Source organism: Phaseolus vulgaris, chromosome 6 (assembly GCF_000499845.2).
Source record: "Phaseolus vulgaris cultivar G19833 chromosome 6, P. vulgaris v2.0, whole genome shotgun sequence".
NCBI classification, from domain to species: Eukaryota; Viridiplantae; Streptophyta; class Magnoliopsida; order Fabales; family Fabaceae; genus Phaseolus; species Phaseolus vulgaris.
Genome location: NC_023754.2, coordinates 24,379,252 through 24,440,199, shown reverse-complemented (window position 1 = coordinate 24,440,199; position 60,948 = coordinate 24,379,252). Strand labels below are relative to the sequence as shown.

The window sequence follows — 60,948 nt, the reverse complement described above, 5'->3', positions numbered from 1 at the left end:
TGATACACAAGCATAACAATAAATAGCTGAAATTGCGCTAGAAACTGAATATATTATAACAAAATTACAATCCACCTCATCTAATAAAATAAATACATTTACTTGACTTTTAATATTGAAATATTTAGATAAAACAAAAACATTTAGTTGCATTTGACTGATTTAGAATTTTAGAGGTATGACAGGGCTTTGAGGCAATGGTATTGGTGAGTTTGTAAGCACAGTTTTTGAGGAGATGAGAGTTGTTTTGAAAGAAATAGTGTAAAGATTAAAATGAGGGTGTTGGTTGATGCACATGTGCTCCACTATCCACTCTTGCATACTCACCAATAGTATCATTGGGGACCTTAGAGCATCATTGGCTGGTTGGAATTCCTAGTGGCGCATTGGCAGGTAGTGAATAAATGTTCTTTTTATATGACTTTTTTGAGATGACAGAGAAGCCATGCATTAATTGTGCCATACAAATTTGAAACTGCAAATAGCCAACAAAAAACAAACATACAATTCCTCATGGTCTGTTTTCTGAAACATTGAAAAAAAGTTCCTTCCCTCTTAACAGAAACCATTTGCAATCAATATTGTCTCTACCTCTAGAAGAAATCAAACTCCAGATAATTATCAGAACCTTTCTGATTAGCTATTGACATGTGGTTAACAGCCTTTTCACCAGCACCTGATGAGGCTGGGGAGGGTATCTTCTCAAACTCTACAGTCTTTGGGATCTCAGGTGGGGTAGCACATCTGATCAATGCCCAGTTCACACCTTCAAAAAAGGGGTGTTGCTTGATCTCAGTTGCCCCTCTTTTATATGCCAATCTGTGCTGAGGTTCTTTCACAAGCAACCCCCTTATAAGATCCCTTGCTGCAAAACTCACAACAGGTGCTTCTGGAAATCGCAGCGGCTGTCCAACAACGTTAAACAGTGTGGCTCGGTTACCGGATCCTTTGAAGGGAGTTTTACCAAACAACAGCTCGTATAGAAAGATCCCAAAGGTCCACCAATCAACTGCACTCCCATGACCTTCTCCCTTAATAATCTCAGGTGCCAAGTATTCATGAGTTCCAACAAATGACATGGACCGAGCATCAGTAGGCTCTGCAATCAGCTCAGGTAATGGACTCACTTGGTTACCAATTTCAGTTTTCGCCTTCCGGTCTTTCTTTGATTTGCTAGAGAAGAGCCGGGGTGAAAAGCATGTGGTAGGGGCAACACAGGATGGTTGGATGCAGGAAGGTGGCTCAATACATGCAGGTTGGACACAGTAAGCAGAGTTCTTTCTTAAAGGCTCAGAATCCGTGTTTGAAGTTTTCACAAGGGTCGGACTGACGGCACATCGGAGGGAAAGATCAAAGTCAGAGAGCATAATATGTCCGTCGTCCCTAACAAGGACATTTTCTGGCTTAAGGTCACGGTAGACAATCCCGAGCATGTGGAGGTACTCTAATGCCAGAAGGACCTCTGCTACATAAAATCTGCAAAGTTCAAAGGAAATTATCAATGAATACCATCAGAACATATTAACATAACTGCCAAACCAGACAAAATACCCAAAAATGAAAAAAGCATGAAAAAAATAATGACTAAGAGGCTTAAGGAGCATTCAGACATCTCATTTTTCGCTGAATTTATAGAAAATCAAAAGGTCTCTGAGCATGATCAAAAGGCATTTGCAGAGGAAAATAAACAGATGCCCTGGAGCTGTTTTTGATAAATTTATGACAGTTAAGATTTCCACTTAATTTATCTTCCCACCAACAAGTTTGCAGAGATTCACTTTTACTCTGGTTGAGGGAGGTTATGTATTGATTTGTAGATTTGGAAAAATAAAACAGACATCAAACCCACAATCGATATCTGAAATTGTCTGGAATACAGTATTTGATTTCATATACGGCTTGAATAAACCAACCAGAAGCATCATACACATTTGAAAAGTAAAACATGCAAACCCACATGTAAAAGAACTCGTATCACAACCTCCACCTATACTTTTCATGCATGCATGAGAGGAAGATTCTATTCTTAAAATTTGATGTTCTTTACATATTAAGCAATTAAATTATCACAGATGCTTGGTAAACAGGATCTGCATACAAGGATAAAGTGATCAAAGCATTAGAATTAGGTTGTTGCAGCAATTAGATCAATAAGCAGAAATAAGGATGAGCACTGGAACCGCCTACATTAAAACTAAGAGATTATCCAGGGACAATTTTGAAAAGAAATTAAAAGATAAATGATGTAGTTGTCATTACAACACCCTGAGAAGACTCAAATCTAGTTTCTTTACCAGTAGACAATATAACAAGCCAGTAAAACAATGTATCTGAAATTCGATCCAGTTTTTGCTCAAAAGTAGTATAAGAAAATGGAGGAACTCAAAAGGAGAAATACAGTGAGTATAATAATCAGTATGAATGAACCAAAATTAAGTTGTAATTTAAACATACTTTACTGCCTGCTCAGGAAAATGCTTCCCTGGTTGCTTCTGTCTAAGAGTATGGAGGTCACCACCTGGGCAGAATTCCATTACCAAACATGAGAATTTCTCAGTCTCAAAATGAGTGTACAAAGTTGGGAGAAATGGGTGGTCAAGAGACTGCAGGATTTCTCGTTCTGTCTGGGCTCGAAGTAGTTTTTTGCGACTCGCTAGAGACCCTTTGTCCATTACCTTCATTGCAAAGTAACATTTAGTTCCACTCAACTCAGAGAGATAAACACTGCCTATATCCCCACAACCCAGCCTCTTCAGTAGTCTAAAGTGACCTAAACCCAAAGCCCCATCTCTACTGCGAACTGCTTGAATGGCTTCCCATCTCAAGTCATTTGCCTTGTGAGGTTTGTTTATGCTGCTACTAAAGCTACTACAAGTACTCTCATCACTCACATCACTGCTTGTGCTTCCTCTGTAAATACTGCTCTTACCACTCTCAACAAAATCAGCTCTGTCACTAATCTTGGCACTTCCACTTGTCTTTGCAAGACTGCTGGCCCCATCACTAACTTTGGCAGAAACAGAACTATTTTTCACACTTCCATATTCCGATGTCTTTTTGTCTTGTTCAATAGAGCTTTCCTGTGAGCCTATTTTCTCATTAACAGCTTGATCAGCCTTGTCGAAAACAGATGAAGAAGCACCAGAACTACTTTTATTGCACAAGGAATCAGCAGACCCCTTTTGGATTGAAACTCCTAACTTCTTGTTTTCAGCAGTTTCCTCAGTATTCTGCTTGGACACGCTCCCTACAGACTTGGATAAATCCTCTGGACCAGCCAGCTCAGTTTTCCCTGTTTTCAGGGAAGCTGGATTCCCTGAAGACCGGTTGTCTTTTACCTCAAGGGTTTGAATTCCAGCCGTCTTCTGATGGTGTTTTGGGAGAGATCTAGAACTAGTTTTTGAGTCCATCAGAAATACTAAAAAGTTTCAATCAAGATCAAATTGACCAAACCCCTGGCTCAGCATCCATCTATGTCTCCAAGAACAACAAACAACCTATCAAAAGCCATCAACATCATAAAAAATCAGTCAGCCATGCCACAGTATGAAAAACAAGCTGGTTTGGCGGGTGGTGTTAACAGATATTCATGAACCAATCCACAAAACAAAAGCTTCAAATATGAATAAAATCACAACATAATTTCCTCACACTCAGAATCAGACAAATAGATCCTTTTAACAAATAAAACCAAAACAGTTCCTCCACTCGACACATAACAACACAAGTACATCACAACCTAACCAAAACACAACAAGATAATTAACCAACCAATAACTCAGACTGCACCAGAGTGGTGAACCCCATCCCATATTATCCATGAACAAACAGTGGACATAACCCTAAGACCAAGTTTAACAAGAAGAGATACCATATATCTACATCCCTAACAAAGCTGCATGCAGAGCACGATCCAATTAGTAAAGCAGAACACTCACGGGAACACCAACAAGACAATAATCAACCAAAAAACACAAAAAATCAGAGAAGAAGAACAAAGGGTTGAACTTAGAAGACCAAAAGAAGAGTAAAGTAAAAAGGTCAAATTTGCCGGCAAAAACGGGGAACCATATTTTGAGAGAAAAAGGATATTGGGTGAGAGGGAAATTACCAGAAGCAGGTGGAAGAAAGTGATCCTGAGAGAATTGTATAAAAAATGGATCTTGAAGAAGAAAAGTGGTTTGGAGTGGAATCTGAAGCAGATCGGAAGGGGGAGAGAGAAACCCAGATGGAAAAGGAGTTAAACTTGAAGGTCTATGGCGAAAAGGAAATGAGAAGTGAAGAATTGGAAGAGACTAAAGTAAGAAGAGAACAAAAGAGTACCTAATTTGAAGGATCAGAACACAGCTTCGTTGCTTTAGCAGAGAGAGATAGCACTGTAGATAGGGAGCTGGTGGTAGCTTGGGGAGAGAGAGAGAGAGAGAGAGAGAGAGAGGAGAGAGAGAGGGGTCAAAGGTAAAGCAAAGCTTTTTTCTTGATTCAATAATTTCAAAGGGTTTTTGTCGCCAAAACCAAGAGAGGTCCAAATCACTAAACAGTTCTGAGGTCTTGCACCTGTCTGTCATGCCTTTGTCCAAATAATTCTTTTATCCTTTTCATTTTATCTCTTTTTTTCTTTTCTTCTCCTTTTATATTCTAGTATTCTTTTTTATTTATTTCTCACTCAATACTAATGTATAAATTGTTTTCATATTTTATGTAAATTATTCAAACCTTTTAAATATCTTTTTATCATTTATTTCTTGTATTGAACTATAGCACAAATTCAAACTATAGTACTAATAGAAAATTCCAATTTATTTTTATTAAGAAATATTCTCAATGTATTCATAAATTTTAATACATCTCAATATAATGTTCATATTTTTATTTACAAATTTATACCCAGTGTTTCAAAAAATGTTCTTTAAAAAAATCCTTTTAAACATATTTTTTTTATGATGTTTTGTGTATATTATTAATATAAACTATATAATCTTACATGTATATGATAGAATTGAAAAATAGATATGAATAAATAAGGCAAAAACTAGATACAGCTGAAAAGTTCGTTAGTTAGTTAGTTAGTCAAGGTTGAAAAGTTATATAGGAATTCAAAAGTTAATTGGAGTTGAAAACTTGTTTGATAATTGAATTATATGGACTTAGTAAATTGATATGTTAATCTATAAATATGAAATGGTGTATCTAAATAATATTTTATATCAAAATTAATTTAATTTAATTTTATACATATATGTTTTAGATTGTTTATAATGTATTTTTTAATAAACTTTAAAGTCTTGTAATTTTATTTACAGATTAATTATTATAAAATTTAAATTTTATCATCAACCTTATACAAATTTTTAAAATATTCTTAATTAAATTTAAAATACACAACACTTAAGAAATATTTGGTACAATATATTTTTTTTTATGAAAATCTTACATTACAAGAAAATTATAAAATAAAAACCAATTTGTAAAAATCAAAATAATTAGTTGCAATAGTAACTAAATTAGAGATTATTTTAGAAACTAAAAAGAAATTTGGTTTCTAAATTAGTTTTTATTATTTTCTATTATTGTTAAATAGTTTTTAAATTGGTATTTAATTAACAATCAAGGTTTTTGCTACCAAATTTAAAAACTAAATAATTGGTAGTTAAAACCTTAGTTGCTAATTAGATACCAATTTAGAATTTAACAATAATAGAAACTAATTTAGAAATCAATTTTTCTTTTAGTTTCTAAAATGGTCTCTATTTTAGTTTCTATTGTAACTAATTATTTTGGTATTTAAAAATTGGTTTCTATTTCATGATTTTTTTGTTTCTTGTAGTGTTAAGTCATACATTTCATTTATCATATTTTTTTCATAAATGTTTATAATTACTTTTTTAAAAAAAATCATTTTCATAAAAAATAAGATAATACTAGTTAAGAAAATATTTCACTGGAAGAAAAACATCATGTCACTGTTATTAAATTATTCACTGTAGTGAATAATTACAGTTTATAGTGAAATCAACAATTTACTTTTTAATTTTTAAAATTATAAAATATTACTTGCAATTAAAAAAATAAGTTTTCTAAAATTCATGAATTTTAAACACAACAAAATTCTCTAACATCAAACACTTTCTTAGTTAATTGGTAACTTTTAATTTGTTTATTTTTACATTGGTTAAAATATTTTAAGGTGTGATGAAATATACTTTATTACAAAAAAAAAAGTAAACTATAAATTTAATGGTTACTATGACAGAAAGAAACCATAATATAAAAAAAGATTTTTTTTAAAAAAAATACATCTTAAAATAACATTAAATTTTGTTCACAATCTACTTTAAGAACATTTTATTAATATACTTATAACAGCAGTACAATCTACTTTAAACATATTTATCATCCAACTTTAAAAATTTAAACAGGATTTTCAAATAATAAAAAAAATATAATAACTAATTTAAATATTATGAAAGTAAAGTGTTCAATTCATTTTCTTAATATTTTGATTAAATAGGTCATTACATTATTGTAAATCAAATTTTGGTGATAATTTAAAAAAAAGTTTTTTTTTAAACTTATTTGACAGCTGTAAGTAGAATAAAAATAATGAGTTGAATCTAAACACGAATTCTTATGAAATATTCAGCACAAATTTCGAACTAGAATATTAGTTAAATAATTAATAATTGGAATATTTACATTTTAAAAACTAAGAGTTCACATGTTGTTGAGGAAGAAAGTATGAGCAGGTTGAAGAAGATGACAACTTAGTTATTGTTGGGAGAATCTAATAACCTCTCAAAGTGTTGCCATCCTATATTTCTTATTTTAACTACTAAAAAAGGCTTAATTTTTCATTATAATTTCACTTAATTAACTTTTATTTTTTTTCTAATTTAAATATTTTATTTTATTTAATATCTAAATTTTATATTTTTTAATTAATTTTCATATTCAATTTTGTAGTTATATATTAATTGGAATAATACCTTACCAAGTGCATCATGTTGTACAAACTAAATAGTCACATTACTTACTTTATTCAATAACAAAGTATAAAAAGTATAAAATTTATGAAAAGTTAACAAAATAAATAATGACTCGTTTAAAAATATTTACTTTTACAAGAATTTTTAAATTTAATTATATTATTTTTTATTTTCAACAGGTATTTGTCCTGTTTAAGGTTAAAAAAATCAATTTCCATAAAGTTAACTAACTCATTAAATTTGTAACAAAATAATGACATGTTATAAGAAAATGTAAACAATATTGTGCATTACTAATATTTATAAAATCATGTTATAAAAAACACCCTAACACGTTATTAGTTTGCAAAAAAGTGAAAAAAAATTGTTAAAATTTGTAAAAATGGGAAATTTTGATGGCAAAATATATAAAAAAAATAAGGGATAAAAATTGTAAATGTTAATAAATAAGTGATAAAATTTACATTTAAATTAAACTAAAATATTAAAAAAAATTAAAAACAAAATGAAGGGACTAAATAGTTTTCCTATAGACAATAATTGTTATTATGATTATGTTGGTATTGTTCATTTGATGGAAATACAAATTCCCATCACTTAAGCCGACATGAAGATTTTTGGTTACCTAAAATGGGTGCTACTTTCCCCTGCAGTCAATAAAATCACCAAGTAATGGACCAACGGTTCATGGAATGTTTGGGTGATCCAATGAGGAATAGAGGTGTATTACTGAATCATCCACACTATAATAACTTTGGTGGACCACACTCAATCACTCACCTCATATATATTATGAATCATATATATTATGTATATACCAATACCAGAACAACTCTTTTAATCTCATTCTACAATTCTTCAAATATGACTTATAATAATATTCATTGCAGGTTTGTAATAATACTTGCCAAGCAGGGCCCAATTTCTGAATGCAATTCCTATGATGGGACAAGGGATCACCCAAGGATCACTTAACCCCTTTTCTCTTCTTTATGTCACCAATTCAGACAGAGAAATATATATATATATACACACACAGGTTGCATTAATTAATAACTTTTGCCTCAAATTGACTTCATTGGTGTGTGCAAGTAGGTGTTTATTTTTCTGGAAATGAGTGAATTTGCAAGTGTACAACTGTATAAGGTCCCAACTGAGAGTATGAAATCTCATAAAGAATACCAATGGAGGTGGTTGGAATTCATTTTCAAATGTATGAACACCCTTCAAATAATAAACAATTAACCTTAATCTTCTTTCTGTGATTCATGTAATCCAAATATCTCTCTTTCCCAAAAGCAGCATCCAGATATTCCTGGCACATCCACAAGCACAGTGAGATGTGCAAGCACCAGAGCCAAGCAAACAAGTACTCATTCATCTGTCCAAATATGAGGAACTGATGTTTTAACCCCCTCCTCAAAAAATTTGGATCAAGGATTCTTAAAAGAGTGTAAGTTTATTGAGAGCTATCACTATAAGTCTTCCCTTAAATAACCATCACAAAATTGACACTTGTCAGTTATAGTACATACTACATCTACATGGCCCTAGTATAACATTTTATCTAGGATATGACCAAAAATGTCCACTTCAAACATCAACAAAGTTTCTTTTTCTTTCTCCACTTTTTTCTTTAATATATCTTGTATTTTTTTTTCCTGCTATAATGTTTTTCAGATGCTAGTTACGTATGGGAAATTGCTCACCAAATTGGAAAAATCTGAACACGTAACTGAGAATCTAAGTGTCTAAAAACGACAATAAATGAACTTTGAAGTGTGACTTATTTTTTTACCATGGTTTTGTTTGATTGCTGGTGTAGTGGACAACTTTCTTGGTTTGTGTCTTGTCTAGAGTCATTCAGCAATAGCCACATGGGGGCAATAAAAAGAAGATTGTGAATTAACATTAAGATTAGTGTGATTTGGAGTTTTATTCCACAATATATTACCTAAGTTTGGTCCCAGAATAAAAGCACTCCACGCTTCTTTGGTCCTTTTCTCCTCTCAAACAGACACTTTGTTTCCTCAGTTGCTTTCCTCTTTTTTATAGACCCTTCCCCTAAAAATATTTTTTCTGGGTCAAACCAAACTTTATTATTTAGGGGAGTTTTATCTTTTTGTGTCTAGGCTTTTTTTTGTTTGTGAAAAATGTTGAATCATGATAAGATTTTTCTTGCCTTTTATTTTTCTAGGCTTAGAAACGTGTGGTGTGTCTTGAGAGTGAGTGGAACCAAACTAAGACACCTTTTCTCATTTATAAAAATAGTGTCAGCTTTTGTATTTTAAGTTGCATGAATTTATACATTTCATTTCAAAATTATTTCTTTTAAAGGTAATATTGATTGATTGAACTATTTGGTTTTGTTTATTCTAGTCAAAGTTATCAACTTCAGCTACAGAAATCTATATTAACTCACTGTTCTAGAAAGTTTTGAAACTTGGTTGCTGTATAACAAGTTCATGAATTTCAATGTAGAGACTGAAGAATGAATAGTAGTGAAACTTAGGCAGTAGTCATCTTTCTCTTTTATTCATAGGAATTGAAATTTCAGTCAAATTCAACCAAAAAAAATAAATAAAGCTTTAATTGTTCCTACAATGAAATTATGAGTAACAGGTTAAGACTTGTTCTTAATTGAGAATTAACAATCAATCCACGGAATCGATCACAACCTCAGAAACATACATGGTCTTTAGAGATAACACTGTAAACAACTATATAACACTTTTTGACCTTTTTAGGGCAATATTTGTGACCTTCTAAACCAGTTGAGGAAATCTTTGCATAAGTTTCTACTTACACTGCTTTCAATTTTCCCTTGAGGCAATGAAACAATATATGGGAATAATACAAAGAATGCATAAGCTGAAAAATTAAGTATAAGAGAAAAAACAAAGCAGATCTGAGTCCCCATGCATAGAGTTGCGAGCTACATGCCCACATGCAGCTCTATCTGTATTTTGAATCAAAACTAGCAGTTTGATGCAGTGGTCCTCACAACTCCTCACTCATATTAAACTCATTATTATACTTTCTATGATTAAATATTACTGAGACACTGATATTATAAGAGCAGCTACCAAATGGAAGCAGCAGTACAATCAGATTTTGACATGTGGCATGCATGTGAGTCTTGGGCCCCTCAACATAATTTACATATATAGTTATTTAAAAAAAAAAGAAATTGGGTCACTACAAAGTTTGAATTGTTTTTTGTTTTACTGGTAGAAGGAATATATTCCTTCAAGCGGAGACTCTGATGATTCAGAGTTTGATAGTCTCACCTAGCAGAAAAAGCATTTAAGAAAAGCATTGGATATGTAGGATTTGGCTGCTAGCTTCACTTTTAGCTTTACTTTTTAGTTTCTTTTGATGTCAAAATCTACAACACCAAAGGAAGTGTTAAAATTTTTGGCTTTCTCCATTGGTTGGATAAAAATTTGACTGCTACTGTGAGCCTGTAACCTATTAACAAGGCACAACTCAAGGTTTTGGCATGGCTAAACGGTCCAACTTTTTCCTTGGAGCCCCTTTCTCACACTTATCATCACTCACATCCTATTTGACCTGTAAACTGTCTGGACAGAGAAAAATATGTGGACCAATTATGATGAAAGTTGATTAGTGAGTTTATAGGTGTTCTTATCTTTTACATTGGAATGATGGAATTTTAACAGCAAGGTTGAGTGATGGAGGAGTCAAGTTGAAAGTTGTTAGTATAAGATATGGCATGTAAAATATAGTTTGACAGCATGTGAAGTAAGTAAGGGTAGAACGGCATCAAACCTGCATGATTATTGATTGGTGCCACAGCCGAGGGATGCGGGAGTGTAAGAAGTCAATTATTATGACAGAGCACAGCGTGAGAATATTCCTCAAAATGAGACAAAACACAACACCCTTCTTCTCTTTTCTTTTTTCTTTTTTCATCCACAAGACACTTCTCTGTGTTGAAAAAGTTTAATGTGGCTAGGATCCCATTTGGATACAATATCACACAGAGGGCCCAAGGCCCAATATGTGCATCCAAGAAAGGTAAGAAATGACTTATGGTAAAGTTATTGGTTTAATATGAACAAAGGAAAGGAGTGTTTGGTTTATGAACTAAATGAAATGACAGCTATTGCATTGATGAACACTGAACAAAATGAAAAAATGAAAAAATTCAGATATGGTTGCCTCTGCTTTGGATTAAGGGTAACACGTGATTCATGCTCACGAATAAGAGGAGATTAATGTCGAAGGATTTAGTAGCAAGAGATGTTACAACTTATGTTGCCGTTTCTGATGTGGCTCATACCATAAAACCAAACCATGACAAGCATGTGAATGTTGAAATGATCACACACACATCGTATCAAGGTGGCTTCTACATTCTTAATTCTTTAGGAAACTGATGTTTTTGTGACGGTGGAGTGTATGCAAGTTAATTTTACCAAAAATTCAGGGGTTGAAACCTGAAGGGTCATCTTTCTGATAAGACTTCACGTAACTTGCCTCCATCAAGACCAAAATATCACATGCCTGTTCAAAGTAATAGTCCTGTTCCACCTGAATTGGCAAGGTATGGAGCTTGGAAATTGAATCCGGAGACTATTCATGATGGTAGACCAGCCAGAGGAGATGACTTTGTGTTTGTTCATTTGGAAACTTCTATAGTTCGAGGTTGGCACTTTTAAAAGAGACATGTCATAATGAAGTGTTCCTGTGGGACAGAACAGAACATCTTGTCAGTGATACTTAATAGCATAATCCGTTTTCTGCGGATGTATGATTGCTTATTTAGTCCTTCTCCCCTCTTCTATACGGCTTTGCAAGAATTCTTATCCTGCTTATATTTTTCTAACAATAATGGATATTTGTAATGGATAAGCTTGGATAATTTTTTAGGCTTTTAATCCCTGCACCCTGCAATTGGACTTTTAGTTCTATGTTCTTACCATCACCTCAATACAAAATGTATTTTTTTTTATTTTTTGTCACCTCATAAAATAACTTTCGGATTATCTAATCTAGACATGCATTTGAAAAAAAACTTCTAAATTACATAATCTAGAAGCTAAAAAGACTTCTCGATTATGTAATCTGAAGACTAATTATGCATCTGAAAAAATATTTTCAGTTTATGTAATTCAAAAACTAATTACGAATTTGAAAAAGACTTCCAAATTATGTAATCCAAAATATTACATAGAGATATTTTTAAAAATACAAAAAACTTATAGAGGTGAGAGAAGAACATATGAAGGTGTAGGAAGAAAGAGTCTAAAATTGGGTAAAAATGACTCAATTGATCCGTCCACTTCTCCCGCACTGCACCCTCCTACCTTTTGAAAATAAAATAAACTTTAAAAGAATAAAATAGTCATTTTGAAAATTATAGGGGTGCAAATTAAAAAATGGGAGGTGGAGGAAGTGAAATATTTTTAGTTTATGATATTGTTCTGGTGCCAATACCTCAAATTGTGCATTATCTTTCCCATTGTGGTCAGGAGGCAATCAGGACTTTCCTTTATAAAAGAAAAAGAGGTGCATTTAGCGATGCCCAAAAGGTAAAAACACTCCCCTTAACCACGTTGTGGAAGTAAGGTTTTTTTATCACGTGATACTTCTAAAGTTTCACGGTTACCGAACTTTTGAATTTTTTTTTTAAATAATGTAAGTGGAGCATGGTGGAGATGTTATATTTATTGATTGATACTTAATCATTTATTTATTTATTATTTTTTTATTTTTTATTTTTATTTTTATAAAGTTTTTGTGTTAGGCATCACTATGCAACTTGACATCTCAGCTAAGCTGACACCTCAAGTAACAACAATCATCTGCCATCACATGAAAAAATATTATTAAAAAAAGAAAAAAGAAAGAAAATACAAAAATATGGGGGGACTAGACCAAAACTCATATGTTAACACAAACGATACATAGGTAGATTATACCTATTCATAAAGAATTCTAAGAACAGACTAGTTGGGAGTCTATTATACCAATGAAAAGATTCTCTATGAATAAATCCTAAATTAGCCAACTTATCAGCACACGCATTTCCTTCACGAAAAATATGAGTTACCCTAAACCTGATTGTCCCACAAAAATTAAGACAAGTATTCCATCGATTTTGAAGCATCCACGGAACATTAGTCCTAGCAGTAAACGCAGCACAAACCAAGGCAGAATCACATTCAAGCCAGACATTAGTAAGTCCCATTTTTTGAGCTTCCTTCATAGCATGTATAACTCCATAAAACTCAGCAACCAAAGCAGTTTGAACTTCAAGAAACGCTGAAAAAGCACCAATAAATTCTCTCATACTCCCACGAAAAATACCTCCACAAGTAGCAAGACCAGGATACCCCCTAGCAGCCCCATCAGTATTAATTTTGACCCAGCCTGGTGAAGGAAATTCCCATCTAATAGGAAGAGGACGAAGAACTTTACCACTACGAGTCTTAATACCGAAAAACTTAATCACGTTGAAGTCCAACATATCATTCTTCATTGAAGCTTTAGACGAATTTCCCACTAGACAAGTTAAATCTTTAATTATCGAAATAGCCTTAGAAACCTCAATCTTATCCTGAAATCTAGCATAATTCCTCATACGCCATATCATCCATATAGAAAAGGTTATCACCGCAAGCTTAATCAATTTAACCAAAGGACTACCATCACTCTTAATAAAAGAAAGTATATCATCCTTATTAGAGAAATGAGAAGTAAGAAAAATTTGTCGTACCCAACTCCAAATATGCTATGCGTTAGAACATTCAAAAAATAGATGTTGAATAGATTCCTCTTGCTTTTCACAAAGCGAACACATAGAACATATATGCAAACCCTTATTCTGAATATGTTGATATGTAGGAAGTCGCCCATGAAAATTTTTCCAGAGTACTAGAGTTTTGGAAGGCGGAATAGATGCAGACCAAATGAATTTACCCCAACCACCTGGAACTCCTGGTTCCAAGAAAAAAGTCCTAGCCGATTTAAGAGTGAAACGACCAGACTCATTTAGAATCCAATTAGGAATATCCTGTTCCTCTCTAATCATGATATGATTAAAAAAAAGAGGCATCTGCTGTAAAGAGAAGGGAATATTCCAATCACAACCTGTCCAAAATTGAGAGACTGTATCCGGAATGCTAACACCATCAGATAACCCTGCAATATTTGCTAAAGAAGTAGTAGAGCACCATTTATCATTCCAGAAATTAATAAAAGAACCTGTACCAACAGTCCAATAAGTATAGTCAAGTATGGTAGAATAAAATTGCTTAATTCCAGGCCAAAGAGAGGAAGATCTATAAACCGTTCGAAATTCATATTTTGATTTAAGAACTCTGGCTTTCAAGAGTAAAGACCAAGGTTTGTCGCTATAAGCAAAGTTCCAAGCAAGCTTAAGAAGATATGCATTATTTTCATGATGAAGATTAATGATATTCAAGCCTCCATCCTCAAGAGGTGAACAAATTTTCCCCCAATTAACGGTAGCAATACCTTTTTTCAGAATATCACCAGTCCAAATAAAATTCCGACACCACTGCTCAACTTGCTTAATAAGTGAAACAGGCCACTTATACATATTAAAACTATAAGCTAGAGATCCAGTAATCACTGTATTGACCAGCTGAATTCGACCCATCATGCTAAGAGATTTACCTTTCCAAGATGCGAGCTTCAATTTAACTTTATCAGCCAAAGGTTGAAGAAACCGACACTTTGGAGCACCAACAAAGATAGGCACTCCTAAATAATGGAAAGGCAAACAACCATGACTACAAGAAAGAATATTTTGAATTTTGGTGACAAATCTTGGAGAATTATCCATGGTGAAGAAACTACTTTTAGAGTTATTAATATATTGACCAGAAAAATCACCATATGTTTTAAGAAAAGAACTCAAATTTCTAAGAGACTTAATATCCCCCCTACAAAAAATAAATATGTCATCAGCATACAAAATATGAGAGGGAGTGAGATAACCGTGCGGACTGGCCATATTTAAAATCTTCTTATCATTCACAAGCTTAGAGAGACCTCTACTAAGAACTTCCTCTGCAAGACAGAAAAGTAAAGGAGACAATGGATCACCTTGTCTTACCCCTCGACTGCAAGGAAAAAAACCCATCAAACTACCACTTATTCTTATAGAAAGCATAGCTGAACGGAGAATTGTACTAATCCAACCGACAAATGAGGGGTGAAAACCAAAGCGTTTTAAAACTAATAATAAGAACTTCCAACTTAGAGTGTCAAAAGCTTTATGAATATCAACTTTGTAAGCCACATTACCTCCTCTAACCTTTTTAGAAAGCAGGTTAATAGTTTCAGAAGCAATACCAATGCAATCCTGAATCTGTCTACCCTGCACAAATCCATATTGATTAGGAGAAATGATTCTAGCAGCCACAAGTGCAAGCCTATCCGCAGTATCTTGGAAATAATCTTAAACTTGAAATTAGCAACAGCAATTGGCCTGTAATCTTTAATGGAATCAGCACCCTGAACCTTTGGAATAAGAGATACCACATTACTATTCATTCCAGGGAGAACCCAATTTTGTTTAAAAAACTGTTGAACAACATTGCAAACATCTGTCCCAATAATTTCCCAGCAAGAATGATAGAAAACACCACCAAAACCATCAGGACCAGGAGCACTATTACCGTTAAGATTAAAAACAACATTTTTAATTTCAGAGAAATCTGGACACTTAATCAACATCATATTCTCCTCAAAGGAAACCATCGCAGGAATATAAGTACCAATAAAATCTTCCATATTATCAGTATCCAGAACATTAGAAATAGACTCAGCATAAAGATTTTTATAAAAGTCCAAAATATGATCCTCAATGATTTTAGGATCCTCCATAACCTCATTATCAATCCGTAGACGATGAATCCCACTAGAATTATATCTCATTTTGATCACCGCATGGAAAAAAGCAGTATTTCGATCTCCATCCTTGAACCATAACATCCTAGCCCTTTCTTTCCAAAACAAATATTGACAGTGAAGAGCATGATCAAGCTCCTCCTTAGCAATCTTTTCTTGACAGAGAAGTCCATCACTATCAGACAAACTAGCAGTCTCTAAGCTCTTTTGAATACCAAGAAGGATGTCCTGCTTAAGAAGAACTCCATTATGAACATTACCAAAAGAATTTTTATTCCAGTCTCGGAGCTCAAGTTTCAACCTTTTTAACTTATGTTGCAAGATAAACATAAGACAACCAACAACCTGATTAGCCCAAGAATCATGAATAAGCTTTAGACACGAAGTGTCCTGAAGCCACATCGAAAAGAAACGAAAATTGCTAACCTTCCGCAAAGAATTACTAGCAAGACTAGCAAGAATAGGGGAATGATCAGAACAATTTTTAACAAGAACCTGATAAGAACAAGATTCCCATTCATCCAGAAACACTCCATTACATAAAGCCCTATCCAGTCTTCTGTTATTTACTTATATTATTTATTTTTATATATTATTTATATTAATTTTAGTTTTTTTATTAGTAATATTAATTTTTTTATTTATTCGCATATATTAATGTTTATTTCTTATATATTAATATTTGATTTGTATTTTTTTTATTTTTTTATTCACATTTACATTTATATATATATATATATAATTATATACATTATATTTTTATACAAAATAGTTAAAAAAACACGTCAAATAAATTAAAAACACTTGGAGCGGGAAGAAATAATTTAAGTATGTGAAATGATTTCAAAAAATGCGATACATAATTGTTTATTGTTACTTATTTTCCTCAAACTTTGTGTTAATTTGTTGATAGTTGAACAATTTATTATTTATGGTGTATTATTTATAATTATGCATTGTTTATATTAATTTTAGTATGATTAGTTATTTTATTTATTTAGATATGTTGATGTTTATTTCTTATATACTAACATTGTTTTGTAATTTTTTATTTAATTTCTTATTTACATTTACACTTATATATATATATATTTAATATTTAATTATGTAAATTATATTTTTATACAAAATAGTGTAAGAAAATGCATAAAATAAATAAACAAAACTTAGAGCGCGATGAAAAAAAATTGTATGTTAAATTACTTTAAAAAAAGGTCATTTAACATACTCCTTGAAGCAGATGTTAACATACCAAATAATGAAATTCATAGATTATTCAAAATCCTAAATAAATAGAAATCCTAATTTTTTTAATGTCATACTAAAATAAAAAATCGCAATAAAAATTTCTTAAATTATTTAAAATTCTAAACAAATACAAACCCTAAATTATAATGAAAATTTGCAATAAATAAAATACATAAATTATTTAAAATTATAAATAAATACAAATCCTAAATTATTGAGTGTCATACTTAAATAAAATTTTTACAAATACATAAATTTCCTAAATTATTCAAAATAAAAATTCTAAATTATTTAAAATTTTAAACAAATAAAAATCCTACATCATTTAATGTTCTGCTTAAATAAAATATTTGAAATAAATAAAATTCTTAAATTATTTAAAATAATATTAAATAATAATTTTAAATTATTTAATGCCCTACTTAAATGAAAATTTGAAATGAAATAAAATTTCTAAAAGCTCCAAATCCTAAAAAAACACAAATCATAACTTATTTTGTCATACATAAATAAAATTTCAAAAGTTTTTAAAAATCTTAAATAAATACAAAATCAAAAATTATATTATTTCCTACTTAAATAAAAATATAAAATAAATAAAAAATTTATGTTTTTCAAAATTCTAAAATAAACAAAAATCCAAAAATTTGTAATTTCATTCGTAGATACACATCGAAAATCAATAAAATTTTTAAATTAATCAAAATTTTAAATAAATCCATATCCTAAATTATTTAATTTCATTCTTACATAAAAATCTAAAATTAATAAATTTTTAAGTTTTTTAAAATCCTAAATAAATAAAAATCTTAAATTATTTTATTTCATAGTTAAATAATAATCTTAAAGAAATAAATTTCTAAAATTACTTATTTCTAATGCCAATGTTTATTTCTTATATATTAATATTTTTTTTATTTTTTTATTTATTTTATCATATTCATTTACATTTATATATATACACATATATTTAGTTATATAAAACTAACAAAACTTAGAATGGGATGGAAGAAGAATTTCTGTAGGTTAAATAACTTCAAAGAACACGATAAAATTATTTTTAAAAGAGATATTAACATACCAAATAATAAAATTCAAATTGCTTGCCTTTTAAAATAAATCATTTTTTTTATCCTCAATATAAATTTATGTCAATTTTTTAATACTTAAATAATTTATTTTTTTATGTGTATTATTTATAATTATTTATTCGTATACATTGATGTTTATTTTTTATATAATAATATTTAATTTATTTATTTATTTTCTTAAAAGAATGCATCGGGAAAAAAATCAATAATCATTTACATACTATTCATTCATATTCACATATACTTAGAGGAATTATTGTAATTCTTTTTTCTTTATAAAATTACCGTGCTGTGCACGGGTACAGGACTAGTATAACACAATCATCAAAGAAAGGTGACCTATGTATTCTCAAGGAAGTTTACCAACCCAACCTTCTCTCATTTTCATCTTTTTTCCTCTCCTTTTTCATATCATCAGGCACTCATGAAAATTGTATACTTGCAAGTGCTGCTTAAACTGCAATTAATACATGAGATAAATAATAGGCGCTGCAAATTCTGAGCAAAATTATATGTTCTAAGAACCCCTGCAGCAAAAACATACTTTATGAAGCACTCGAGCTAGTGTTATACAAATAGCCAAAAAAAATTAAATGAAGTACAGCAGCATTAGAAATATAAAAAATTGCATGCCTCCTTTATTGAAATGCCAGAACGAGTAATTTCCCCTCGTCGTGACTTTATATTCTGTAACGAGATGAGCATACAGTGCAATTATAAAATAATTCTGATTCACAAAGGAGAACCAATATCGCTTCTATTAATGCTTGGAGAAAAACACCTCACAACGAAGTGATGTAACAGAGATTCAGATATAAGCTTAATTAGATTGTGAAAAAATTAAATAGAAGAACAGTGTGTCTAAATTGGAAAGAACCCATTCATGCTTATGATAAGTCAAGCATGTCAGAAATTTTATTTGTATAGTAATCAGGTTGAATATTATTTGAAGGGTCCTGTAGATCTGACTGAGTTGTGACACCTGTTTGCACAATACAAATAATCGCAATATGTTATGAACGACTTCTCTAGTAACATATATGATAAAGAAAAAGACAAGGCCCGTTACCTGAAAGAACTAGAAGTGTTTTGCAACCAGCATTTTGTCCAAACAAAATATCCGTATCTAGTCTATCACCCACCATACACATCTTGGAGCAACTTACGTTGAATCTTCCCAAAAAAGAGTAAGTTATATATGCTGACAAAACTATAACATAAAAGACAAAACCTTACGGAAAGACCAAAGAGTTAAGCATTTAACTTTCTTACTTCTTAAGTAAAAACTCCATCATAAAGGTTGATGGTTTCCCCACCACAACAGGCTCCTTCTGGGTTGATCCACATATAGCAGCAACCATACATCCCGCACCTGAAATCCAAGATTTCTTATGAGGACATAAAATCAAGTTGCATACTAATTCTACACTGTTTAAGAGTAAATTGGAGTTGAATAAAGGACCAGGCCATTCTTGCAAAGCTGTCATATGTCCAACTGCATCACGGTTGGTGGCAATAAAAAGGCATCCTGGATTTTCTCGTATGCAAAGTGTTCCGTACCTATCAGATGACATTGAAATAACAAAATATGAAACAACTAAAAAGGCAAGTAATTAAATATATATGGCTAGAATATAAGATAATGTTGGCATATATAACTAAGACTTTGATGATTTTATCCACCTATTTTGTAATAACATAAACAAAAAATATATGCCATTCACCTAAAGCATAATAAAATTAATATGCAGAGCCTAATTTTAGTTATTCTGCTTTGGGTTAATTAACTAAAAAACCACTTACCACACCATTAATGTTCTCAACAAATGTAGTTGTTTATTAAATCATTCTCACAGCATTATGAACTTATTAGTCATTTCAACAGTCTACAAATGCATCCATACAAATAGTTGGAAAACTTCCTTAATTACAGTCACACCTAGTACACCAGTTTGCCTTAGTTGCAGCTTCTTTAGGATACCTTAATTGTAGCAGTGGTAGTTTAATCTCACATTGACTTGAGATATTGCTTAATAGAGCTGATAAAGCTAAGACAATCGTCCTTACATGCTAATTTTGTGGAGTTGAATTGGACCTTTAATCCAAATTCCAAAACGTTATCAAATATTATCTTAGAACTATTGTTGGATAGCTTGCATTAGGATAGTAGCCATGGACATGAGGAGGAGTGATGCAAGGCCACTTTAATTGCAATCACCCCTAGTTTGTCTTAGTTCACCTTCTTTAGAAGTTGTTTTGAGGTAGTTTAATATCAACTAGGGATATGACTTAAATAGAGCTTATAAAGTTTGGACACTATTCACCTCTAAAGTTAGGCCCTAAGTCCAAATTGTAAGACAAAGCTTTAATGCAAACAAATTGTTGTCAACTAAAGTCCTCTAAAGATCTGACCACAAAGATCTTACCACTCTTAAGAGGATAAAATCACATACTTCCCTCACTTAGAGGATAACTATTTGTAACTATAGAAGATCCTAACTTTTTGTTTCACAAGGATTTCACTTTATATAAAGGGGCAACCCGCCCACCCATGTAGGATCTCACTTGCAATACCTTTGTTAACTTAAGCACCACAGTTCTTTGTAGGTAATCTGCAACTATGTTGATGTCAAAGACAATATCATCAAGATTTGGGCTTCAAGACCCATATGAAGATTTACATAACAACTCAAACATCTAAAAGAAACTTCAAAATTTCATGCAATGTCATGGATACTTCAGATCATACTAACAAATACAATATAGTTCTTTTGATACTATATGTTGAAAATATGATATGATATTGAATATATTATCTGATTAGGTTGAATGTAAATAGGAATATAAGATATATTTAGCAAATAAGTAGGGATTTTATTTTACTTTGTTACCTTTCATCCAATACATATGATTATAAATAGGTCAGTGTGTGTATGCCCATAACACATAATTATTGTAAACCTACATGGTATTAGAGCTAATAATTCATATTGGTAATATTTACCTATTCTGGTAAGCTCGCCTAGCTTGACAAACATGTGCGGTAATTACCTATTTTATCACTATCTCAATTCTTACAGTGTGGCCCATATATCTATTGGGCAATGGAAATCAAACAACATCCAAATGAACACAAACAAGGGTTCGTTGGAGCAAGGGGGACATGGTAGTCAAACGGTGGATCACTCCAGAAATCATTCTGCACGAATAAGGACATGCGCATGTACCTCAAGTGCACAAAGACTGGTTCACGTAGTGGTGCATGGGGCAGCATATGAATGAGCAATACATATGTTGTTTGATGAGAGGGGTGGGGCGATGAAATGGCAACTATACATATGTTGTTTGATTGAAAGAAACAATCACTATATTATTCACCACAAAGGACAATAATTGCACAAGAAAAAAGAGAGAACAAAGGATCAAAAAATGGCTAATCCTATGTTTATTCCTATGTCTATAAGTGAAGGTATGGCTAATCCTTGTTGGCAAAAAATGGTATTATATGACATGATTGTTTTACATACCAGTGGCATATGGGAACTAGTCCAATTACCTCCAAATAAGACTATTATTGGTTTTCATCGGGTCAAAGAAGGTTGGATCGGATGGTAATATTGATCAGTTCAAAGGTTGTTTGGTGGAGAAAGGCTATACTCAAATTACTTTGGTTAGTCTATTTCTAGTCCTGGTTGTTATTTGTCAGTCATTGGTTGTTTCACCAATTAGATACTAAAAATGCATTCTTACATTCAAAGGTTGTTTGGTGGAAAAAGGCTATGCTCAAATTACTTTGGTTAGTCTATTTCTAGTCATGGTTGTTATTTGTCATTGGTTGTTTCACCAATTAGATACTAAAAATGCATTCTTACATGGTGAGCTACAGGAAATGGTTTACATGGATCAACCCCAATATCTATTGCTTCTATTGGCTCTCATTTTGTTTGTCACTTCACTTCTGACACTCCTTTATGGCTTGAAGCAATCTCCTTGTGCCTAGTTTGGCTATTTTAGCTCGGCTCTAGTTCAGTTTGGTATGACCTTTTACAAAGTTGATCACTTGATTTTCTTCCTTCATTCTTCATTTTTGGCCTATGGTTTTATTTGGTGGTATATCTTCATATGATTTTGAGGTGTATCAACCGACTAAAGTCTTCATTCAAAATGAGTTCCAAACAAAGGATTTTGGATCGCTCAAATATTCTTTGGTCATTGAGGTTGCTCAATCTACTTCAGGTATTGTCATTTCCCAATGGACATAGGCTTTGGATATCCTCATCGAGACTGGCATGCTTGAGTGTCGTCCTAGTGGTACCCCTATGGATCATCACCTTAAACTTCTTTCGTGCAAAGGAAACCTTTTGGAAGACCCGAAAAGATATCGTAGTCACTTGCAGACTCAATTACCTCAGGATCTAGGCCCAATATCACATCAACAGTAAGTAAGTCAATTCCTCAATGCCCATTGTGATAGTTATTGGAATGTCGTGATGTGCATCCTCTGTTACATCAAGAATGCACCAGGTCCTGAATGCTTATATGAGAACAAAGGCAATTCCTAAATTGATTGTTACTCTAATGCAAATTAGGCAGAATCACAATCATACAGACAATCCACTCTAGGTTAATGAGTTCTCATTGGAAGTAATTTAATCTCATGGAGGAGCAAGTACCAGAATATAGTTGTCAAATCAGGTGTTAAAGCCAAATATTGTGCCACGGCAGCATCTGCAAGTGAAATTACATGGCAATGACAACTCCTTCAGCAGCCCCGATTGGGGGAGATTCAGGGCACTAAGCTTATATGCGATCTAGATGTTCATCGTATTGCATCTTCTAATTCAGTCTTCCATGAACAGACTAAATACGTTGAGATAGACTGTCCTTTTGTGAGAGGAAGTGCTCCCAGGAAAAATCACTATTGATGTTGTTAACTCTAGTAACCAGCTAGCAGATATGTTCCAAAAATCTCTCATGTGGTCTCACATTAATCGTATTTGTAACAAGTTTGGCACATATGACATATATGCTCTAGCTAGAGGGGAAATGTTGAAGATATGATCTGATTGATTAGGTTGAACGTAAAGGGATATAAGATATATTTAGCAGATATGTAGGGATTTTTTTTTGTTACCTTTAATTATCCTGTACATAAATTATAATTAGACAAGTGTGTGTATGCCCATAATATACACAACTCCTATATATGAAAGTCATTGAAGGTTCTAATTTCAAAATTGTTTGGAGGCACGAGTCAGAGGACATATGAACCAGGAGGTAACATTTTAAATAAAAAGGAAAGGAATAGATGCTCTTACTGAAGCTTGTAATAGTTAATGTTTGGATCTATACCAACCACTACAGCTCCAACCTGAAAGGAACCCATTAGTTAACTACAAGCACTGATCTCAATGAAGATATTCAAAGTAAAAAATTAACAATGAGAAAGGTGTCATTACACTCTTATCATGTTCAACAAAGCAGTTCTGCTTCAGGTCTATTGTTTTATTTGCATCTTCCTGCACCAATGAATGCTTTAGTGAGAATAACTTCAGTGACGATCATGTGATTCACATCACTCTGTTATTGTGTTGCTTGAAATTTACATTGCCTTTAAGAAAATGTAGGCTAATAATAGAGTTGACTATGATCACTTGAACCAAACATTAGTGTAAGGGTTTCCTTTTTAATAATAACACAAGCACAAGTGCTTGTTTATCCCCAAGTTGTTTTCTACTCGATCAAGGTGAATAATCATCCAAACCAACAAACTTTATAATCAAAAGAGAACATGAACAGGAAAACTAATCTAGTAGAACAGCAGTGCGAGCCTCCTAAAAAACTCTTTGGACAACATGAATTTCAATTTCAATGAGGGAAAAAGAAAAAGAGGGAGACAGGTTATAACTTATAAATGAGCACAACTTACCGGTCCACCAAAAGCTGTAATGCCAGCAAGTCGCAACTCCTCCAGTATACCCTCCCCACCAATCACATAAACCTGAAAATAAAGAACACCAATGGAAATTGTATCACATAACTGTATGCAAATGGGTGATTTACAATGACGGTAAAAGTCTCATCAAATGAGAGGGAAGTGAAAATGTAATGTAAAGAAAATATTCTTTGTTTTCACTGCAAATTACAAAATGGTCAGCCTGATTTTATTTTAAGGTATAATTACCTTATTCATCCTTATATTTAAGGTCAATATTCAATTTAGTACAGTGATTTTTTAAAAATTCAATTTGATTCCAATGTTTTTTTAATATGTATCCAAATTGGTCTTTTCCATTAAGTCGCACCTTACCGTGTTAAGTGTTGCTTATGTGGCAGGGAGAGGTAGGATTGAGAGATGTGATGTGTTAAGTGACAGCGTCCCCTAAGGCCGTAACCCCCGTATTGTCACCGGCAGCATCTCCTCCCACCGTTGTGGCTCCTGCAACCAAGCCTCCGGCAACGTCTCCTCCGGCTGCAGCGCCAGTGAGCTCCCCACTGGCTCCAATTACGGTGAGCTCTCCCCCTGCGCCTATGCCTACAGCTGCTCCGATGGTGGCGCCATCACCCCGAAGCCCATGGAATCATTATTGTTCAGATTTGGCTTTAATTTTCCAAAGTGTTTCATGTTGAATGATTGTTTTCAATCTGAAAATTTGTGGCTGCTTTGTCCCCTTTTTTTGCCTAAGGTACAGTTATGACAAAGTGGCCCAGAGTTTGTTTGGAGATGCTTTTCGTTGAAAATGTGATTGGGTTGAGATTTCTATTATTTGAAGGCTGCTTGAACATGGCTGTAGCCTTTGTCTTTTTTGTCCTTAGGGTCTTTCATCAACCTGCCTGCCGAGGGAAGTATGTTGACTAGCAATTTCCATGTACATCTATTGGATTCAAGTTTTCTGGTCTTCATGTGATTGTTTTTGAGTTCTATAATTTCTCTGGAGTGAAGAATTCTAAGTACCCATTAAACATGGCAAATAAATCTTAAAATGAGGGTTAAAGATGAAGTTACCCATCAAGATATATAGGAAAAAGGGGAACAAGTACCTTGACTGAGGGGGACCCACTGATAGAAGTTATGGAGAACCCACTTGATCCATTTTGAAGTGCCTAGATGTTATCATATGTGCATTCGGAAAGATGGAGCTTCTTACTCAAAAGGCAATGCCTCTTAAGCTTAGAATCTAAGCCCATCCACTTACTTTGGAAAATTAAACTAAATCTGAACAATAATGATTCCATGGGCTCTGGGGTGATGGGCGCCACCACGGGAGCAGTTGTAGACACAAGTACAGGAGGAGAGCTCTCCGGAAATGGAGCCAGTGGGGAGCTCATTGGCACCGCAGCCAGAGGAGACGTTGTTGGAGGCTTGGTCACTGGAGCAGAAGCCACAAACAACTTTAGGGGACGCCGCCACTTGACACCTCACATCTCTCAATCTCACCTCTCTCTACCACATAAGCAACACTTGACGCCATAAGGTGCGACTTAACAGAAAAGACCAATTTAGATACATTTTAAAAAACATAGGAACCAAATTAATTTTTTTTAAAACTATTATACTAAATGAATAAGGTAATTATAACTTATTTATTTTAATTAATCGGAAAGCATACAATGTCAAGTCAGTTTAGCGTTATTTCAGTTAGCCTAGCTGTTACCCAGTCACCAGTCACCGCCAAATGTGCAGTGTATGTAAAGCTTGTTGATCATTCAACTTGGACTCAGTTTCCCATCATCCCTGATTTGAAACCATATTTGAAAATCGGGAAACAGAATAAAACAATGCATCATCTATTATTCCAACTAAGAAAAACAGTTCCTTAAATTCTATGACTTTTTTAGAATACTATTTTCTTGAATATCATTCAAGAAAAATTCAAATTGCCGAGTATTGTACCAATTAACAAGTCAGGATTCCAAACTTTTATTAATTGTGAAAGAGATACACCTGAACAAATATGCTATTTAAGGTATAAAAAGGGAATGAATGTTTCCATCTCATTAGTCAACTCTATATGATAATAATCTTTCTATCAAGCATAAGTTCTATTACAGATCTTGATGCTCCAGCTTTAAGTCTGCAACATTGTCATACTCAGCAATCACTACATCAGAGGTAATGCTTGGATAAAATTTTCTACAAGTATTTAATAAGAGAAGAGAATAATAAAAAAAATGAAAAAAGGTTTCTCCAGAAACTGAAATTAGCTGGTCAGTAAGTTAATTCAATACAAGATGCCAACTTAGTTGGGATCTCATTATTCCACGGCGGTGCTTAGCGTGTTTATCTTATTAAAGAAGTAAAAAAACAATTTTTGGAGATATTAATCTGAGAGAGTTTCTACATATAAGTTAACAGAATCAACTGTGTGTTACGTAGAGCTCATGGTCTTGTTCTTGAAAAGAGCCCCGTTGTTTAGGGAACAGAAGTGTTTAGCAATGACCCTTGGTCAAGTCTCGATACTTAAGTAATGTAAGACTGTTTCTGTGAAAAAAAACAATAGAGCCCCCAGTCAGGGGTAGAGGCCTTGAGGCCCACACGTGTATGGCCTGTCTCCTTGTAGTTTTAATGGTGTGATGTCAAGTCTGCAACATATTGTAAACTTTAACTCTTGTGTGTGCCTTACAGTTTTTTAAACCTCCGTAAAAAGTACCTTGGTGAGTTAAGAAACAAAGGCCTATAAACTACCTTGACGTCAATTCCTAATCAATGTAGGACTCTCTATGTGTAGCACACAGTAGCATCAGTAAAATTCTCCATTCACGAGTAACTAATAATCACGCGGAAAGATATTAAATAAAACAAAGTATGACTTAGGAACCTTGTTTTGTGAAGGGAAATCCTTGACCTTCAAGTACATAGCAGCCGCAAACGACGAGGAGAATATCTCGTCCTGCGAAACGCAAAAAGAACAAGATTACAAGAAGATTTCAGCGAACATCGAAGTTGAAATCGTAAGCGAAAGAAGAAGACGAGCGAACCTGCGAAACGGAAATTCCCAAGGATTGGAACTTTTGAGCGTACTGAGAACGCGACTTCCAGGAATTGTTGGTGACGAAAACGATCTTCTTGCCCTTGGAGCGAAGCATTTGGAGAGTTTGCGGAACGCCTTGGATGAGTTCATCGCCCTTCCAAATCACACCTAACGCATGCAAGAGGGCGAATTGGAATGATTCCATACATGTGAATTGAAAGTAAAAGAATACCAACCGTCGCAATCGAAGAGAAAAGCTTCCACGGAATCGAAGAGATCGCTGAAATTGTTTGGTGACAGAGGTTGGGAACTCATAGCAGAAGAAGAAGATGGAGAATGAAAAAAAGGCGCAATTCGTGGCTTTGCCAGTTCAAACGCCAACAACAATGCGTGTCTCTCAGGCACTTGTCCAAATGAAAAAAATGATACAAGTAATAACTATTTCGCAAAACTAGTATAAAATAAATTAAGAAGTTAGATGATAAAATAAAATAAGGGGAAAAAGAGAGAAAATGTGATAAATATAGTGAACCTGATAAAAGGATGCTGGTAGTGTGAGGTTTGGCTAACCATGGCTTCAATTTAAACTTTTTAGTACAATTATAATGAAGGAATCAAACCACAACAGCTTCAAGTAAACTCTTTTCTTAGCAGTTTATAAGATTCAAAAAGACAAGATTCAAGAAGAAAAATAAAAATAAAATCAAGAAAAATAATTAAAAGAATTTAAGCGGAAGAATCCAAGAAGATGATTAAAGATTCAAGCGGAAAAACATTCAACAAGATGAAGAAGAATTCAAGAAAAATAAGATTCAAGAAATAGAAGAATTAAGAAGATTAAAAAATAAATTATAAATATTCTAGCGAAATAGAATTCAAGAGCAAGAACAAGTTCTTGAAGAAATAATTCAAGAAAAAAGATAACTCAAACAAAATAATTAAAAGAATTTAAGAGAAAGAATTTAATAAGACGATTAAATATTTCACGAAAGAGTGTAATAAGAGATGATTCAAGAAAAGAAAATTCAAGAACAAAACATCCAAAGAAGTTTCAAGAGGAAAATATTCAAGAACGAGAAGATTAAAGAATACATGATTCAAGAAGAAGAAAAAAATTCAAGAACAAGAATTCAAGAACAGTTAAAATAATTTAAAAAATGTAAGAGAAAAAAATTCAAGAAGATGATTAAAGATTCCATAAAAAAATATATAAAGTTCAAGAAGGAAAAAATTCAATATTCAATAAATATACTAGAAAAGTAAAAGAACATATATGTGGGCAAATTCCTTATCTAACACCATTTAGACTTTTATTTCCCTAACTAGCACCCTTTTGTGTTTATTTCCCTATCTAACACCCTTTTGTTTTTATTTCCCTATCTAACACCCATTTGTTTTTATTTCCCTATCTAGCACCCTTTTATTTTTTATTTCCCTATCTAGCACAATTTTAAAAATAAATAAATAAATAATAATTTATTTATTTATTTATAATTTTAATTTTGAATGCATTAAAAACTAAATATTTTTAATGTTTAAAATAGTTAGAAATATAATTAATGAATAAATAAATGAGTTTTTATAAAATAAAATAAAAAATGTTTAGTTTAAAATTAATTTTTTTAAGAATAAAGAAAATAAAAAATTAAACCCTACAAAACATAAAAGTTGAATCTATAAACATAAATTACTATTTATTTTTATTATTATTGATGATGTAATCATGTTAATTTCAAATAAAAAATACATGACATGATTACAAAAAAACCAAAATCAATTAGTATTAATTAATAGTGGATAAACAAGTAATATTGAAGTGTCTATCATAAATGCAAAATCCTAAAAAAAACTAATGCAAATGTTACACTTAATGCTTAAAAATGAGAAGCAAAAAATGAAAAAAAAAAGTCTAGAAAATAAAAACAGCAACAATAAAAAAAAATAATGGTAGAAAAAAAATAATAACTAAAAACATAAAAGATATAAAATAAAGGCAAAACAAAATAAGATAAAGATAAAAGATATAAAAATAAATCCAAATAAGATAAATAGTAGAGATATAAGACGATAGTTGATTATAAAAATGAAAATAAATTAAAGATGATAATTCATTTAATATTTTCTTTAATGGTACATTAAATAGTTTGTGCGAAATGAAACATAATTAATGACGAGAAGTGCACAATCCAGTAATGTTGGGACATATTTTTTATGTGTGTTTTGGTGTTTAACAATATGAACATTTTTTTTTCCGATTATGTTATTCTTTTATGTCCATAACAGTCCTTATTTAACTTTGTTTTTTTATAATTATGTCCTGTATTTTTTTACTTGAAATTAACATAATTACATTATCAATAATAATAAAAATAAATACTAATTTATGTTTATATATTCAATTTTTATGTTGTTGTAGAGTTTAATTTTTTATTTGATTCATTCTTAAAAAATAATTTTTAAACTAAACATTTTAAATTTATTACTTTTTATTTTTATTTTGTAAAAACACATTTCTTTATTCATTAATTATTTTTCTAACTATTTTAAACATTACAAATATTTATTTTTTAATGCATTCAAAATTAAAATTATCAAAAAAAAAATTAATTTATTATTTTTTGATTTATTTTTGAAATGGTGTTAGATAGGGAAATAAAAAATAAAAGGGTGCTAAATAGGGAAATAAAAACAAAAGAGTGCTAGATAGGGAAATAAAAACAAAAGGGTGTTAGTTAGGAAAATAAAAGTGTAAATGGTTCTAGATAGGAAATTTACTCCAAATATGTGAGACTAAGAGAATATTATCATTTATTGTGGAATAAAAGATTGTGAGAGAATGTATTCTATTTAACTCTACTCAAGTTGTGTTACTGTGATGTTAAATTGACGTGGATTTGTACTTGAAATAAACATTTGTATATATAATTTTATAATTATATAGTTTAAATGTTCATGTTCATAATCAAGATGCTAAGATACTTAATATCTTGAAATTTTAGGTTTCATAATCAAGGTGCTGAGATACTTAATATCTTGAAATTTTAGGTTGTGAGGCAAAGTATTCTTCTTATGTTTTTTTTTTAATTCTCTAACTTTTTTTATGTTGTAATACTTCTCAGCTCAGTTTAAGTAAAATGATCTTTCAAGTGATCAGAGTATCATTGTTACCTAATTACATGGTTTCAAAATTCAAAATTGAAGTCTAGGAGTAGTCAAATGCAAACCATGATTTCTTATGATGACAAAGCGGACTGAGTCTCATGAACTGACTCGTCACAATGGATGGGTCAATCTTTTAAATTTGTCAGTTTGTATTGGTTCGAATGGCCTAACTCGTCAATTCATTAAGCTATAAATAGTGTGGTGATTAACCAGTCCACCCTCATTTATTTTTTATATTTTTTAAATAAGAATATCATGTTTTTTAGAATTAGTGGTTGTTAATGTTTTATATAAAACTTTTTTTGTGTTATACATATGCTTGATATTTACTTTATTTTGTTAGGCATTAAACATTATTTGAATAGAATGTCAATTTTATTACTCTCCTTTTGCATTTTTATTGTTAAAAATTGATATCAATGAATACAAGCAAATAAATAGTTTTGGGACAAAACAAAAAATTACAAAGAAAAGAAAAATAAATAAAAAAACATTTGAAAAACGGAGTCAACACACCAACTTATTGTATAAGAATGAATAACCAATTCCAATTAGTACGATGTAAATGGCTCAATTCGACTCGTCCCACTTTTAACGGGCCACAACAAATCGGACCAGATCAAAATGAGTCGAACCAGAACGAATCTACACCCCTATTTTTTTTTCTATATATCATATGAAAAATGTGACACAAACTCCATTTAAAATGTACATTATTCAAATGAGATATTACTATATTTCTTATTACAAGTCAAATCCTAAACTTTTTTAGGATAAAAAACAAAATAAGTATTAAAATGACAAATTTTTTTGATCACAAGGAGTTTGAAGTTAAGATTAAACGATTTGTAATGTCAACTAAAATCTAAGTTGATCCAATATAATTATAGATTTTATATTTACTATTCTATTTATTACAAAAAAGATTGGTTCTCTCTTTAATTGGATTTTGGAATGTGATTCATTCTTAATACAGTTTCAAGTCTCACTAACAAAAAATAATGAGTATAATTATTTGAATTTTGATGATGATTAATAATATAAAATTTCCTTAATAATATTTTAATTTCTACATTTCTTTAAACATGTTGTAGTTTTTAATGGGATGACCATGCCGGTTGCTTCGTTCCGCATACCTCTGTTTTGCCTGTACAGTTTTTTTTTTTAATTTAATAATTTGTTACTGAAAATTAAATATAAAATAATTCAATCAAAATATTTATTATTTTTTTTATTGTTATTAAAAAAATTGAGTAATTATGTTTCTTATCCATACTTTTTTTTCCATTTCAAATACAGTGAAACATCAAGATAAAATATTAAACATTAATATTTTTTTTACATTTCAATAATATTGAATCCATGTTAGTACATTTTCGACATCATGTTTATTTTACATAAGTATTATCTATAATTAATTTATTCTCAACAATTAATACCACAAATTTTCTGCATAAAGAACTATTCCAATTAGATTCTATTTTCATAAGTTATGTTTTTATCAGTTCAGTTGAATTAATTTATATTAATACAAATTTATTATATGAATCAAATTTTTATTTTTTTTGACAAATATATTATTATTTAATTATAATTTAGATTTTTTTAAAGTAAATTATTAAACTCTTTAGTATTTTTATAAATTTATATGTATTTTTTTATTTGTATACATTATTTTATTTAAATTAGTTAATGTAATGACAAATCGAATTTAAATTATTTTTTTTTATATTCTAATTAACTAATATTATACCGAGCTTTTTTTTACAGTTTTTAGTGGGTGATCATTGGTAGCATTATATAATGAATCATTGCATAATTACTTCGATTTTTTAAAATTCGAACTACATAAAAAAAGTTGAAAATAGTACAATAAATATTAAAAATGGGTAATAATTAAAATAAATATTTATATTATAAAAAATTGTCACTGTAAGCTGAAATTGGAAAATAATAATAAAAATATACAAATTATAAAAAACATAAGAAAATGTAAAAAAATGAAAATTAAATAAGTTAAAAACTAGTATATTATTATGACAAGTATTTTGTATGTTCTTTAGGAATATAGTTTGTTGCTAGTGTAATAACGTTTTAATTCCACTTTCATAGAAGTTTTACCTCCACATTATTTTAAAATAAATTATTTTCTATATTTTTTTTCCTTATAGTAGTCATAAAAATTGTTTTTCTTCCTAATTTTGTTAATTTTAACTTTTGGTCTGGTTTAAAGCCTTCATTACTTAAAGAGAATGTTAAACTTTATTGTGAACTCTTTGTTTCTTGTATTCTATTTACTATCTAAGTTCCAACTTGAAAAGTTACTCGAACAAAATAAATATTCCAACAACGTCAATATAACAGCATTTAACTCACAATGTAAAAAAAAAAATACAGGGTTATTAGAGAAATAGTCCACTTACAATATTACGTAATCTTTGAAGAATTAACATTAATAAATATTTTTTTGTTATGAAACAAATTCCAAGTATAGATTTTATAGTGAAGAGAATATGACTTATATTTTTATTGGATTTTTTAATTACGTTTTTTTTATTTAATATGAACCAGTTCTATTTATGCTAATAATATTTTATGAAGATATATTAAAAGTCATATAAGCGGACATTTATATGCATTTTAATAAAATAGCTATTTTTCAACTTTTTAATCTGTATCCGTAGGCACTAGTTAATGTTTTTTTTAACAAAATAGGCAGAATATAAAACTATTGATATTGCCACGGGATACACAGCAAAGATATATTTAATAAATATACCACGTGAACCATACGCAGAGAGATTAAATATTAAAAAATTAGTTAATACTGTGTTCTCCATATTCTTTTCAAAGTGTATATTATTTTTAATTTTAATTAAGATTATGAAATTACTTTTAATTACAAAAGTACAATTATATATATTTTATCAAATTATAAAACAATTTAAATTTAAATATAAGAAGAAAAAAATTATCTAACTAAAAAGAACACGAAAACAGTTGTAAAAAAGTATATTCATCATATAATAATACAGATATCTCAGGTTTGATCTCAACCACCAGATTCATCTTGACCTCACCAACGTTAACGAATTAGCTTAATTTCCAGCGTTGGATCTAAGGGTTTAGAATTCTAGAGATGCAGTGGACCACATCTCGCAATTCGCGCACCGTTCTCGTGGGGTTCACGTTGGAACAAACGAGGGCGTCGTGGGCAATAAAATTGTTTTCAATACAGAGCAAGAACTCCATTATTGTTTTAAGGAGATAATTTTGAAATTTTAATATAAAACACTATTAAAAAATGCGTTATTAAACACTGAAAATATAGATTATGATAATATACTCTAAAAATAGAATATATAGATTATGTTAATTGTTTGATCTATTTGAATTAATATTTTTAATCATAAATTTGAAAGACGGATATATAGCTATTCTTAAGAGAGGTATTCCTGTTTTTGATAAATATTATACCTAACACATTAGCAACTTCCTTAATTAAGGAAAATTTAATGCGATTTAATTATGGTACAGTGAATTGAAGAAAACAAAGTAGTTGTAGTTGGCAAAAAAGACGAAAGAGAGTTAGGAGGAACAATGAAACTATGGAAATTTAAGCTATAATTTTTTATTTATAGAAAATAATTAAATAAAGCAAAACAAAGGTCATTTTAACACCAATTAGTTTTGTATTTTAAAAAATAAAGAAATAATTTTTGGTGGTTTGGTTGTGGGTTATATAGTTGCATTACACACGTGTGACAGAAGACAGTCACATGCAGGGCGAATAGCGCCTCCTTCCTTAAAGTCCTCTCTTCCTATCTTCTCACAGTTCTATTTATATTATCTCAAAATTCCAAGACCAAATTTTGAAACACCTACCCGAATTTCTGCGTTCTGATTTTAAACCTCCATTAACTCATTAATTCTTCTTCTGATCCATGGCGGATCTCAAGTCTACATTCCTCAACGTCTATTCCGTTTTAAAAGCCGAACTCCTTCACGACCCTGCTTTCGAATTCTCCGATGACGCTCGCCAATGGGTCGACCGGGTATGCATTTTTTTTTTCCCATTTTAGATTTTTGAGTTTTCGCATTCTTGTTTAATCTTGGTTGATGGAGAAGAGTTATGTTATTTATATTGCAAAAAAGGAGAGCGGATTTGGTTTAATTACTGAGTGAGTAGATAAACATGCAAAAAAAGAGAGTGGATTTGGTTTAATTACTGAGTGAGTAGATCAAGAGACATAATCTTGATTAGCTTAACCACTAATCGGAAGTTTAATATTAAAAGGCCATAGTAGTAAATCAGCTGACATAAATTTAATCAACTTAATCAGTGATCTCTAGTTAGATTCTAAAAGAGCTTTACGGCCGTAGTAATTTTTTTATCTGGTTCTAGTAGAATTATATTTAGTGAAGAATATATGGGGTTTAGAAAAATGTTTCATTTGGATTAATTTGAGGTTGATGTGATGATGGTCTAAAAATTTCTCATATTCAAAGGAGTTTATTATTAAAAGGCCATAGTAGTAGATCAGCCGATAGAATATAAGTTTAGTCAACTTAATCAGTAATCTCGAATTAAATTTTAAAAGAGCTTTACGGCCATAGTTATTTTTATCTGGTTCAAGTAGAATTATATTTATTGAAGAATTATATGTGGTTTAGAAAAATGTTTCATTTGGATTAATTTGAGGTTGATGTGATGTGGGTCTAAAAATTTCTCACATTCAATGGAGTTAAGTTACTCTTTAGAGGTTTTGTTGTTGTGGGATATTTAAGTTATACCATTACTTGTGTCTGTTACTTTGCAGGTGTTTGCTATTTAATTGAAATGTATGTTATTAATTTTGTTGTGTTACTTACAGTGTTATGTATTACAATTTATTGCAGATGCTGGACTACAATGTGCCAGGAGGTGTGGCTTGAGAATTTATTTTGTGTCTGTGTTGAGTGATTCTTTAGTTTATTTGTTGGTCTGTTGTTGCATTCCTTGCTAGGAAAGAACTGAGGGGAGAGCGGGTTCTGTTCTGAAGCATTGTTAAAAAGAGAAAAAGAGTATTGATAGAAATATGGACTATAACTGCAGGAAAATTGAACCGGGGACTCTCAGTCATTGACAGCTACAGATTGTTGAAAGAAGGACATGAATTAAATGATGACGAGATTTTCCTTGCTAGTGCTCTTGGTTGGTGTATTGAATGGGTATGACAATTGAAAGCTTTTGCTTTTTCTTGTTTTAAATGATTAAACTAGTTCTAATGGTTTCAGAGTTGACTGTGATGACATTGGAGGGTCTTAAGGTTGTATGTTGTTGAGTTTTGCAGCTTCAGGCGTATTTTCTTGTTCTTGATGACATTATGGACAATTCTCACACACGTAGGGGTCAGCCATGCTGGTTTAGAGTGCCCAAGGTTTGTAGAAAAATAAACACGAGTCATTATGCCATCTTTGTGCTGCTGTTCTGATTATAAGTAATTATAACCGATAATCTATTAATCTCTGATTAATGTATCGTGTAGGTTGGGATAATTGCAGCAAATGATGGAGTTTTACTAAGAAACCATATTCCACGCATTCTTAAGAAACATTTCAGGGGAAAACCATATTATGTTGATCTTCTTGATTTGTTCAATGAGGTAGTTAAAGTGTCCAAGTTTAAATTATGTGGGTTTATTCTATTTAATATGCTTAAATGTGACTATCTTGCTTTTTTTTTTTCTTTTAGGTTGAGTTCCAGACTGCTTCAGGACAGATGATAGATCTGATTACCACACTGGAAGGAGAAAAAGACCTGTCCAAATACACATTAACACTGTGAGAATGGGAAAAGAGAGAAATTATTATTGCTTAACCACTTTTTTGACAAACATGAAATGCTGTATCATATGTAAATGTGACTAAATTAAATATAAAAAAAGGAGAAATTATTCTGCCAGAGAGCAATATCGCATCCTTTTCTATAGTGTACAATCAAGAGTATTATGTAAAACGACGGGAAGCTAACGCCAGAAGAGAGATAACTGCTTGCTTTCCCTATTTGTCTCTGCACATGCCCATTAGATATAGACGTGAAATTTTGTGAGCACTGCTTGAAATTTCCAAAATGAATAAAGCCAACTCTTTTTTTGGCTGGGCATGGTGAAGAATATGATGTGAAATTTGCTTGTTACTAGTTCCTTCTCTTATTGCTAGCTAGCAATGTGCTATGTTTCAATGCAAACTATGTATTTTCCCTTCCGTTTCTTGGCCATTATTCTTTTCTGTCTTGAGAAATCAATACTAATGATAACATATGGATATCATCTTCTGCAGGCATCGGCGTATTGTTCAGTACAAGACTGCTTATTACTCGTTTTACCTCCCAGTAAGTATTATTATCCCTTTTTGGTATAACCTTGCTATTTTTGGTTTCCTCCTTGTCAGTTTCTTAGAAATACTAGTGCCAAATAGCTATCAGTCGCCCAGTACTTTACACTGCTATAATCTTTAATACTTTTCTGATTAAACTAGGAAACAGAAAATAAAATACATGTGATGTTATTCAGTTCGATATGTTTCTAAAGAGTTATTACTTTAAAGAAGTTTTTTTTTTTTATTATTATCTATTTGATTCATTTAAAATGGTCCTATAGGCTATCATGCAACTGAATATAAAGTTTGATATGTTTTTAATGAGTGTCACTTAAAAGAAGTTGTCTTTCTATTATCTATTTGATTAATTTCCAAAAGTTCTGTAGGCCACTCGAATGTATGATCTGTTATTTATCTAAGTATATATCTTCTTCTTATTCAGGTTGCATGCGCATTGCTCATGGCGGGTGAGAATTTGGATAACCATGTTGATGTAAAGAACATTCTTGTTGAGATGGGAACATACTTTCAAGTACAGGTAATATCTTTGCTGGTATATTTGACCTCTTCTCTTGAGGCCATTTAGACTCTAGAATGATGTGTCTCTACCGTATATTTTCACTATCAGCTTAAAATATTTTATAAAAACTGTACTTTAACCTATCTCTTCCCCTCTAATTTTAGGATGATTATTTGGATTGCTATGGGGATCCTGAAACAATTGGAAAGGTGAGCATCGTGGACAATTAATGGATACTGGAAACATCAATTTCTCTTTAATCTCATTCTAGTTATCTATGGGACCAGATAGGTACAGATATTGAAGATTTTAAATGCTCTTGGTTAGTTGCGAAAGCTTTGGAACTTAGCAATGAACAACAAAAGAAAGTTCTATATGTAAGTGATTATCTTAATATATCCCGCATTTTTCTTATGATTAGACTACACTGAATGAATTTTTTTGCGGTATGCAGGACAATTATGGGAATGCCAATCCAGAAAATGTTGCTAAAGTAAAGGCCCTGTATAACGAGCTTAATCTTCAGGTTTGAGCTTCATCTATGTAGCTCATTAATAATTTATTGGAAAACTCTACCCTTAAAATGCATGATGCATCTTTGCCATATCAACTTACTAAGAGACTATTAGCCAAACGATAGGTCATACAAATTTAGTTCCAAATACCTGTGAACATCATGATTGATGTTGATTTTACTTTGTTTATTTACTCCCAAGGGTGCATTTGAGGAGTATGAGAGTGGGAGCTATGTGACGCTTGTAACCTCCATTGAAGCTCATCCTAGCAAAGCAGTTCAAGCTGTATTGAAGTCCTTTTTGGCTAAGATTTATAAAAGGAAGAAGTAGAATGTAAGGCTAGGACCAAAATTGTTGTGAACGTGCAATAGAAACTAGAGTTCTGATTTCTATTTGGAGCCGAATAATGTTCGGTGGCCTAGAAATTTTTTTCAAAAGTGTTCTTCTTGTCTTTTTTTCTTTTTTTTTTTAATTTTTCCATTGATAAGATCTTGTATTTTTTCTTGTAAGCTGTATTGGGATACCAGTTTGACTATTAATAATCTCTTCATCCTTTTGCTCATTATCATTAGTTATATTATTTATATAATCTATTTTAAGTATTATTATTTTGTTTTTTATAAATTATTTTACATTTAAAATCTCATATCACCAGTTGATATAGTAAAATTAATGTACATGACTAGAAAACCATTTTCATCTTGGAAGTTAGTTTTATAATATTAAAAGAATAGATGATCCAATTTGTACTTGAATGGTCTAAATGAATGAGGTTAGTTTTGATCTAAACACTACAAAAATTCAACAGAAAATTGATTTGGGTTGGTTTGGGTCAAATCAAGTTCATGAAAGACATGTATATATACGAGTGTGAAGATGGGGTGAAAGTCTCAAAATGGCTTGAAACACGACAATCTATCTAGTAATGGTTTTTTTTTTTCCTTTCTGTTCTACAAATATTGGATCCTAAGTCAGATTCTAGGTCATAATTTTTATTAATTAAGTCTTTTTAATTTGTATTAAAATTGTTTAAATGTCTTATCAATATTAACTTGAGACATATCCACAAGGAATGAAACAGATGCAAGAAGAAGAAAATCGTAAACTGTAAAAATACAAAAATATTATCATTTATTTATGCACAAATTTACAAATAAAGGATAAATAAATATATTAAAAGAAACATTGAGCTAAGGCCTAATAAAACAGTAAATTAATCCAATTAGATGGTATATTATAACTTAAAGCATAGCTCTTCTTCTTGCACCCCTATTTTTCTCATGCACTCCCATATTTTCCTCATGCACACCATATTTTTGAAAATGTCAAAATTATCCTTCTTGGTTTTTTACTTCCAAAATATAAAATCTAGATACTTCATAGTTTATAAAACTTGAAAGTTAACATTTTTTATTTTTGAATTTTAAATTCTATAATTCGAAATATAAATTTTGCATATCTGAAATCTAAATTTTATATTCTAAATTGTCTAACAGAAGCATTCAAAAAATCGAATTTTTTTTTAACATTTTTGCTTATTATATTTTGACTTGTAATATTACTATGTATATAATTGAATAATAAACAATAACATTGAAAAATAATCGAATAAACAAATTATATAGTTCGATTTATGTGATGAAATATAACATCTTTATTGCAACTATATAACTATCTATTAATTTATATAATATATATTTTATAGTTTAAGTTGAACATGTGACACAGTCATATGATAAAAATAATTATATATTTATTATACTTACAATCTAAATGTGAATATATGGTTGGATTTTTTATAATTAATTTAGAGATCACATTTTAATACTACTCAACTAATGTTTCAAAATTAATTTGAACATTAAAGTAGTTTTTGTTTTACTAATTAGTGATAAAATATTAATAAGTTGGCAGATAAAGGTAACCTCTTACTATAAATTTAAATATGTACCAAAAAAATAACTAACTTAGTTTTTATATATTTTTTTCTCATATAACATAATGTTCTCATATTAAATAATTTTTGAAATCTAATCATGTATAAATAGTAGTGAGTTTAGTGATTTGGTAAATAGAGTTTTGGATTTTTGTTTACTGTCAAAATCACAGCCCATAAAACGCAGTTAGGAATGGAATGGTGGTTGGAGGAGCATAAATTATTTCACTTTCATCTCTACCGCTCTAAACTTTGAATTAAAATTTCGAATTTAAAATTTGAAATGAAAATTTGCTGAAATTTTAAAATTTTAAAATTCGAACCAATTTTTGAACTATATATAACTATTATATGTGCGGAAACAGCTTTATACAAAGATTATACAAAGATTAGCGCGGTCATTGAAGGCGAGATTGAGCAAGGCGAGGAGAGCAAGTTCCTGTGTCTCGGCCAGAGCGACAACCGGAGATAGTTGACGCCAACAACGCTTGCACGTCTGAGTCGGAGTCGGAAGAGGTGGGGCTCGTCGGAGTTGAGGAGGTGCAGCGCGCGGCGTATAACAAGCTGCGTTCGCGACTCCTCCGTGTCCGTTGGAGGAGGAAGATGGGACTCTCCTCGGAAAATATAATAGGTATGTTATTAATTAATTTATATATATTTGAATAAAGAAAGTGTAAATATAGGAAGAATTGATTTTGATGGTACAATTTATTGGGTTTGATGGATGATTTACTTTTTGTTGTTTTCTTTTCAAACTCAGGATAAAGAAAGAAGAAAGACTAAAGAGAGAACAAGAAAGATTTTAATACAAGTTTCAATATCATAATTCTGGTACGTATGATTATTATTTGTATTTTCCGTACATAACATCAGTTATGCTAACTCAGTCTAGAATATCAAAGTTTTTTTTAATCATATATGTGTTTCAAACTTTTAAGATTCAAGTCTTATGCTTCATTAACATTAGAGAATTTCATTGCGTGCTTTGATCTTGACATACTGTATTTTTTTTCATAGTTTCTTTAAATGTCACATTAGAGCTTCATCATCTTCGTCATTTTTCATGTAATTAACTTTAAAATTTTATGTTGGTTACTTCTGTAAGTTGAATACACATCAGAACTCTTATTAAAAATTTGAGCAATTATAACTGTTAATTGTTTTTATTTTTACCAGAGTTTCCATTTTAACATATATAATTTCTTCAAGATTATCCCCAGGCCAATCAAACTCATATTCTCGTTCCAGCAGTGAAGAAATTATATATGTTAAAATGAAAACTTTGGTAAAAATAAAAACAATTAACAATTATAATTGCTCAAATTTTTAATAAGAGTTCTGATGTGTATTTAACCTACAGAAGTAACCAACCTGAAATTTTAGAGTTAGTGACATGAAGAATGATGAAGATGATGAGTCTCTAATGTGACATTTAAAGAACCCATGAATAAAATACAGCATCTAAAGATCAAGGCAGACAAGAAAATTCTTTAATATTATTGTACCATAAACTTAAATTTTGAAAGTTTAAAACACATGAAAGAAAAACTTTGATATTCTAGATAGTCCTGATGTTATGTACGAAGGTATAAATAATAATTATACCGAACCAAAGTTACATACAGGTAAAAACAATGTTATTGTATTATGGTTAATGATTTTTTTTAGAAAATACCTAGAAACTCGGGTGCACAAAAAGATAGTTCAATCAAGTTCCACAAACTATATGCCACGCATTCTTAAGAATCATTTCAGGGAAAAATCATATTATGTTGATCTTCTTGATTTGTTCAATGAGGTAGTTAAAGTGTCCAAGTTTAAATTATGTGGGTTTATTCTATTTAATGTGCTTAAATGTGACTATCTTGCTTTTTTTTTTTTTTTCTTTCTTTTAGGTTGAGTTCCAGACTGCTTCAGGATAGATGATAGATCTGATTACCACACTGGAAGGAGAAAAAGATCTGTCCAAATACACATTAACACTGTGAGAACGGGAAAAGAGAGAAATTATTATTGCTTAACCACTTTTTTGACAAACATGAAATGCTCTATCATATGTAAATGTGACTAAATTAAATATAAAAAAATGAGAAATTTGCAGTGTTGTTTACTTATATTCTTAATTTTGTTGAATGAGTTAAATGTTGATTTTGTTTCAAATTTTCTATGTGTTTTTAATGTATGATTTGAGTATGAGTTAATTATAATATTTTTTTTTTTATAAAAAACTTTCACTATACTACTTTACATCTCAACTCACACCTTAAGTAACAATAATCATTTACTATCACATAAAAAAATATTATTAAAATAATAATAATAATAATAAAAAATATGGGACTAGACCAAAATCTATATATTAAAGAATTCTAATAAGTTATAATATTTTTAAAATTTTCTTGTAAGTTTTATTTATTTTTATTTATACTTTATTATAAATATAACTTTTGTAATTTTTTTTCCATAATTCATATATTAAACTTAGAATCATGATCATTACTATGCATTGAATATATTCTTATAAAATGTTTAAAACTAGCATCTCCAATCTTAAATTATTTAAATATTTTTAAAAAAATTAAAATTTAGTGAATTTACCTTAATAATCTATTAAAGTTGGATTATAAAAATTCAAAACGAGTTAAATAGAATTGAATTAATTTATTTTCTAAGTTAATTTTTAGTGGTCAATTCGAGTTGATTCATACTACCATAGCTGAACATTTTAATCCTTATTTTTGTAAAGTAAAGATGTAGAAAAAAAAATATTACATATTTTATGAAAAAATTTCTAAAAAGCAATTAATCTCATTTATTTGTATTAATTTCTCTCTCTTCTTATTTTATATCAAATAAATTACATTACATAACCTTCAAAATATTTTATCTCTATTTCTCATCAGTTTTACTCTACCAAATAATTTAATATTTAATTTATTTCTTATTTATTTTTCAACATAATTAATTTTTTTTTTCATTCATTCGTAATCAAACATGAACCACGACAACTAAATAAATTTTTGAAAACTTTAAAACTAAATTTAAATTAACATTAAATAGCTCTCATTCGTAACGAAACCTGACCCGATAGCTAAATGAATTTTTAAAAACTTTAAAACTATATTTAAATTAACATTAAATAGTTTTAAATTTTAAATGATCTAGAATAGAAAAATAATCACAGTGCAAATAATGTTCCTACAAATATTTAATATATACTATATATGATAAAATTGTTGATTAATATCTATCATATAAACCTTATATTTATATTGAAATTACAATCTTCAAATATATGTCCTCCGTAACCATGTATATTAAATAAATGCAATGTAAATGAAAATATTAATAATGAATAAAAAATATATTTGTATGGTATAGAAATAAAAACATAACAATTATACTAATATTTATATTATCAGAAATATGTTTTATAAATATTGAAAAAACAAAAATATTTATACACTGCTCGTCACACAACAAGTACAAATATAGTACAAAAGTTACGGTGGGTATCATATTTCATACCCTTTAAAATTTAAATTTAATTATACAAAGTTCAATTTCAAATCAACATATAATAAAAAAATTCATAAACATATCGTGTTACAATTTTAGGTTCAATGTGATATTATAATTTTGTTACATATTGTGTAATATTATTATATATATAATTGAATAATAAACGATAACATGAAAAATAATCGAATAAACTTTTTAATATGCTCTTTTAAAGTTATATAAACATGTTTAATACAACTATATAACTATTCATTTATATAATATATATTTTATAGTTTAAGTTGAGTATTACTACACAGTCATATTATAAATATAATTATATATTTATTATACTTACAATTTAAATGTGAAATATGGTTGATTTTTTATAATTAATTTAGAGATCACATTTTAATAATACTCAATTAATGTTTCAAAATTAATTTGAACATGAAAGTAGTTTTTGTTTTACTAATTAGTGATAAAATATTAATAAGTTGGCAGCTAAAGGTTACCTCTTGAGATTTGTACAAAAAAAAATAACTAATTTAGATATTTTTTGTTCTCATATTAAATGATTTTGAAATCTAATGATGTATAAATAGTAGTGAGTTTAGTGATTTTGTAAATAAAGTTTTGGATTTTTGTTTTCTGTCAAAGTCACAGCCCATAAAACACACTTAGGTATGGAATGGTAGTTGGAAGGAGCATAAATTATTTCACTTTCATCTCTACCGTTCTAAACTTAGGAATAAAAATTGGAATTTAAAATTTAAAATTTAAAATTTGAAATTTGAAATTTGACATGAAAATTTGAAAATTCGAACCAATTTTTAAACCATATTTAACTATTTATATTACATGGAAGAGGTGTTGCGCGCGGAAGAGAAAGACGAACAGAGTATTACATTTAATATGTATGTTATTACTAATTATTAATTAATTTAAATATATCTTTGAATAAAGAAAGTATAAATATAGGAAGAATTGATTTTGATCGGTATTTGAATTTTTTATTTGACTACAATTCATTGCGACGTTTCCTGGTTTTGATGGATGATTTACTTTTTGCTGTTTTCTTTTTAAACTCAGGACAAAGAAAGAAGAGAAATTGAACACAGAATAAGAGATATTTTCATACAAGTTGCGGATATAGAGAAGATAAGTTATTTGTGAGATGTTATATGATTATGGTTTTCTACCTGTGTGCAACTTTGAAAGATACAAATTTGAAAAAGGAATTTACTTAAATATTCTTTTGCAACATTGTCACCTTTTAATGTGACAAAGCAAAAGGATCATCTTAGCATCAAATTCAAATATTTTTGCAAAACACAATGTTGTTAACGAGAAAGAAATTATATAAAACATGTGTAAGGAGTTGAGTTACGGCATCTCCTTGTGCTTTTATTAAAGAAAAATCAATATAATTAGACACATGGGCATTAATAGTTGAAAACTGTGGTGAATACTATGAAATTAGCAAAATATTGCATTGCAAGCTTCCAATCAAATTCAAGTTTTGTTGTATGTAATAACACTTTGTCGACCTCAGTTTCTATCATTCCTTTCATTATGGTGTTCTGTAAAAAAATATTGACCATGATACAATAACATTGTTCTCTCCTGTACACAATTCTGGTCTGGTGTGATTATTATTTGTACCTCCCGTACATAATATCGGGAGTGCCGACACTATCTAGAACATCAAAGTTCTTGCCATCATATGTGTGTTTCAAACTTTCAAGATTTAAGTCTTTTGATGCAATAACATTAGAGAATTTCATTACCTGCCTTGATCTTCAGATACTGTATTTTTTTCATAGTTTCTTTAAATGCCACATTATAGACTCATCTTCATCATTCTTCGTGTAAACTTCAAAATGTCAGGTTGATCCAAGTAGATGATTATATGGTTCAATATACATCAGGGTTCCTATTAAAAATTTGAGCTACTATAACTGTTAATTGTTTTTATTTTTACCAGAGTTTTCATCCTAACATATGTAATTCATTCACTACTACAACGAGAATACGAGTTTAAATGACATGGGATGATCTTGAAGGTGATTCTTTTGTTCTTGAAGGTGACGATCTATTATCACATTCTAAAAGAAAAGAATCACCTTCAACATCATTCTCATGTCATTCAAATTTGTCTTCTCGTTCTAGCAGTGAAGAAATTACATTTGCTAAGATGAAAAATCTGGTAAAAATTAAAACAATTAATAGTTAGAATTGCTCAAATTTTTATTAAGAACTCTGATATGTATTCAACCACAGAATCATCTATTTGGTCCAATTTGAAATTTTGAAGTTAGTGAGATGAAAAATGATGAAGATCAGTCTCTAATGTGACATTTGAAGAAACTATGAAAAAAGTACAGTATCTAAAGATCAAGACATGCAATGAAATTTTCTAATGTTATTGCATCAAAAGACTTAAATCTTGAAAGTTTGAAACACATATGATGACAAGAACTTTGATGTTCTAGACAGTATCGGCACTCCCGATGTTATGTACGAGAGGTACAATTAATAATCACACTGGACTAGAGTTTCATACAAGTGAGAACAATGTTATTGTATCATGGCCAATAATTTTTTTCCAAAACACCATGAATAGAAACTATGATTGGAAGATTGCACTGCAGTATTTTGTTAATTTCAATAGTATTCACCACAACCCTAGAGAAAGAAGTGGATAATTGAATGAAAAAACGTGTAAAGGACATTTACAATTTTCACTCGTTTTCAATCACCATCGACGGCCCCTCACATGCAATGCCAACGCATTTCATGAAGAATTCAGAATACCCAAAGACACCTCCATAACCACTTTGTTGCAAGCCTTTTTTTTGCTTCAACCATATCATAACCAACAAAGGTTAAGGAAATACGCAATTGATGTATACCCATACTTTTTGTATGTATAAATTATATACCTTACTGAGTCTATATTGACTTTTCTTTAAGAATAAATAGTAATCATTTAAGCCTTTGCCCTTAGGGGGGGCTACTACTTGAACAGAATTTGTCAATTTAATACGAGAAAAGTATAACAATTCCAAACTTGATTTCCTTTTTATGTAAAATCCCATTTCTCTTCCAGTCTCGATCACTCATTCCATCAGTAACTTCGTGATTATCCTCTCTCAAAATCTTTGTTCCTTTTTCCATACCCTTATTGCTTTGGTAGTTCACGAAGTCTTCTGATTCTTTCTCAACTGTTCCAGCTGTTCACGCTTAATTCGTCGCAGAAATTTAATTCTGAATTCCTTCCAACACAGATCAACGATTCTTTTGGCCCAACCAAGATTTCTGTTTTTCCATATGTTTGTGTCTGATTCATGGCTTGGTTTTTATTCTGTTGGCTGAAGAATTATAGTTGTGTGGAACAGTTTGATTCATAATTTTCGACTTTCAGTTGATTCTTTCTACAGCTTTGTCATAAACTGCATTACCCTTTTGGAAGATCTTTCTAGGGTGCCCCGCAGTTTTCGGGGTGGTTAAAAAAGTTGACTTTTTTTACCTAAGATTCTTGATTCTGGTTCCCTTTTGAGTTCTTGAACGTGGTAATGAAGCTTGTGGTTCGTGTGATCGAAGCAAAGAACTTGCCACCGACGGATCCTAATGGGTTGAGTGATCCGTACGTGAGGCTGCAGCTGGGAAAGCAGAGGTTCCGGACCAAAGTGATCAAGAAGAATTTGAATCCAAAGTGGAATGAGGAGTATAGCTTTAGGGTGGATGACCTTAATGAGGAGCTGGTTTTATCGGTTATGGATGAAGATAAGTTCTTCAATGATGACTTTGTGGGTCAACTTAAGTTGCCAATTTCAGTTGTTTTTGAGGAGGAGATCAAGTCCCTTGGTACTGCTTGGTATTCTTTGCAACCCAAAAGCAAGAAGTCCAAGAACAAGGAATCTGGTGTGTTAAGCTGTTGAACAGTACTTTCCTCTACCTTATCCAATAGTTTGCTCTTTACCTAACTTTTGAGGGACTATGTTTGTTCTCTCTCCCTCTCAACTAGCAGTTTTGTTGTTTGATTATTTTATATTGGCACTATTCTACGCAAACAATTTTATGTCATTGCGTGACATCAATTTGTTGCTAGTGAGCATCTACTTTTAGACTATCTTGATTTTGAAAAAAAGTATCATTGTAGGACCAAATTGACGTAGTAATATTTCAAACTCTTCCTAAGATGAAATGATACGTGTTTAATAATTTCACAGAAACTACTTATACTATTGTTTTATTGGTTTTGTGGGTAAAGTTGGACTGATAAAATGGTGTAAATTGCATTATGTCTATTTTGAGACTATGGAATATGGATCATACTTGAAATATTATCCACCTAAACACCATCTGGAAAATAATCTGCTCACTAACTTCGAACATGAATATATGAACATGAATATATGAAACATTGTTGTTTACCTTGAACTTAAATTTCGGCTTCTTTTTACCTTTTCCTGGCAGGTGAGATTCGTTTGAGCATATATTTTTCACAAAAGAATGCATCCATGGAGTCAAATGGTAGTAGTGATGATCTATTATCACATTCAAGAACAAAAGAATCACCTTCAAGATCATCCCCGGGCCATTCAATCCCGTCCTCCCCTTCTAGCGAAGAAATTACATCTGCTAAGGATGAAAAATCTGGTACACAAAAAACAATAACAGGTAGAATTGCTCAAATTTTTAATAAGAGTTCTGATGTGTATTCAACCCACAGAAGCATAGACTTTGATCAATCTGAAATTAACAAAGTTGAAGTTAGTGAGATGAATGATGAAGATCAGTCCTCTAATGTGACTTTTGAAGAAACAATGAAAAAAATACAGTCTTTAGATCAAGGCAATGGAATTCCTAACAATTTACCAGCGGGATTGTTTATTGATCAACAATATGTTATTGCACCAGAAGACTTGAATGAGTTGCTATTTTCATCAGATTCAAATTTTCTCAAGTCATTGGCAGAGGTACAGGGTAGTACAGAACTGGAAATAGGACCTTGGAAGTTTGAAAATGATGGGAAGATCTTCAAAAGATTAGTTTCTTATGTCAAGGCTCCTAGTAAATTAATTAAGGCTGTCAAAGCCTATGAGGAACACACATATTTAAAAGCCGATGGCAAGAACTTTGCTGTTCTAGCCAGTGTCAGCACTCCTGATGTTATATACGGGAGTACCTTTAGGGTAGAAATACTCTATGTAGTCACACCCGGACTGGAGTTGCCTACAGGAGAACAATGCTCACGTCTGATTGTATCATGGCGAATGAATTTTTTACAGAGCACCATGATGAAAGGAATGATAGAAAATGGGGCTCGGCAAGGTGTTAAAGAAAGCTTTGATCAATATGCCACTTTGTTATCCCAAACTGTTAAACCTGCTGACCTTAGTTCCAATAAGGAGCAAGCTTTGGCGTCATTACATGCAGAACCTGAATCTGATTGGAGGCTTGCAGTGCAGTATTTTGCTAATTTCACAGTATTCACGACAGTTTTCATGGGGTTATATGTTCTTGTTCACATTTGGCTGGCTGCACCCAGCACCATTCAAGGGCTTGAGTTTGGTGGGTTGGACTTGCCAGATTCAATTGGTGAATTTGTTTTCTGTGCTGTCTTCGTTCTTCAAGGTGAACGCATGTTGGGTATAATCTCACGCTTCATAAAGGCCAGAGCTCAAAAGGGTAATCTCAGTGTTAAGATACTCCACATTTCATCAATTTGGTTTTTTTTTTTTTTTTTTTTCACTTAGTGTGGCTCTTTAATCAAGTGACCCTGAGTTTGTCACTCATGTCTTTTAACTGTTTATTGCCTATTTGCTTCATTTAATGCCCATGTGTCTGTGATTATATTGACTTTTCTTGATACTCCAATATTAGGTAGTGATCATGGAATAAAAGCACAAGGAAATGGGTGGTTGCTAACTGTTGCCTTAATTGAAGGAAGCAATTTAGCTTCTGTTGATTCTAGTGGGTTGTCTGATCCATATGTAGTGTTTACTTGCAATGGGAAAACAAGAACTAGTTCAATCAAGTTCCAGAAATCTAATCCTATATGGAATGGTGAGTAATTACCTGATCTGAATCCAGTGATCTAGTAGTGTAATACGTAACTCTAGTTTTCACATGGGATATGTTATATATGATTTTTTTATCCGTTAAGAACACTGTCTATCTTTGCAGAAATATTTGAGTTTGATGCGATGGATGATCCTCCTTCTGTGATGGATGTCGTTGTTTATGACTTTGATGGACCTTTTGATGACGCCGAATCTCTAGGACATGCTGAAATTAATTTTCTGAAAGCAAACATAGCTGATCTTGCTGATATATGGCTTCCCCTTGAAGGAAAGTTGTCTTTGGCATGTCAGTCTAAGTTGCACCTAAGAATTTTTTTAGACAACACTAAAGGTGGCAATGTTGCAAAGGAATATTTAAGTAAAATGGAGAAAGAAGTCGGGAAGAAGGTACGACAAACACTTTGTCCCTATTGTATTGTACTCCTGTTTTGTCACCTTTCTTTTCGGCTTATTCTTTTATTTTAAAAATTGTAGATTAATTTGCGGTCTCCTCAAACAAATTCAGCATTTCAGAAACTCTTTGGGCTTCCAATTGAGGAATTTCTCATCAATGATTTCACCTGTCATTTGAAAAGAAAAATGCCCCTGCAGGTGTGATGTTGAAATTCATGGTCTATTTTTCTACTCTGGATTTTACTGGTACGTGCTTCTTTATTATCATCTCATCAAATTGTGAATATTTTTCTGCAGGGCCGCCTATTTCTTTCAGCAAGAATTATTGGATTTCATGCAAATTTGTTTGGAACGAAGACAAGATTCTTTTTCCTTTGGGAAGATATTGAAGACATTCAGGTCATTCCTCCTACATTTTCTTCAATGGGGAGTCCAATAATCGTCATAACTCTCCGGAAGGGTAGAGGTGTGGATGCAAGGCATGGTGCAAAAACACAAGATGAAAATGGCAGGCTGAAGTTCTATTTTCAGTCATTTGTGTCTTTCAATGTTGCACACAGGTAGAAAAGGGGAATTATATAACATCTGACAGATAACTTATTTCCTAAATATCTGCAACTTTTATGAAAACCTCTCTTATTCTGTGTTCAGTCTCTCCTTTTTATTTGCCCTGAGTTTACAATTTTTTCTTTTTGTTGATTTATTTGTGTGTTTTGAATCTAATGCAGTGAGGCTGTTTGATTTGAACAATGTATGGTGTTGAAGTGTGAGAATTGGAAATTCAGAATTTCAACTCTTTTTGTTTAGAGCTTACCTAACAATCAAATTTATATAAATGGTAATTTCATGTAGTTGAAAGAGTAAAGTGTGGAAGTAAATTGCATTTGTTTGTCTGTAATTTTCATTTCTTGTATTACTCAGTCATAATAGAAGATCATGTTAAGTAGTAATGAAATATGATGAAGAACCATGTCATTATGATGATTTTGTCTAATGGTGACAAAGTTCTGGTAACTTTTTTGTACAGTACATGAATAATGGAAATGAGAGCTTGTAATTTGGAAATATCTGGAGGTGTTTCCTTCCAAGTTATCTTTCACCAAATCTAGTTGCTTTTCAACTGTCCTAATCTCCACATAGATTTCGGTGTGAAAGTTTTCTTAACCACCAAAAAATAATACCTTTGTTTTGAGAGGCTTATATTTTTGGTCATCTACTCATGAGATTCTTGTTTATAGATGGTGGCATATAGAAAAAATTAAGGTGTAGTAATAAAAATTAAAATAGAATAGAAGATATCACATGTTACTAAGAAGATATTTGGGTGATGTAGGACCATCATGGCTCTGTGGAAGGCCAGATCTTTGAGTCCTGAACAGAAGGTTGAGTTTGTTGAAGAACAATCTGATAGCAAAAGCCTTATAAGTGAAGAGAGTGGCTCATTCCTTGGTCTGGATGATGTTAGCATGTCTGAGATATATTCTTGCTCTCTTTCAATTCCTGTAATCTCTCTCTCTCTCTCTCACAACACACAAAACATGCACTAATCCGTGCATGTTGTGTATTATTTCCATAACTGCAAATTATTGGATCTTTATTCATCATTTCTTTACAACTTTTCAAATGTTCATGTTTGATTATAGTTCTGTTCCTTTCATCAATATAGGCAAGTTACCTCATGGAGATATTTAGTGGGGGTGAGTTGGACCGTCGGGTCATGGAAAAGCTTGGTTATCTTAATTATTCTTATACTCCGTGGGTATCGGAGAACAGTCTTATCTCCGAGAGAGCTGTATATTACAAATTTGAGAAGCGTATTTCAAGTTATAAAGGTGAAGTGACAAGTACTCAGCAGAGATCTCCCCTTCCAGATGGAAAAGGTTGGCTTGTGGAAGAGCTTATGAACCTTCATGGAGTTCCTCTTGGTGATTATTTCAATGTGAGTTAGCCAAGTGTAGCATATTTCTAGACTTTCAGTGCTTGTTTGTTATATCTTTGTTTTTCGTGATTTCCTGTTCTTGTTATCCTTCTATTTGTTTTTACCTAATTGTCTCCTATATGTCACACAGATACACCTTCGGTACCAAATTGAGGATTTACCGCCAAAAGCAAAGGGATGCAGAGTGCAAGTATTATTTGGAATGGAATGGCTGAAAAGCTCAAAGAATCAGAAAAGACTTACAAAGAACATCCTACAAAATGTGCAGGAACGTTTAAATGTGACCTTTGCTCTTGCTGAGAAGGAGCTTCACCAAAATAGCAAATGAATCTTCCTGGATTTTGGCTTAAACAAGTATTGGAGCTAGATGAAATTCTGTTACCAAAAATGTTATATCAGTTAGTGGGCTTGCACTAGAATATATGACGCATCAGACCATAAGGTTCGTGTTGTGCTGTTTGGAGTTGGTTCCCGTCACTATCCTAACTTCATTGAAAATATCAGTTGAAAAAAAAGTACCTTCTAGTGTTGGGGGAACTTTTATATTGATGCTGAAAATTACTGTCATATGCTGACTTGCTAACAACTCTATTCTTTGAACCAGATAACTAGATACCAACAGAAAAGGCTACCAGTTGTTCCACTGTACATGACTAGTTTGACTCTGGCAGAAGATACTCACCCAGATTTCCAACTACAGTTGCTAGCAATTCAAATATTCAAATTTTAGATTTTGTTGTTGCAGTTTGGTCATATAGGAAATGTTGTAAGCCTGAGACTGTCATAACACGAAGCTCGGGTCCTTTATTCCTTGTAGAGATTCATTTGTTAGAATTGGAAAATATTCATTATATTGTGGCCTTCTGACTATGTCATATAGAATTTGTTGATTGCTGATTTTCTTAGGGAGCATTCATCTACTCTGGTTTGAGAAGAGTGTATAAAGTTTAATAAAACACACAAGAAAGTATATTCTAAACTTGTAGAAAATTGTTGGAAAACAATCAATTAATAAGACTAAGAGAAAGAACTCTTGTATGATATGAAATCATAAATATAACATTTACTTGCATTATTTACTTTTGGTACACTGAGATACTGATCTTTCAGTCGTTTATATTGCTATTAAATCCTCTGAATTATTTACAGAAAATTAAATTTTTTAGACAGTTTGTTGTTTAGACGGGTCAACAAATCACTTGCTTGTAATGACACTTTATTGATTAAAATATTTAACTGGATCACAGATGACTGTAACAATAATGTTTTAAAGGTAGAGTGTTACATTTTGTTTATTTATAGTGTTAATTAAATATACTAAACTTGCCATAAATTTATTAAGATGTCACACCAGTTTGTTATATTCTTGGTGTGCTAGTGTTCAGAACCAAAATGGGAATGATAAGACTGAAGTAATGTTAATGTTGAACAAGCCAGAATGAATACAAAAATGCTATTAATAAAAACAAGAACTATCTATATCAGAAGTATAGACTTAATGTTATATGACTGCAACCCAAGAAAATAAAAGAGAGATAATGAAAACCTTTCTTGATTCTTCTGTCAACGTAAAATTTTCTATTCTTTCTTCTGTTATCACATCCATTACATAATTATTTTCTCTCTACTGGTTCAAATAATTAATAAACTATTAATAATTAAATAATATATAAAATAAATATTCCATAAGACTTCCTAATATTAAAAAAGTAGAATAGAATATCGGTTTTCGATGTTGAAAATCAACATAAAATTCAAATCAAATATATAATAATACTTAGTATGCATTAATAATAAGAAATTTACATATAAAATAAACAAATAAATTATAATATAAAGATATAAAAAGCTTTATATGAATATAAATAATAAAATTACATAATTTTATAATAATAATAATATTTTTTATTGATTTATAATTTTTATTAATATGTATATGATTTCTTTTTAAAACATTTTAAATTAAATTAATTTTTTTCAATAAAAATAAAACTATAATGATCCAAACTTATTTTCTACCTGTTTGTAATTGGTTTTTACTAGTAGTAGTTTAATAAGTTCTCACCAATTATTTGTATTGGTCACATGATTTCATGGATATATCAATCTATCATGGATTAAAATAATTATATTATAAATATATAAAAATTAAACTCTTAAAAATAGTGCTAATTAAATTCTAATTAAAATTTATAAATATGTTAATTGAGCAATTTTTGTAGAAAAAAAAAACAGTTGATTGTTATGTTCTATGGAAAATTCAGCATTTCTCCTAGTCTCTCATTCTCTGTCCACTCCTCAAAGACGCAGCGTTCTAAAACCCTAATCGGTAAGATTCTCCAACTCCCCATCTCACCAAGGAAACCACCAAAATTATTCCTTTTTTCTGGATTTCGATTACACTTTCGTACTTAAACTTCAATTTGCTTTTGAATGACTACAATTATTGTTAGATTTATCCCCAATTTTATAGCAGATTAATACTATGTTATTGTCTTAGGATAGATTCATTCAAGCGATCTTGCTTTCAGTTACCCATTTGGCTTATAATCACCATGTGCCATTTTTTATCCTTTCAACGATTCTCTGTGTTGTCATTTCTTGGTCCCCTTACACACAAGGTGTGTTTTTGATGTTTTTTTTCCCTCAACAACCTTTTAGGATATGTGCAAAGAGAGCTTTGTTGCATTTTCTCAAGGTATGTTTTAAACGTTGCTTGTTTTATTGGTTCCTTTTGATGTCATGGTGGCATTGTGATGCAACATGTTTTTGAGCTCATACTGAGAAGGAGCTGAAGGAGCTCATGTGCTAAGTCCATTTGAAGAGAATGTATGGAAGGGCTACGTCGGGTCTTGATAGATTTAAGAAGGCTCAGACATTGGAACCGTTCTCTGTTTCTGTCAACTCATCAGCTTCCAGAAATGGTGCCCAACCCCCTAGTAAAGTAGTTGGCTCTGCTTGGCCTCCACAGTCTCAGGTTTCTCAGAAGACTGTAGGAGTGGAGGCAGCCCCCTTGTTGGGGCAGAATCAGCAGGCCACTCAGGTTGGGGGAGGGCAGTCAACATGGCAGCCACCAGATTGGGCGATTGAGCCACGGCCAGGTGTCTTTTACCTGGAAGTTTTGAAGGATGGTCAGGTGCTAGACCGGATTAATCTGGACAGACGGAGGAATATCTTTGGGAGGCAAATCCAGACTTGTGATTTTGTGCTAGATCATCAATCTGTCTCTCGCCAACATGCTGCCGTTATTCCTCACAAGAGTGGGAGGTTAGAAAATTGCTCCTGCAAATTTAACCTTACTAGAATGGATGCACTAACTTTGGGATATAAATATCATTGACATTCTTGTGAATTGCATATTCTGAATAAACTGTCTCAAACCTTGTTCAAACAAGTTAATTTTTGTCAACTAGTTATTCCAAAAAATGAAGGTAATTACAGTTCTTGTAAAATTTAGGAGTGATGTCTGAACCTCAGGGGACCTTGAAAGGAAAATAAATCATTATCTTTCACCGTTAAGTGGCTGACACATGCCATGTTTTGGAGTTCATGGATTAGTTGTTCTCTTTTTGGATTTAATTAAGTTCTGTGAAAAGTGAAAATCCCTTGCAAATTGTGATTCATTGGTATTAACAATTTCTTTTAATTACAGCGTATATGTAATTGATTTGGGGTCTGCACATGGTACATTTGTTGCAAATGAGAGGCTGACTAAGGATTCACCAGTTGAGCTTGAAGTGGGACAATCTTTGCGGTTTGCTGCATCAACAAGAGCGTACATATTAAGAAAGAATGATGCAGCTCTTTTCCCTCGTCCTCCACCACCAGCAGAGATTAATTTCCCACCGCCACCTGATCCATCTGATGAAGAAGCTGTTGTTGCTTATAATACGCTACTGAATCGTTATGGTATCAACAAGGCTGATCTAGTGTCCAAATCTGGTGAGTCTGTTAGCTCAGCAAGTGTCAGAACTAAAGATTATCAATCTGAAAGACCGGCTAAGAGAATTAAGAAAACAAGAGTTGCCTTCAGGGATCAAGTTGGGGGAGAGTTAGTTGAGGTTGTTGGAATTTCAGATGGTGCAGACGTAGAAACAGAACCTGGTCCAGTTGGTGTCAAAGAAGGAAGTCTAGTCGGTAAATATGAATCTCTTGTACAGATAACTGTAATACCAAAAGGGAAAGAGCAGACCTCTGCCAAGGAGGCAGATTCGTCCCCAAAAGGTGTGACTGATAAACTACAAGAAGTCTTAAAAAAGATCAAAACCCCAGTTAAAACCGGCATTTATGATGACCTTTATGGAGAATCATTATCTATGAAAGTTGGATCTTCCTGGGCATATTCACCTGCACTCAGTACTGGTGAACGAGTACCAGATAAGGAGGACGATGAAGGGAGTGGGAAGTCAGACAGTAATCCTAACATTGTTGGAGATGATGATGATGATGACGACTTGTTTGGGTGATCATTGAACTTACACAGACTGGGTTGTGAGATACTTTTGTAGTAGCTCTGTACGAGTATGACATCATAGGGAGTTGAAAACATGCAAAGATTATGTTGTATGCTTCTTTTGTCTTCTGGAGTTAATTGTTTTAATGCATAGCCACAGAGAGCTATTGATTATTTGGATTGCATTCCCCCATTTACTCTAAAAGACAGCAGGTTCATGCTAAATGGTGTGTTAACTTTGTATGGAGACATTAAGTAGTGGTTTGTCAGTATTTTCTTTCTACTGTGCATATACTGACATGCCATCACTAATAAGGATTGACCAGAAAGCCACATCTTGTGTTGTTTTGTCTTAAACTCGATGTTCCCACGCTTTGGTGTTTTTGTCTAGCTTCAAGCATTCATCTTTAGCTTGCATTTAGAGAAAATCTTGCGGTGAAAGCAGCACATGGCAAACATGATTTAGCTGTGGTCTTTTCCTCTTATCTAACCTTTCTCTCTTCCATCTATTTTAATGAGTAAAGGTTTCCTAGCCATCATGAGTCTCTTACTTGTTAGCTTTCTTTCTTTCTAAGAGCATTTTATATGCTCTCATGAGATCTTATTTTACTTTAAATGGGTCTCATCTTATCACATCATTTTTATGAGTTTTGTTTCCATTTAAATTTTTTATAAAATTTGCACTCTTGTAATTTTTTTATTTGTATTTCAATTTTTTACAACTTAAAAATTTAATTGAATTATGTTGAAATTGGAAAAATATTTTTTAACTAAAGTTTTAAATTTAAAATCATCTCCATTTTATAGTATATTTTAATGTAAATCTGTTGTAAGACTTAAATTTTAATTTAAAAATCTAGTCACAACTTCTATATGGGACATGTTGAATGTGTACGTTACTTTTGCTTCTTTCTTTGTACCTCATGTCTGCATTTAACTTTTTTCTCTTCGCTGACATTTTGTTAATTTCACTTCTTCACGTGAATAAAAGTATATTAACCAGTAAAATTGATCGTAATAGGCTAAATTCACTTTCATTCATTTATCTTGTTTATCTTATGTCAAATTCTCCCTCCTCTTAACATTTCCTATCAAAAGTCGGTTTTAAATTTTTTAAATAACCTTAAATAAAACGAAATCTCCTTTTTGTAAATAACCTTGCACTTTTATACTTCGTTTTCTAATGCAACATTTTCATTCTTTCCTAATTAAAATTTTGTTCCTTAAGATAATTATTTTTTGAGTTTTAACTCCATATTTTAATCTCGTTGAATTTTTTTTTCTGGGTTTTGTATCTTCTAAAAAAATAAAATAAAATAAGTGAATAAAAACATAGTCACCACTAGTAAAAACATCATAAACTTACTTCAATCACCAATGTTCACCATCAATCATCACTACTTAAAAATGAAGAAGACATCACACTCTTCACTATACTAAACAATATATTGTTAGAATTATAAAAAAGTATAGAGGTGCAGAGAAAAGATATGGAGGTGCAGGGAGAATTTGCCCTTGCACCTCCATACCTCCCGCACCTCTTTACTTTTTTTTTTTAATTTCAATAATGTCCTTTTGAGTATGGTGGAAAGTGTGATGCATTCTTCATTTTCAAGTGGTAGTGGTTGGTGGTTTAAGTAAGTTTGTGGTGTTTTTACAAGTGGTGACTGCGTTTTCGTTGACTTATTTTTATTTTTTCATTTTTTGGAAGTCACAAAACCTAGAAAAAAATTAGTGAGATGCAAAAATGGAATAAAAAATTAAAGAGAAATATATTTGTGTTGGGGAACGTCAAATACAATGAATCTTTTTGCCAACAAATGATGAAACCGCTCTCTCAAACGTTAGGGATGGAAAATGATGAAAAATAATGAAAGTGTTGCGACTGAAAGGAATGTATGAGGGTATAGGATGTAACTGAGATTATTTAAAAATGTGAAATTATTTAAAAAGATTAAAACTAACTTTTTTTTATAATTGATATGGAGGCGTTGGGAGAAGAGATATGGAGGTGGAGGGAGAATTGTACTTTGCCTTATCTTATTTTGGAGTTAAGTTTCGAGTTTTATCTTTTAAAAAGTTCGGGTTAATTTACTAAAGGTTAAATTTGTTTTTCTGTCAAAAATAATTTCTGGTCAATTTTCTTATGCATTAAGCACTGAAACAGTGATGAATCTTGTTCAATGACAGAAAAAAGTAATTAGTTTTAAATTTTAAAATTGATTTGAAATAATCCTTGAGTAAGTTTATAATTAATATGGTTGATAATGTTAATCCTCAAATAGAGCAGAAGAAGCAGAAGAGTGAATAGATTAAAAAAGAGAAGCGATATGGAGAAGCAGCGGAATAGATAAGCACTTTTTTATAATCATTGAAACAAACAGCGCTTATAGCCTAATACAGAGGTGAGGGTGACATGGTTCAACACACAACTTTTCTGTGTCCAACTTTTAGACCAACACGCAGGCTATCTGGGATCATTGCAAAAGTTAAATTATTTAATAATTAATTACAATTGTAGCTACTTTTAACTTTTTTTAAAACAATTTTAAGATAACTATTTTCATATATATAATTTATTTTTAAGAAACTTCTTTTACTAAATTTTAGCCAATGCCCTAGCTTACTTTATCTCATTGAAATAAAAAATTAAGTTTACCCAAACATTTAAGGTATTTTACATCCACTTTTTTTACCCTTATACTTACTATTTTGGTCAAACTACTTATTAAGATCATATATTTTACATCTAATGTGCTAACATAGATAAATTTCTATTTTTTAATATCATATTTTTGTTTATATTTAACATATTTTTGAAGTTTAAAATAAAATTAGTTACTCTTTTATCATTTATGTCCTTGACTTTCTTTTACTGGTAGTAAAATGGGTTATCCAACCCGTTTGACCTGTTTAGTCCCGACTTATCATTGGTCCGTCGTGCGAGTCGAAAATAATAATTGGTCATGTCATAAAGCATGTTGACGGGCTAGCAAATTGATTCATCACTTTTTTTTTCTTTTTTTGTAATTGTTTTATTTTAAATTTATTTATTTGGTTATAATAATTGATATCACTTTTTGGACAATAAAAATATAAGAAAAAGTAATAAAATTAAATCAATTTTTAATATTCTAATGAAATTAATGTAAATAAAGTTCTATATAAAACATTGACCACCACAAATTTTTATTCTAAAAACTTGAGATTCCTCTTTAAAAGTGTCAAAAATAAAAAATATGGATTGGTGGGCTGGACTCATTCGGGTTGACGGGTTCAAAAAGTGAATCCTCGCATAAATGATGGTGGGCCACCAGCCCGGCCCGTCAGGTCCAACCCGTTTTGTCATCCCTACTTTCATATAATTTTTTATTAATTTATTTATTTTAACATATATATTTTTTTTGCTAAACAGCAATGTATTTTTTTGTAATAAATATGAGAAAATAATAATTCTAATATATTAAATTACAATTAATAAAATTATACATATGAAATAACTATACACCTACATATAAATTGTGTTCATCTTTGATTGTTAATGATCACTTTATTTTGTTAATATAATTTATATTTTAACATATTTTCATGTAAATACTTTTATTTCTGTAATATATGAATTTATTTTTGTGATTTAGTCATAAAAAATATATTTAATGATTTTTTGTAGTAGTGATATCTCTAATTGTTTTATTTGTTTGTGGACTACTATAGACTACGTTCAAAAGAATTCTAAGAACAATATTAAAACTTAAAAGACATAGAAATCTCACGTAACTTATTTTCGTTTAAATTTGAAAATTTTAAAGTGTTGATAGATTTTGAAATCAAAGATTGAGTACTTATGCTTGCATTGATTTTATGGATTTTCTATAATAACATTATATTTGGATAAATAACTTTTATGACTCAAAAAATTGATTTACTTAATAACATTCAAATTAAGATAAAATGTTTCGGAGATCTTTTACTATGGAACAAAATTCTGAGAAACTTTATCCACTTTTTCAATGGCTTAATTTATATGTATTCTAAAAGTAATCAAAGGTTAAACAGTTTCGTAAAAGAAACCAACTACTAAAATGACGAAATTCTTTAAAAATAGCATCTCATGAAACCTAACACAAATGTTAATGGTGCTTGGGGAAGTATTTGGATTGCGGTTATTGGAGAGATCTGGAGACATCGGAACAAGTACATCTTTAAAGGAGGAGTGGTTGATCATATAGAGATATTCTCCTTTGTTCAACTAAAAGTTTGGTCTTGGTTAACTTTCAAATGTGATTATACTTGTTTTTCTTATTTTGGCTGGTGTCTTGAGAACTTGCCTGTTTTTTATTATGAACAACTGTTAGCTTGAGTAGGTGGTATTGTGATGTTGCTTATAGTAGTCTTTAGTGAGTTATGAGATATTCTTTTTGTTTGGAGTTGTATGTATAAGGGTTGAATCACCCTTAAAGTGATTCTTTTTTTTTTATTTATTATTTCAGACTGATAAAAAAAATAAATAAAAATGAAACCTAACACAAGATTTAGAATAAATTGAAATAGAAGCATTGAAAGAAGCACAAGATGTGATTGTCTGAAGAAATAGTTATTTATAAATAAAAAATATAATTAGTTAGTTTGTAGCTTGTCAAACATTCTATTATGCACTAAAGTACTTGTCTGCTGAAATGGGTATCAAAAGAACCCTAATTTGGTTAAAAGTAGTGGGACCCATTATGATGAAGTAGAATTTGACTACTACCATGCATCTATCTAAAGCTTCACCACACTTATTCATATTAATTCTTCTTCCATGTCTCACCATATCTATCTTCACAAATTACCAAAGCAACCCATTAATTAAATGTCAAGTTTCAAATTCATACTT

General features: G+C 31.1%; 5 protein-coding genes and 1 long non-coding RNA gene across 9 annotated transcripts; 4 read left to right on the top strand and 2 right to left on the bottom strand.

Moving 5' to 3' along the window:
* Positions 1-394: 394 nt before the first annotated feature.
* LOC137832115 (serine/threonine-protein kinase D6PKL2) lies at positions 395-4,572 on the bottom strand. Of its 3 annotated transcripts, XM_068640123.1 has the most exons (4): positions 4,324-4,571; positions 4,112-4,193; positions 2,455-3,497; positions 395-1,476 (listed from the first exon to the last, which is right to left on the bottom strand). In XM_068640123.1, exons 3-4 carry the CDS (start codon positions 3,408-3,410, stop codon positions 594-596), a joined length of 1,839 nt encoding a protein of 612 aa, XP_068496224.1. In that variant the 5' UTR covers positions 3,411-3,497; positions 4,112-4,193; positions 4,324-4,571; the 3' UTR covers positions 395-593. The 3 variants fall into 3 exon arrangements, with proteins under 3 accessions (XP_068496224.1, XP_068496223.1, XP_068496225.1); XM_068640122.1 differs by lacking the exon at positions 4,112-4,193 and having other exon boundaries at positions 4,324-4,572; XM_068640124.1 differs by lacking the exon at positions 4,324-4,571 and having other exon boundaries at positions 4,112-4,250.
* Positions 4,573-18,838: 14,266 nt separating this feature from the next.
* Positions 18,839-28,419, bottom strand: LOC137832114 (phosphoglycolate phosphatase 2). Its single transcript, XM_068640121.1, has 11 exons — positions 27,734-28,419; positions 27,438-27,605; positions 27,209-27,369; positions 27,049-27,120; positions 24,159-24,230; positions 23,689-23,748; positions 23,548-23,600; positions 19,692-19,789; positions 19,502-19,601; positions 19,299-19,402; positions 18,839-19,211 (listed from the first exon to the last, which is right to left on the bottom strand). Exons 2-11 carry the CDS (start codon positions 27,514-27,516, stop codon positions 19,117-19,119), a joined length of 894 nt encoding a protein of 297 aa, XP_068496222.1. The 5' UTR covers positions 27,517-27,605; positions 27,734-28,419; the 3' UTR covers positions 18,839-19,116.
* A 5,711-nt stretch (positions 28,420-34,130) lies between these two features.
* Positions 34,131-38,320, top strand: LOC137832113 (farnesyl pyrophosphate synthase 1). The gene is made up of 12 exons (XM_068640120.1): positions 34,131-34,418; positions 35,263-35,287; positions 35,459-35,574; positions 35,697-35,783; positions 35,892-36,008; positions 36,098-36,186; positions 36,685-36,736; positions 37,166-37,261; positions 37,408-37,452; positions 37,531-37,620; positions 37,698-37,769; positions 37,960-38,320. Exons 1-12 carry the CDS (start codon positions 34,308-34,310, stop codon positions 38,086-38,088), a joined length of 1,029 nt encoding a protein of 342 aa, XP_068496221.1. The 5' UTR covers positions 34,131-34,307; the 3' UTR covers positions 38,089-38,320.
* A 3,005-nt stretch (positions 38,321-41,325) lies between these two features.
* On the top strand, positions 41,326-41,807 carry LOC137833139 (uncharacterized). The gene is made up of 2 exons (XR_011084684.1): positions 41,326-41,492; positions 41,590-41,807. It is a non-coding gene; the product is annotated as an uncharacterized lncRNA (long non-coding RNA).
* Positions 41,808-46,218: 4,411 nt separating this feature from the next.
* Positions 46,219-52,519, top strand: LOC137832112 (C2 and GRAM domain-containing protein At1g03370). Of its 2 annotated transcripts, none has more exons than XM_068640118.1 (10): positions 46,219-47,122; positions 47,678-48,892; positions 49,088-49,270; positions 49,391-49,674; positions 49,762-49,878; positions 49,978-50,240; positions 51,014-51,182; positions 51,347-51,619; positions 51,750-52,061; positions 52,224-52,519. In XM_068640118.1, the coding sequence occupies exons 1-9, from the start codon at positions 46,774-46,776 to the stop codon at positions 51,945-51,947; spliced, it is 3,051 nt and encodes a 1,016-aa protein (XP_068496219.1). In that variant the 5' UTR covers positions 46,219-46,773; the 3' UTR covers positions 51,948-52,061; positions 52,224-52,519. The 2 variants fall into 2 exon arrangements, with proteins under 2 accessions (XP_068496219.1, XP_068496220.1); XM_068640119.1 differs by having other exon boundaries at positions 46,265-47,142.
* A 1,302-nt stretch (positions 52,520-53,821) lies between these two features.
* On the top strand, positions 53,822-56,405 carry LOC137832111 (protein phosphatase 1 regulatory inhibitor subunit PPP1R8 homolog). The gene is made up of 3 exons (XM_068640117.1): positions 53,822-53,948; positions 54,281-54,886; positions 55,272-56,405. The coding sequence occupies exons 2-3, from the start codon at positions 54,447-54,449 to the stop codon at positions 56,083-56,085; spliced, it is 1,254 nt and encodes a 417-aa protein (XP_068496218.1). The 5' UTR covers positions 53,822-53,948; positions 54,281-54,446; the 3' UTR covers positions 56,086-56,405.
* The last annotated feature ends 4,543 nt before the right edge of the window (positions 56,406-60,948 follow it).

Bases quoted from the DNA above. Each gene is read 5' to 3' on its own strand.
- LOC137832115 (XM_068640122.1), bottom strand. From the start codon at position 3,410: ATGGACTCAAAAACTAGTTCTAGATCTCTCCCAAAACACCATCAGAAG. The intron at 1,477-2,454 runs GTATGTTTAAAT...TGAACTTTGCAG, and splicing joins TTTCCTGAGCAGGCAGTAAA to ATTTTATGTAGCAGAGGTCC.
- LOC137832114 (XM_068640121.1), bottom strand. From the start codon at position 27,516: ATGAGTTCCCAACCTCTGTCACCAAACAATTTCAGCGATCTCTTCGAT. The intron at 27,370-27,437 runs GTTGGTATTCTT...TGCATGCGTTAG, and splicing joins TTTTCTCTTCGATTGCGACG to GTGTGATTTGGAAGGGCGAT. The intron at 24,231-27,048 runs GTTCCTAAGTCA...CTTTATTTTCAG, and splicing joins ATTTCCCTTCACAAAACAAG to GTTTATGTGATTGGTGGGGA.
- LOC137832113 (XM_068640120.1), top strand. From the start codon at position 34,308: ATGGCGGATCTCAAGTCTACATTCCTCAACGTCTATTCCGTTTTAAAA. The intron at 35,575-35,696 runs GTATGACAATTG...TGAGTTTTGCAG, and splicing joins TTGGTTGGTGTATTGAATGG to CTTCAGGCGTATTTTCTTGT. The intron at 36,737-37,165 runs GTAAGTATTATT...CTTCTTATTCAG, and splicing joins ATTACTCGTTTTACCTCCCA to GTTGCATGCGCATTGCTCAT.
- LOC137832112 (XM_068640118.1), top strand. From the start codon at position 46,774: ATGAAGCTTGTGGTTCGTGTGATCGAAGCAAAGAACTTGCCACCGACG. The intron at 47,123-47,677 runs GTGTGTTAAGCT...TTTTCCTGGCAG, and splicing joins GTCCAAGAACAAGGAATCTG to GTGAGATTCGTTTGAGCATA. The intron at 49,879-49,977 runs GTGTGATGTTGA...ATTTTTCTGCAG, and splicing joins AAAGAAAAATGCCCCTGCAG to GGCCGCCTATTTCTTTCAGC.
- LOC137832111 (XM_068640117.1), top strand. From the start codon at position 54,447: ATGTATGGAAGGGCTACGTCGGGTCTTGATAGATTTAAGAAGGCTCAG. The intron at 54,887-55,271 runs GTTAGAAAATTG...TTTTAATTACAG, and splicing joins ATTCCTCACAAGAGTGGGAG to CGTATATGTAATTGATTTGG.